Source organism: Aquarana catesbeiana, linkage group LG01, assembly GCF_042186555.1.
Source record: "Aquarana catesbeiana isolate 2022-GZ linkage group LG01, ASM4218655v1, whole genome shotgun sequence".
NCBI lineage: Eukaryota > Metazoa > Chordata > Amphibia > Anura > Ranidae > Aquarana > Aquarana catesbeiana.
In genome coordinates, this window is record NC_133324.1 from 103,407,392 (window position 1) to 103,479,480 (window position 72,089).

Below are 72,089 nucleotides of genomic sequence, written 5' to 3' on the forward strand. Positions count from 1 at the left end.
TGCACACAAATTTCCCAATGTCAACATGTGCTATCTGCCATCACGGGGGATGAAGGGACGTGTTTTTGGGGAGAAAGCCCTTCCTCACCGTTACTTTATTATTGAGGAAGGGGTTGCACCCCCAAAACGCGTCCATTGATCTCCCGTGATGGCAGATAGCACATGTTGGCACACTGTGTGCATCCTCCAAATTTGGCTTTGGGAAAAATCACAAAAACATTTCGCACATTGTAGCAGACAAAAGAAGAAAGTGATTTTGAGGGGCTTTAAACTCGCCCCAAAACATCAATGATGTTTTTATATTTTGGAATAACATCATTGATGTTTTGCTTGATGTTTTCCAATTGTAAATTACACCCCATGATCTCCCCGATCAGGATCTGGGCACTTTCGGATGTGAAAGGATCTTCATCCACAACCTCACGATCACCTAAAAAGAAAGGAAACCCAAAATAAATTAGGTCTAAAAAAAATGCCGCCATCCATCTCTTATCTGAGCCTGTGGTCGCAGACACTCACCTGTTGTGGTGACTAGTTCCACCACGTCTTCATCCTCCTGCTCATCTTGTGTTGGGGGGATTTCCCCTTCTTCCAGAGGGGGGGGGGCTCTGGTCTCCTCGGATGAGGGGTGTCCTCCGAGTCTTTTCTCCCCTATGTAAAACAAAAATGGTATAATTAGCACACAGATATTTGATGGCAGAACTCTAAAGATGAAACATTGCTTGGAAGTGGGGTACAATTGTCTATTTTAGCCGAGTTCCAAGATGTAGCTTTTTTAGTGTCCTTTGTCAAGCTGCAATACTTTACCTGTTTTGTACAAGCTTCACAGATGGAGACCCCCCTATAGTATACACTGGAGCACCTGTGTGGCCTCCTAATAAAAATGGTGTTCTTGTGTCCCACACTAGTGCTCCAGTGTCCAGATGTGAAAACAGCTGCTCAGTGTCCTCTCCTTACACAGAATCTAATTTGCATTTCATTCTAGTAACAAAGCCATCTACACAACCCAATTCTTTGAAGACAAGTATAGGGCCTCAAAATGGTGGCCAAATGCATATGGGCTAAACAATGGTATTTTATAGTCCGAAAAAAAAATGTGTGATCCGAACGAATAATGTGCCCATGAACATGAAAGTTGCCATTTTAAACTGTACAACAGTTCCTAAAAGCACATGGAGCAGCACGAACGTAATAAACACAAGAACAATAGGAACACAGCACAACTACTTACTTTTTTGCAGCACTCTCCGGATCTTTCTGTACTGCTCATGTTCTCGTAATTTCAGGTCCGACCACCGCTTCCTGAGCTGATCTTTCGATCGTCGTACCCTGAATTTCCGGTGCAGACTCCTGACCACTTTCGCCATGATCTTGGCCTTTCGGACATTGTGGTTGGGGTAAGGCCCATACTTTCCATCATAGTCGGCCTTCTTCAGGATGTCCACCATCTCCAACATCTCCCCAAAGGACATATTTGAGTCCTTTAATCTCCTTCTGGATCGGGACGTTTCAGGCTCCGGCCTTTCCTCCTCCTCCTCCTCCTCGTTGCTGTAATTAGCACGATCCTGCTGTCTATCCACCATGTGCTCTTCCTCCACTGCGCCGAACAAAAAGGGGCGGGGAATAGAATAGAAAGAACGTCAGGGGCGGGCGGAGTTATACGCATGCGCAGTGTGTATAAATCGTAACGCGCGCGTCTTACGTACGATCTGTGAGCGGAGGAAGGAGCATCGGAGACGCCGATCGTGCTAACGAAGGTAGGATCTAAACTTGGGCCTATACTGCTTCGAAATTGAAGCCTATATTGTAACAAGATTAGGGGAGTTTGGCCTGACATTAGGGTTTGTCTTGTGTTGTGTCTTGCAGAGAAAATGGATGGGTTCAACGACCACAATGTCCTGCCCCTGTTTATTGACAAGTACAGAGAGCTGCCCTGTCTGTGGCAGGTCAGACACCCCCACTATAACCACAAACAGAAGAGGCAGGCAGCGCTGGAGAAACTGCTGGAGTTGGTGAAGCCGGTGGTCCCCACAGCAACCATCCCTTATTTAAAAGCTAAAACTGGTGGTCTGAGGAGCACTTATCTTAGGGAGCGCAAGAAGGTCACAGATTCCCAGAGGTCCGGAGCTGCAGCAGATGACGTTTATGTCCCCAGGCTGTGGTACTATGAGAGACTGCGATTTCTGTCAGACCACACTGAAGTCAGGGAATCCCTCTCTACTCTTCCTTCCACGCTTCCTTCCACCCCAGCTGAGGCTTCCGATGTCCAACCTGGGCCTTCCAGCCAGGAAGAAGTGGAGGAGCCAGGCTGGAGTCAGGTATAGCATTCTTCTACAGATTTCTGGGCAATAAATAAATGATGTTTACTAGATGTTATTATTGATCACTAATTGCTGCTTGAAAGTGTTTTACATATCAATACACAGTAGTGGGCACCCAAAATTGGGACAAGAATGCAAAATGCTGGGCTCAGAAGGATATTCTGTTATATTTGTTAACATTGAATTTGCAGCAGTCAGGAGGTGAAAATTGTGTGTGATTGATGAAAACAATACTAAAACTATGTCCCTTTTTCATACACAGGAAGACCTCAGCCAGGAGGAGGCTGTGGAATGTGGCAGTCAGGAGGAGGCGGGGATTAGTGGCAGCCAGGAGGAGGCGGGGCTAAGTGTCAGCCAAGAGAAGCCAGGGACAAGTCGCAGCCTGACTGAGTCTCAGGTCCCTCCCCTCCGCCTGCCATATAAAAGGGCCAGGAAGGCCACTCCCAGTCCTGTGCAGGATTCAGCGTACAGGCTGATCCAGGAGGCTTCGGCGTCCCTCAGAGCCTTCCCCAGTCCTGAAGAGGCCTTTGCCTGCATGGCTGCCACCAAATTGCAGGGCATGCAGGAGGGCCAACGCAAGATTTCTGAGGACCTGATTTATAAAGTCCTTCGTAAGGGGGAGAGTGGGGAACTGACACCCAAGACGGATGTCATTGAGATGGACCATCCTCCTCCTCCTCCTCCTCCTCCTCCTGCTGCCACAACTCCACCACCACAGCCAAAGGCTGGAAGGAAGCGTGGAAGGAAGACCAAAGAGTGATTGCCCTGGGTTCAGTCTGGTCTGACAAAAGCTGCAGTCTCTCGTATGACCACAGCCTGGGGACACAGATGTCATCTGCTGCTTTCCGGATCTCTGGGACTTCTGGACCAGACTGCCCTCCCTTAGATATGGACTCCTCAGGCCACCAATTTTGCTTTTAAATAATTGATGTCTGCCCTGGGAGTCCAAGGCTTCGCCCACTTCTGCAGTTTCTCCAGCGTTGCCTCCCTCTTTGTTTATAGTTGTGACCCCTTAATAAAATATTTTTAGGTAAATTCTACTCTCCTGTGTGTGTTTTCATCCAAAAAGGACAGTTTGTTGGTGAGTATTCAGGTACATTTCTAAAGTACAATGTGAAATTAACAAGGGACAACAACACCAAACAATCTCCTCCTACAGATTAAATAGAACAACATATCAATGGTGTTGTGGGAACTTGTCACAAAAAACACACAAACATTTTCGGGAGTACAAATCAAAATTACCAAAAAAAAATAAAATAAAAAGAGAAACACAAAAAAAGATTCTACATTAAAGTAAAAAAAAAAAAAAAAATATGTTGTCAGATGTGAGAAATCAAAACATATTGAGGGAATCCCGATAAATAGTAACGAAAAAAGTTTGTGAGAAGTGTGTGTGAATATGAGCATCAAAACGACTTAATTCTTGTCACATTATAAAGAAGAAGAGAGTGCGCTGTATTAAACCATTTTGAACATTGCAGCGTGACGAAAGTGCTTTATCCATTACGAACGCTAAGTTTACCAGAACGAGCTGTCCCGTGTCGGAATTTCTTCTGAGCATGCGTGGCACTTTGTGCGTCGGAACAGGCCACACACAGTCGGAATTGACGCGATCGGATTTTGTTGTCGGAAAATTTTATCTCCTGCTGTCCAACTTTGTGTGTCGGAAAATCCGATGGAAAATGTCCGATGGCGCCCACACACGGTCGGAATTTCCGACAACACGCTCCGATCGGACATTGTCCATCGGAAAATCCGACCGTGTGTACGGGGCATTAGACTGGGATGCAATTAAAGTTCATGTGTGTGTAAAGGCAGGTGTCCAAATACTTTTGGAAATATAGTGTACTCTGGGGCCCCTGCAAAGTATTGGAAATGTCAATAATAACAATATTTCAAAAAAACATTTTTTTTAAACATTATATACACCTTCTGGTATTAAAACTCAGATAGTCTGTGAAAATCCAGACAGGACAGTATAACCATACAGGTCATGGTGAGAAGGGACTAAGGGAATCAAAAAGCCCTCCAACTGATAATGTGTGTAGCACAGTAAAGCCTTTGAAAAACAGATGTATTCACATCTCTTACATATCCTAAAAATAAGGGGATTATTCCACAATTAAGAAAAGTGGTCAGAGCCAAGAGCCATGTAAATCGTTCTTTTATGCCCTATGAGCCAGATGGATATCCAGGACCACTGATGCATAGTGCAAATATAGCCTGACATTATGGAACCATTTATTCCAAACAGCATACAGTTTGTTTTTAGGCTTTTGGCCATCATCAGTGCTATCTAATAAAATAATTCCCAATACAGAGTCCTTGATAAAACCCAAACATAAACACAATTAAAATGGAACCCAAATACTTACAAATGAGTTCCAGGGAAAAGTCTCCTAGTATACGTGACAGCAGTTCCGTGATTACAGATACTCCAAAAAGTAATAATTACCAAAGCAAGTTACCAAATCCATCAGGATAAATATATATTGGTCTATGACCCTTGTGAAATATCTTCAGCAAATATAGGCAGTTCATAAAGTGATTATAGAGCAAAATCCAAACACTACACACTAGAAAGATGGTGCATTTGTAAGTTATTATCTATAAAAATTATGTTTTTTATTTTTTATCCCTTAACCAATTCAGCCCCGGAAGATTTGGCTGCTCAATGACCAGGCCATTTTTTGCAATACGGCACTGCGTTGATTTAACTGACAATTGCGCGGTCGTGCACTAGTTATAGTGTCTACAAACTAGGGGATAGATTTATGGCATTTTCATTATTATTATTTTTTTTTACTAGTAATGGTGGCGATCTGCAATTTTTATTGGGACTGCGATATTGTGGCAGACCAATTGGACACTTTTGACACATTTTTGGGACCATTGATAATTATACAGCGATCAGTGCTATAAAAATGCAATGCTTACTGTATAAATGTCACTGGTAGGGAAGGGGTTAACACTAGGGGGCGATCAAGGGATTAACTGTGTTCCCTAGGTGAGTTCTAACTGTAGGGGGAATGGGACTGTCTAGGAGGAGAGAAAGATCGGTGTTCATACTTAGTATGAATACATGATCTGTCTCTACTCCCCTGAAAGAACCGCACACAGATCCCGCTTCTCACTCTGTCATGAGCGATTGTAGGTGCCTGGCGGTCATCGCGCCTGCCGGGCACTCGCATCGGCTCCGGGCACATGCTGCGGGCGCGCACCTGCCCCTAGTGGCCAAAAGGCGAAGCGATGCAAGGTAACCTCGTTTCGCCCAGCCTTGCCATTCTGCTGCAGTAAAACTGCGGCAGCTGGTCGGCAAGCAGTTAATGCAGGGGTCTCCAAACCAATTTACCACCCTCCAGACTTTAGGGAAGCTGGACTGCGCCCAGTGGGAGTAAACAATGGCCGATCTTTGGTATTAGGGGGAACAATAGTTGATGTCAGTGGGCGGAATAGTGCCCCATTTATGTTGTCAGTGGAAGGAATTATGCCCCATCGTTGGTCTCAGTGGAAGAAACAGTGCTCCATTGTTGGTGTCAGTGGAAGGAATTATGCCCCATCGTTGGTCTCAGTGGAAGGAACAATGCCCTATTGTTGGTGTCAGTGGCAGGAATAATTCCTCAAGGGCCGGATAAAGGAAAGCAAAGGACCGCAGTTGGGAGACCACTGCCTTAAGGGCTTTTTTACATGCGTAACAGCTCTTGCTTTCCCCTTTAACCCCGTAAATGCCACACCGCTGTGCTGCAATTGCATGAATTGCATGCTATTTCGCCCGGTTCCAGTACAGCCCCACAGACTTGTTGCATCGGTCATGTTAGACGGCAGTAACGTCCACTGAATGCTACATGCTGTTTAACATTTGTCTGAGCCATAAAGCACAGTACCTTGGCCGTGGCATATGTACAGCCCTGAAGGGATGCGTGCCCTCATTCAGGTGGGTGGTTGGTTTTACTGGCCCTTATGCCGCGTACACACGATCGGAAATGCCGCCAGCAAAACTCCGATGAGAGCTTTTTGACAGAAAATGCGACCGTGTGTATGCTCCATCAGTCTTTTGCTGGTGGAATTCCAGCTAGCAAAAGATTGAGAGCATGTTCTCTATTTTTCGGTCGGGAAAAGTTCCTATCCGAAAATGCGTTCGTCTGTATGCAATTCGGACGCACAAAAAATCACGCATGCTCGGAAACAATTTGACGCATGCTCGGAAGCATTGAACTTCATTTTCTCGGCTCGTCGTAGTGTTGTAGTGTTGTACGTCACCACGTTATTGACGGTCGAAAGTTCAGAGAACTTTTGTGTGACCGTGTGTATGCAAGGCAAGCTTGAGCGGAATTCCGTCGGAAAAACCATCCAAGTTTTTTCTGATGGAAATTTCGATCGTGTGTACATAAGTCACATGTGAATGAACACTATGAAACCCCCCACCCCCACTAGAAATTGTTGACCTACCTGGAGCATCCTGTCGTTTTGTGTGTACTTTTGGCAAGGCATAAAAACTTGAACAATCAGGTACTGCACTTAAAAAAATGTCTGCATTTCATTAGAAATGAAGCCTTCCTTTTGTAGGTCAATGATAGAAAAAAATGCTTTTTTTTAAAAAAAATAAGATCATTCAACAGTTAGAGATCCTTTCATGCAAATTAGTACTGGAAAGTAATGCCCTGTACACATGGTCGGACATTGATCAGACATTCCGACAACAAAATCCATGGATTTTTTACGACGGATGTTGGCTCAAACTTGTCTTGCATACACACGGTCAAAATCTGATCGTTATGAACGCGGTGACGTAAAACACGTACGTCGGGACTATAGACGGGGCCTACACACGGTCGGAATTTCCGACAACAAGGTCCTATCACACATTTTCCATCTGTGTACAGAGCATAAATGTTTACACATTTTTTCATATTGATCTTTGTGCATTATCACTACATTGCCTCGCTAATCTGGGGGTTTAAAAAACTAATCTTTTCACCCTCTGACAGATAGCGGGGTCTCCTCCTCATGCTTGGGGCTTTGCATATTCCAATTTTGAAACAGTAAGATGATCAATTTCTTCCACTACTTCTTGAACAAAGAGAAAAATATTGGGGTTACAGGTCAAAAAGGGAAATTAGGTTGACCTATTCTTTAGCTTAGGTGCCTGAATCATACATCCTATCTGTTACCATCTGGACACATGAGGCTCGATTCACAAAGCTAAAACACCAGGATAAGCATACCTTAAAAAAGTGATAGTTTGAGGCCCAGTTCATACTGTTGCAACATGTACTCCAACTTTGAGAGCACACGTCGCATGACAAGTCGCCCCCTATTAAGTGCAATGGAACCGTTCTAATAGGAGCGTCTTGCTACGACTTAGAAAAAGGTTCCTGCACTACTACAGCACAGCTTGCATTGACTTCTGTTAAATGACGGCTACAGCGTGGTAGGCTTATTCTGGGAGGGCGTACAATAATGTCCTCTCAGAATTGCGCTGGAGAGCGCACCTGGGAATGTCCATGACCGTCGGGTCCTCTGGACCCGGCGCGTCACGGATCGGGGTAAAGAGCCAATGATAGCGGCCCTTTACGATGTGAGCACTCCGTCCAAACCAGCACATGTCTGGTTAAGCTCTCTACTCTCCTCACACGCTATACACACCGATGCAGCAGCACTTTCCTGTGCCTCATCCATGCCTTATCTGTGCCCATACGTGCCTCATTCATGCCTCATCTGTGCCCCATTCATGCCCATATGTGCCCCATCCATGCCCATATGTGCCTCATTCAAGCCCATATGTGCCTCATCAGTGCCCCATTCATGCCTATATGTGCCTTATTTATGCCTCAATTATCTGTGCCCCATTCATGCCCATGTGTGCCTCATCTGTGCCTCATTCATTCCCATCCATGCCTCATCCATGCCTCATCCATGCCACATCAAAACCTCATCCGTGTTCATCCGTGCCACATCAGTGCCACATCAGTGCCACATCAGTGCTCATCCATGCCTCATCCATGCCACATCCATGCCTCATCCATGCTCATCCATGCCACAACAGTGCTCATCCATGCCACATTAGTGCCACTTCAGTGCTTATCAGTGCCCTACAGTGTCTTACAAAAGTTTAATAGGTAGTCAGGAAATTTGATTTGTAATTTTATGTCCCTAGTGCACCTGACGGTGCCCCCTGAATGTTGGGCCTCTGTATGTGGCCAGGCTGTATAAAAGTCTCACACATGTGGTATCGCCATATTCAGGAGGAGTAGCAGAATGTATTTTGGGGTGTAATTTTTGCTATGTGCATGCTATGTGTTAGAAATATCTTATAAATGGAAAACTTTGTGTAAAATAAAATGCGTTTTAATTTTCTTTCAACATTTTTCAAAAACTCGTGGGAAAAAATGACATATTCAAAAGACTCATAATGCATCATAGAATATACGTTGGGGTGTTTGCTTTCCAAAATGGGGTCATTTTGTGGGAGTTTCCATTGTCCTGGTGCTTCAGGGCCTTCAAAAGTGTGATAGGTCATCAGGAAATTATATGTGTAATTTATGCTCCTATAACGCCTGGAGGTGCTCCTTGCACGTTGGTCCTCTGTATGTGGCCAGGCTGTGTAAAAGTCTCACACATGTGGTATCGCCATACTCAGGACGAGTTGCTGAATGTGTTTTGGTGTGTAGTTGCAAGTATGCATATGCTGTGTGTGAGAAATAACGTGTTAATATGACAATTTTGTAAAAAAAAAACTTAATTTTGCAAAGAATTGTGGGAAAAATTACAACTTCAAAAAACTCACCATGCCTCTTACTAAATACCTTGGAATGTCTACTTTCCCAAAAAAATTCATTTGTGGGGTATTTGTACTTTCCAGGCTTGTTAGTGTCTCAAGAAATGAGACCATCAGAAAATCAGGTGATCAATTTTCAGTGTTTACCACCAGAGCTTGTAGACTCTATATCTTTCCAAAAAACAAATAATATATACTTTAGTTTGGTTATTTTTACCAAAGATATGTAGCAGTATAACTTTTGACCAGAATTTATAAAGAAAAATGAATAATTTGCTAAATTTTATAACCGAAACAAAGAAAAATTCATTTTTTTACCAAATTTCAGGCTTTTTTCATGTATAGCTCAAAAAAGAAAAAAAAGCAGTGGTGATTAAATACCACCAAAAGAAAGCTCTATTTGTGTGAAAAAAATTGTCAAAAATTTCATATGAGTACAGTGTTGCATGACTGAGTAATTGTCATTCAAAACGTGAGAGTGCTGAAAGCTGAAAATTGGCCTAGTTAGGAAGGGGGTATAAGTGCCCCAGTGGGTAAGTGGTTAAAGAAGTCATATGCAAGTCGTGCCGAAGTCGTTCTAGGATGTCGTTTTCAAAGTCGTACGAAAGTCATGCAAATCTTTTAATTTTATGTCTGTTTATGTTTATGTTGCCTGAAAAAAATTAAAGTGATTGTAAACGATCACCTTTTAAAACAGTCCATTCAGTTTAAAATAGAAATGAAAGGCAAAACATTTTTATAGATACATAAACAAAATTATAAATATCTTTCTTCCCTTTTTTATACGTGATCACATTCCCTCTGTTCTCAGCTGCATGGGGGAGGAGAAGCAGCAGTACACTGAGCTTCCCAGTGAATGACTGTGCCGCAGGGCCATGTCGGGACAAGTCTGATCATTGGAGGACAGCGGGCTGAGTTCCCAGCATAGCTAGGGAACTGACCACGGTGTGCTCTTCTGCTAAGTTATTAGGAAAACTGAGGGACTGGCAGGAGCACCAGGGATTTCACATAAAGGAAGCAATATGAAGAGAACAGGATACTTTCTCATACAAGTACATGGTACAGCACATATCAGGAATATGAAGTGTTGGGTTAACAAATGCTTTAAAGAGTTGTAAGGGCAGAAGGTTTTTTATCTTAATGCATACTATGCATTAAGATAAAAAACCTTCTCTGTGGAGCAGCCTTCCCAGCACCCCCTAATTACTTACCTGAGCCCCTTCTCTCTCCAGCGATGTCCACGAGTGTCTTAGCCATCCGTTACGCTCCTCCTGATTGGCTGAGACACAGCAGCGGCGCCATTGGCTCCCATAGCTATCAATCAAAGTCAGTTAGCCAATCAGGGGTTAGAGGGTCCTGGGGTGAAGCTCCGTTTCCGAATGGACACACGGAGCTGTGACTCAGCTCAGGTGCCCCCACAGCAAGCAGCTTGCTGTGGGGGCACTCAACAGGAGGGAGGGGCCAGGATCACAGAAGAGGAACCCGAGAAGAGGAGGAACTGGGCTGCTCTGTAAAAACCGACTACACAGAGCAGGTAAGTATGACATGTTTGTTATTTAAAAAACAAAACGAGACTTTACAATCACTTTAATTAGAGCTATGTCACACAAAACAATTGTTTTCTATGTGTCCCATTCACACTGCAGAGCAGCCTCGAACAACCCCACTTTCACACTGATGCTCTTAATAATGCAAAATTGCATTTTTCATGCATTTTCGATGTTTTTTTTTATGTGTTTCCATTCTATTTTGTATGGAAGGTGCGTTTTTGGTGTACTTGTTACACAGCACTCAAAGAATTCTGCACACAGGACTTTTTATTATGCACACACAGTGCACAGATAGGAATAGATACATAAGATTTAAAGGGAATTCATTTTTTATGCACTTTTGTCACGCTGAACGTTTTAGCACAGCAAAAGTGCATCAATATGACATGGCCTTAACTGCAAATACGTTTTGAATATATTTGAAAGCCTTTTAACAAGGATTTCCAGTAATCACAAGGGCTTAATATGGGTACACAGGTAGATAACCCAAAGCTCAAAGCAGCTTCAATGCAAACAGTATTCAATTATGCTCCATCGTCAACTGTTCCTGATTTCCAGGGCAAATCCTGTGTTGGAAAATGACCCCATTAAACCTCTGCACTTGAAAATGTGACTTGCTTGATCATTCCCAAATATAATATTTTTGGAATGATGGATATAATTTTATTTAAATTCATATGGTCTTATATGTTGTGCAACTAAAACCTCTGTTTTAATGCAATTTGTTATACAGTGTATTTTGTTTGTCTATTTATTTGTTTTTTGTCTGTTTGTTTGTTTGCTGGTTGGCTGGTGAATGTGATGGAGAGTACCATTTGTTTTGTTTGCTGTGTGAAAAGCCCTTCCATGTGCACCTTGCTCTAATAGCTAGTTATAAATTGGGGTTATTGCCATTTTATTGAGGCTGGGTTCACACCAACGCCGCATGCGGCTCCCAGAACCCACCATTTCAGGTCAGATTTAAGCCCAAATTTTTGTCTGAATTTGGACCTGAAACGGACCAAAAGACGCACAGGACTCCTGTGCAAATTCGCACTGGAGCCGCAGTGGAGATATGTGAACCGGCTCCATAGAGAGCCGGTCAAAGTCTCCTGGTATTGCGAATTGGATGAGGTTTCGCAATGGTGTGAACCCAGCCTTAATGTGATGAATACGGTGCAGGGAAACATCAAATACCTTCAACTGCCATTATGCCCTGTTGGGCTTCTGGTGTGTCCCTGTACTAACACCCTTGGTTCACACTTATGCGTTTTTTAGTGTGTTTTGTAGAAATACACTACAGTCTATTTAACATGGTTTCTTATGGATCAAGTTCACATCTGTGCGTTTTGAGACACAGAATTTTTTGGAAAGGGTCAGGGACTTTTTTTCCAGCAGCAGATTGTGTTTTGAGTGCAATATTCTTCAATAGTCCCGCACCAAAAACGAAAATGTTGTGCTTTTGATGCATTTTGCATTTTATTTTTTAGTATGACAGTTCTGTTCATGGAGTGTGACTTTGATGCAATTTTACACTATCTAGTACCCAAGTAGCATCAAAGTCAAGAGGCCCCTGAGCATGCACATTTGTTGGGAAACACGTAGGGCGGGGCTATCTACTTGACATCACGCCGCCACGCCGATCTCCGAGATTTACATACGTTCTAGTCCCTGAGCAAGGGGCTTGTTCGATTTCTACATTTATTGTGGATGGTTCGCTTTTTATCTCACAATGGGGATCATTTGTAATATTGTTATTTGGAATGGGATTCCATATGCCCTAAGAGACTCCTGGGATGCTTAAAGGCCCTGGCTGGGTTTAGAGCCACAAGTGACACTGACCTTCCATGATAGGAGGTCTGTGCAATCTGGTAAGCGACCATTTTGCCTGTGGTGGAAGGGATTACCACTGGATGGGGAGGGGATTAAGCCTGCAGCTACATGATGTCATAATGGAGGAATAGAAGAGGACTCCAGTGGCAACCTGTAAAGCTCTGGTGAACTCCATGCCCAAGAGGGTTAAGGCACTGCTGGAAAATAATGGTGGCCACACAAAATATTGACACTTTGGGCCCAATTTGGACATTTTCACTTAAGGTATGCTCACTTTTGTTTCCATCGGTTTAGACATTATTGGGTGTGTGTGGAGTTAGGGACATCAAATTTACACTGTAAGCTGTACACTCACTACTTTACATTGTAGCAAAGTGTAATTTCTTCAATGTTGTCACATGAAAAGATATAATAAAATATTTACAAAAATGTGAGGGGTGTACTCACTTTTGTGAGAAACTGTATGTATACTGTATCTCACAAAAATGAGCACACCCCTCACATTTTTGTAAATATTTTATTATATCTTTTCATGTGACAACACTGAAGAAATGGCACTTTGATACAATGTAAAGTAGTAAGTGTACAGCTTGTATAACAGTGTAAATTTGCTGTCCCCTCAAAATAACTCAACACATAGCCATTAATGTCTAAACCGCAGGCAACAAAAGTAAGTACACCCCTAAGTGAAAATGTCCAAATTGGGCCCAAAGTGTCAATAATTTGTGTGGCCACCATTATTTTCCAGCACTGCCTTTATCCTCTTGGGCATGGAGTTCACCAGAGCTTCACAGGTTGCCACTGGTGTCCTCTTCCACTCCTCCATGATGACATCACGGAGCTGGTGGATGTTAGAGACCTTGCGCTCCTCCACCTTCTGTTTGAGGATGCCCCACAAATGCTCAATAGGGTTTAGGTCTGGAGACATGCTTGGCCAGTCCATCACCTTTACCTTCAGCTTCTTTAGCAAGGCAGTAGTCGTCTTGAAGGTGTGTTTGGGGTCGTTTATCATACTGTCCTGCGGCCCAGTCTCCGAAGAAAAGGGGATCATGCTCTAGTTCAGTAAGTCACAGTAAATGTTAGCATTCGTGGATCCCTTAATAAATTGTAGCTCCCCAGTGCCGGGAGCACTCATGCAGCCCCAGACCATGACACTCCCACCACCATGCTTGACTGTAGGCAAGACACACTTGTCTTTGTACTCCTCACCTGGTTGCTGCCACACAAGCTTGACACCATCTGAACCAAATAAGTTTATCATGGTCTCATCAGACCACAGGACATGATTCCAGTAATCCATGTCCTTAGTCTGCTTGTCTTCAGCAAACTGTTTGTGGGCTTTCTTGTGCATCATCTTTAGAAGAGGTTTCCTACTGGGATGACAGCCATGCAGACCAATTTGATGCAGTGTGCGGCGTATGGTCTGAGCACTGATAGGCTGAGCCCCCACCCCTTCAATCTCTGCAGCAATGCTGGCAGCACTCATATGTTTATTTCCCAAAGACAACCTCTGGATATGATGCTGAGCACGTGCACTCAACTTCTTTGGTCGACCATGGTGAAGCCTGTTCTGAGTAGAACCTATCCTGTTAAATCGCTGTATGGTCTTGGCCACCGTGTGGCAGCTCAGTTTCAGGGTCTTGGCAATCTTCTTATAGCCTAGGCCATCTTTATGTAGAGCAACTATTCTTTTTTTCAGATCCTCAGAGAGTTCTTTGCCATGAGGTGCCATGTTGAACTTCCAGTGACCAGTATGAGAGAGTGGGAGCGATAACTACAAATTTAACACACCTGCTCCCCATTCACACCTGAGACCTTGTAACCCTAACGGGTCACATGACACCAGGGAGGGAAAATGTCTAATTGGGCCCAATTTGCACATTTTCACTTAGGGGTGTACTCACTTTTGTTGCCAGCGGTTTAGACATTAATGGCTGTGTGTTGAGTTATTTTGAGGGGACAGCAAATTTACACTGTTATACAAGCTGTACACTCACTACTTTACATTGTAGCAAAGTGTCATTTCTTCAGTGTTTCCACATGAAAAGATATAATAAAATATTTACAAAAATGTGAGGGGTGTACTCACTTTTGTGAGATACTATACATATATATATATATATATATATATATATATATACAGTATATATGTACAGTAAACTGTAAAATTTTACATTAGCGTTAAGGGTTAGGGATATATATATAAAAAAAAAGTGAGTACACCCCTCTCATTTTTGTAAATATTTTATTATATTTCTTCGTGTGACAACAATGAAGAAATGAAAGCTTGTAAAACATTGTAAATATTCTGTCCCCTCAAAATAACTCAACACACAGCCATGTCTAAAACCGCTGGCAACAAAAGTGAGTGTAAATTGGGCCCAATTAGACATTTTCCCTCCCCGGTGTCATGTGACTTGTTAGTGTTACAAGGTCTCAGGTGTGAATGGGGAGCAGGTGTGTTAAATTTGTAGTTATCACTCTCACTCTATCATACTGGTCACTGGAAGTTCAACATAGCACCTCATGGCAAGGAACTCTCTGAGGATCTGAAAAAAAGAATATTTGCTCTACATAAAGATGGCCTAGGCTATAAGAAGATTGCCAAAACTCTGAAACTGAGCTGCAGCACGGTGGCCAAGACCATACAACGGTTTAATAGGACAGGTTCCACTCAGAACTCAGAACAGGCCTCGCCATGGTCGACCAAAGAAGTTGAGTGCACGTGCTCAGCGTCATAGCCACAGGTTGTCTTTGGGAAATAGACGTATGAGTACTGCCAGCATTGCTGCAGAGGTTAAAGGGGTGGGGGGTCAGCCTGTCAGTGCTCAGACCATATGCCGCACACTGCATCAAATTGGTCTGCATGGCTGTTGTCCCAGAAGGAAGCCTCTTTTAAAGATGATGCAAACAGTTTGCTGAAGACAAGCAGACTAGGGACATGGATTACTGGAACCATGTCCTGTGGTCTAATGAGACCAAACTAAACTTATTTGGTTCAGATTATGTCAATGGTGTGTGATGGCAACCAGGTGAGGAGTACAAAGACAAGTGTGTCTTGCCTACAGTCAAGCATGGTGGTGGGAGTGTGATGGTCTGGGGCTGCATGAGTGCTGCCGGCACTGGGGAGCTACAGTTCATCGAGGGAACCATGAATGCCAACATGTACTGTGACATACTGAAGCAGAGCATGATACCCCCCCTTCAGAGACTGGGCTGCAGGGCAGTATTCAAGCATGATAACGACCCCAAACACACCTCCAAGACGACCACTGCCTTGCTAAAGAAGCTGAGGGTAAAGGTGATGGACTGGCCAAGCATGTCTCCAGACCTAAACCCTATTGAACATCTGTGGGGCATCCTCAAACGGAAGGTGGAGGAGCACAAGGTCTCTAACATCCACCAGCCCTGTGATGTCGTCATGGAGGAGTGGAAGAGGACTCCAGTGGCAACCTCTGGTGAAGCTCTGGTGAACTCCATGCCCAAGAGGGTTAAGGCAGTGCTGGAAAATAATGGTGGCCACACAAAATATTGACACTTTGGGCCCAATTTGGACATTTTCACTTAGGGGTGTACTCACTTTTGTTGCCAGTGGTTTAGACATTAATGGCTGTGTGTTGAGTTATTTTGAGGGGACAGCAAATTTACACTGTTATTTACATTGTAACAAAGTGTCATTTCTTCAGTGTTGTCACATGAAAAGATATAATAAAATATTTACAAAAATATGATGGGTGTACTCACTTTTGTGAGATACTGTACATCAAACCAAAAAGAGCGACATCTGAGGCTGCACGAGGGACAGAGGGATTGGGTCTCAAAAGTGGAACATAAGTCCATAGCAATATTCCCATCACACACGTTCCTGAAAATGTCTGAAAAGTGAGTGGGTGCTGCAGCGACCACCGGCTTGAGACCTGAAAGTCAAGAGATACACAGTCTTAGCCCGTAGGGTTGAATATTAAGTTGGTGTCACGTCTACCCCAATGCAGGTGGTCAGACACTATAGCTAGCTACTGTGTGCTTCACCTATAGCAGCCCCCTTTCCCTTAAGGCAAGCAGGCCTACCGGTACTTGGTTGCCCCCAGGACTTATACACAATAATAGTGCCTGGTAACCACGCCAGGGCAGATGCGAACTAAGCAAACAAACAGACTACTTTCAGTTAGCAGACAGATAGCGTGGTTCTATGACAGTCCAGGTAAAAGGCAGGCTGAGTTCAGGGAAAAGTCAGATATCGGATCCAAGTCATACACAGGGAAATCCAAACTAGCAAAACAGGGCAGACCAACGGGGGGCTCGACCAGGAACAATGCAGGTATCACTTTCTCTATCACACGCAAGGGACAGAGCGTTTGGTTTGCTTATAACAGGTGACTGAACATATCAATCACCTTGCAGGTAGACACAGACAGGGAGAATACAATAGCCAAAACCCGGATGCTGGATACTTAAGTGATCCTAACAGTTGGCCCACCCTTTGCAGCTGTAACAGCCTAAACTCTTCTGAGAAGGCTGTCCACAAGGTTTAGGAGTGTATCTTTGAGAATGTTTGACCATATTTTTCAGAAGCGCATTTGTGAGGTCAGGCACTGATGTGGATGAAAAGGCCTGGCTCGCAGTCTCTGCTCTAATTCCTCCCAAAGGTGTTCTACTGGGTTGATGTCAGAACAATTCCTCCACCCCAAACTCGCTCATCTATGTGCTATGTTCAGTCATGTTGGAACAGGAAGGGGCCATCTCCAAACTGTTCCCACAAAGTTGGGAGCATGAAATTGTCCAAAATGTCTTGGTATGCTGATGCCTTAAAGAGTTCCCTTCACTGGAACTAAGGAGCCATGCTTAACCCCTGAACAACAACCCCACACCATAATCCCTTCTCCACCAAATGATTTGGACCAGTGCAAAAAGCAAGGTCCATAAAGCCATGGATGAGCAAGTTTGGGTGGAGGAACTTGACTGGCCTGCACAGAGTCCTGACCTCAACCCGATAGAACATCTTTGGGATGAATTAGAGTGGAGACTGCAAGCCAGGTCTTCTCGCCCAATATCAGTGCCTGACCCCACAAATGTGCTTCTGTAAGAATGGTCAAACATTCCCATGGACACACTCCTAAATCTTGTGCACAGTCTTCCCAGAAGGGTTGAAGCTGTTATAGCTGCAAAGGGAGGGCCAACTCAATATTGAACCCTACGGACTAAGACTGGGATGTCATTAAAGTTCATGTGCATGTAAAGGCAGGTGTCACAATACTTTCGGCAATATAGTGTATGTCACTATGAAATGATCACATCACAGCAGAAGATAGCTGTGTGGCTCTGAAACATTGCGATCTTCTGCTGTGATGTGATCATTTAATAAAACGTTGGGCCCTTTTATGAAGTTCCCTGGTGTGCTGGATATATACTGTATCTCTAGCCTAAGAGAAAACACAGAAAATCAGCTCACAAGCTTTTTTTTTTTTTTGCACTTGTTGAGCAGATATAATGAAAAGCTTTCAGGGTCCATACACATTGGGCTTCAAAAAATACCAGTTACCTTGGCAGAAAAAAACGCTCATATAGTGCATTTCTGTGCATGTGTTTAGGAACCTTTGTGAGCATTTAGCGTTATTTCTCTGCCAGAAAACTCCTCTCAAAAATGCAAACCAGAAGGGTTTTTGTTTTTTTTTGCCTCTAAACGTTGAGTTTAAAATATGCCCGTATTCATCCTAAGGTGTATGGAAACATTGGATAACATTAAGCTGCTTTTACAGGCAAAAATCCTGTAGAAGCAGCTTTTTTAACCACCCTATAGCCCAGGGCAGCAGCTGTGCGCAGGACCGTGATCCTGCACTTCTGCCTGTAGGGGGCGCATGGACGCTTCTGCTGTGATAATTCATAGCAGAAGCCGATGTGTAGGTCCCAGGGACTCGATGTCCTCCGGCACCTGCCGATCATTGGTAAAACACAGAGAACTAAGGAAATGCCTATGTAAATAAGGCTTATCTCAGTTCTGACAGGGGGGATGGAGGATCCTGTGTCTCTGCAAAGCAGGGACTAGAATCGGTCTGTATTAGTGTCACTGGTTCCCGCAAAGTGTCAAAAGTGTCCGATAGTTCGCCGCAATATCGCAGTCCTGTTATAAGTCGCCGATCGCCTCCATTGCTAGTATTAAAAAAATCCATAAATATATCCCATAGTTTGTAGACTCTATAACGTTTGCGTAAACCAATCAATATACGCTTATTGGGATTGTGTTACCAAAATCATGTTGGCCTAAATTAATGAAGAAAATAGATTTTTTTTTTTTTTTTGGTATGTTTAATAGCAGAAAGTAAAAAATATTTTATTTTTTCAAAATTGTTGTTCTTTTTTTGTTTATAGCGCAAAAAATCTAAAAAATCGCTCCGCTGATCCCCGCTGAGCAGGCGGATGACAGGTCGGTGTCCTCTCACTGTGCCGAGTGGAGATGTGCACAATCCTGGGCTCTCCTCTATGGGAAAATCGGGTAAAAACGGACCGCCTGTCTGTTTTCATCTGATCTGCCAGACGAATGTAAAAAATAGGACCACCATCCATCTGGATTTTGCATCTGGATTAGGAGCGGATGTCAGGGGACATCTCACTGCTGATATCGGCCGCTCCATGGGGAGACTGAAGGGTCTGATCAGATCCACCTGAAAAACTGACTGGCAGACCTGATCGGACAGCCGTGTAAAAGGGGTCTTATATTGATAGTGCAACACATTTTTCATTATTAAAGCGGAGTTCCACCAAAAAATGGAACTTCCGCTTTAAGTGCTGGTGGCCCCCTGACATGCCACATTTGGCATGTCATTTTTTTTTTTTTTTGGGGGGGGGGGTGGGTACCCTGTTTTTAGAAGTACCCAGCTCCCACTTCCTCCCATGGAGCCGCGGCGCCAGAAGGAAGATCACCTCTCCCCCCTCCCTCCCTGCAATCTTCTGGGACATGTCACAAGTCCCAGAAGATTGCCCGGCCATTCACAGAGCGGCTCGCTCATGCACAGTGCGCACCCGGCTGGGAAGCCACAGCCGGGCGCCCACAGTTAGAATGCCGGTGCTGCAGAGAGGAGCGAGGCTTTGTGCGCCCGCACTGCTGGACCGTGGGACAGGTGAGTGGTCCTTTTATTAAAAGTCAGCAGCTACGCTTTTTGTAGCTGCTGACTTTAAATTGGGTGGAACTCCACTTTAATAATAATAATGACAATAATAATTAATAATAATAATTTCATCTCCAAATACGGAAAGGTTTCTTCACAGTAAAAGCAGTGAAAATGTGGACTAGACTCCCTCCAGAGGTGGTTCTGGCCAGCTCAGTAGATTGCTTTAAGAAAGGCCTGGATTCTTTCCTAAATGTACATAATATAACTGGGTACTAACATTTATAGGTAAGGTTGATCCAGAGAATATCTGATTGCCTCTCTAGGATCAGGAAGGAATGTTTTCCACTGCTGTAGCAATTAGGATCATGCTTTTCTGTGGTTTTTTTTCGCCTTCCGCTGGTTCAACTGTGGGTATAGAATTGGGTATAAGGGATTGTATGATATTATTTATTTATTTTGGTTGAACTAGATGGACTTTTGTCTTTTTTTCACCTGACTAACTATGTAACTGTAATAATAATAATAATAATAATAATAATAATAATAATAATAAATAAATGTAATAATAATGTAATAATAATAATAATAATAATAATAATAATAATAAATAAATGTAATAATAATGTAATAATAATAATAAGTGCACATTTTTTTCCTTGCAAAATTATGTGCATTTTTTTTTTCAAAGGTGAACCTAGCCTTTAACCTGTTCAGATCGCGCTATAGCTGAATGACGGCTACAGCGTGGATCTGCTTTTTCCGGGAGGCCGTCTATTGGCGTCCTCCCCATTCAAAGTTGGCCATGCCCCCCTGAAGGGGGAGCGCAGCGTGCGCTGTGATGACTTGGGTGATCACAGATCCGAGTAAGGGGGCGACCCCGGTGCCTTACCACGTGATCAGCTGTCAGCCAATGACAGCTGATCACGTGATGTAAACAGAGAACGGGTGATCATTTTTTTTCTTCTCATGCTGTCGGCGTGAGAAGAAAAAAAGCCGTTCACCAGCTTCTGAGGAAGAGGCGAAGCTGCCTCATATGTGCCCACAAGTACCACCTGGAAGTGCCACCTGCCAGTGCCACAAATCAGTGCCCACAGTGCCCCCAATCAGTGCCCACAGTAGTAAGTGCTAGCAGACAGTGCCACCTATCAGTGCCCACAAGTGCCAACTATCAATGCCCACCAGTGGTGCCAATCTGTGCCTCATCAGTGCCACCTAGCAGTGCCAGCTATCAGTGCCACCTATTAGTGCCCTTCAGTGCCACCTATCAATGCCTTTCAGTGCCGCCCATCAGTGCCCACCAATGCCATCTATCAGTGCCCACCAGTGCCACCTCATCAGTCCCCACCAGTGCTGCCTTATCAGTGCCTATCAGTGCAGCCTATCAGTGCCCATCAGTGTAGCCTCATCAGCGTACATCAATGAAGGAGAAAAATTATTAAAGGGGTTGTAAAGGTAAAAGTTTTTTCACCTTAATGCATTCTATGCATTAAAGCGGGGGGTCCACCTATCTATCGTTTTTTTTTTTTTTGAGTTCATTCACAAACTTTTCTTCTCAGCATTACATACTCACATATTGTGTGTAATATGTCCACCTGTGTCAGATTTCGTCGGAAAGAATAACTTATATTATTCACTGCAGGCGGTTTCCATCTTCATTGTGGGCATTTGAAGCCCACAAGCATTTATTTCCTGGATGTGGTGAACGCTGTGCTCCCAGCATTCACCGCTCCTTCCTGCACATGCTCAGTGGCATCCTGGGAAGCCTGAGACTAGCTCCCAGGAGTCTGGGAGAGGCTAGAAACACGCCTACTCCCACGGGAGGAGAACCAGGAAGTGCAAAGAAGAATAGAAAAATAAAAGGTAATTACGGCGATTTAAATTTTTTTAAACGGCATGTCAGCATCTAGGCAAGGAAGAGAATACATACAGATATTGTTCAAAATTTGGGTGGAACTCCGCTTTAAGTTGAAAAAACATCCGACAATACCGCCGCCCCCAGCCCCCCCATTTTACTTAACTGACCTCTCGAAAGTCCCGCGCTCACTCCCGACATCCTCTTCGCCGCTCAGCCTGGCCGTTGATTGGCTAGAGTGGATACATCTCTAACCTAGTCTCAAAATACCAACCTAATCGTTCTCTTCACTCCTCCCAAGACCTCCTGCTCTCAAACTCCCTTGTCACCTCCTCCCATTCTTGCCTTCAGGACTTCTCCAGAGCCTCTTCCATCCTCTGGAATGCTCTACCCCAATCCGTCCGATTTTCTCCTACTTTATCCACTTTCAGACGATCCCTGAAAACTCATCTCTTCAGAGAAGCCTATCTGGCCCCCACCTAACAAATGTACATTTATCCTCTCAATCAGCACATCCCCCACAGTTATTACCTCTTGTTTCTCTTGACCTTCCCTTTTAGATTGTAAGCTCTAAGGAGCAAGGCCCCCTGATTCCTACTGTATTAAAGTGTATTGTATTTGTACTGTCTACCCTCAAGTTGTAAAGCGCTACGTAAACTGTTGGCGCTATATAAATCCTGTATAATAATAATAATAATAATGGATTGAAAGCAGCACAGCCATTGGCTCGCTCTGCTGTCAATTACATCCAATGATGCGGCGCGCCAGGGGGCGGGGCCGAGTGATACAGTAAGCGGCTATGGCCACCGGCTATATCACGGGAGCACGCCCGCAAGCACTCAACACCATGCAAGGGAGCTTGCATGAAGGTGTTGAGTCCTTGCGGGAGGGGGGGGAGCCGAGACAGCCACCGAGGGACTCCAGAAGAGGCTGTTCGGGGCCACTCTGTGCAAAACGAACTGCACAGTGGAAGTAAGTATAACATGTTTGTTATTTAAAAAAAAAAAAAATAGCTTTAGTGATCCTTTAACAAAATATAAAACGGTGTTGTATTTTTTTTTTAATCAATCTTTTTTAATTTTTTTTAACAAAAAAATAAAAAAAAAAACCCAGAGGTGATCAAATACCACCAAAATGTGGGTACTGTATTGTATGACCGCGCAATTGTCGTTCAAAGAGTGACAGCGCTAAAAGCTGAAAATTGGTCTGGGCAGGAGGGGGGTTTAGGTGCCCAGTAAGCAAGTGGTTAACAGACCAAAAGGTAGCAATGTAAGTTTCCATTCACTTCAATCTAGCCCCCTCTCCCCCCACCCCCCACCCTGTGCTGTTTTTGCCCTCCAGAGGGCGCTGTCCCACCTTCTATACAGAGCTATGAGTGGGGAGGAGGAGGAGGAGGAAGAAGAAAAGTGAGAGGGATGCATGCAGCTTTTTGAGAAGTGAGCAAAGTGTCCCAGAAGTATAAGAGGGAGATGAGGAGAGGGGAGAGGGGGGTGTAGAGGAGTGCAGAGGGGTCAGTCATTTACCAGTCTGCTTTCATGTGTGCCTGCAGGTGGTGCCTAATGAGAAGTGGGGGGGGGGGCACCCAAACAACTGTCTTCTAATATTAGCACGCCTGTATCTCCGCCGCTATTGTAACGGGAGCCATTCTGCACAGATTAGTCCTCGTATCTCTGCAGTTGGTGGAAAGAAATCTGTTATCGCAGAGTTATGCCGCACACAGAAGAAGGGACAAGGGGGGAGAGATGTGTAGAGCGACAAATCCCAGTGACCTGCGAATGTGCGGCTAATCTGTCTGCATACTTGACTGTCTGAGCCAGGAGAAGGAGAAGAATAGACATTGTACAGGGGGCAAGCCTTTGACTCCAACAATCCCCATTTTCCGTTAAGTAATCGTCCTGTATAAAAGGAAATGTCGCCTACTCAGTTTCATTGAGGGCTGCCAAAAAATGTTCTCCGCCATCCAGGGAGGGGGGGGAGAATAGCAGGCTTTAATAAAGTGACCCTATAGAAGTTCATTATCTAGGGGGGCAATCTTGGAAAGAGACCGCCTACGTTGTCTAAACTTTTTTTTTTTTTTTCCTCTGAGAAAAGTCCCATAAGGTTGAAGTTGTGCGATGTCCTCCTCTATTATCGCTCCGTGATTTTATTTAGCGGCTCCTCGTCGCTCGCGCTGGGCGCTCCGCTGGGCGCTCCTCCTGGCACTCAGATTGGAAGAACACCTCCCGGCCATTGGTGGAGGGAGCGCGGAAGGTAGACCGTGTCACCTGATTCACTCTGAATTTCTCAGCTGCAAAAAAAAAAAAAAAAAACACACACACACAAAAAAAAAAAAAAAGAAAGAAGAAGAAGAAGGATCTCCACCCCCCAAACACTCACACACACATCGGGAGACCGCCCACCGCAGACAGCTAAGACCCCCTTATAGATTTAAAGAGAGACTGCATAGCCCCGACGTTCATTCAATAGAGCGATCGCCGCAGCAAGCGTGTCTCTTCCACCCGACTTCTCCCAGCAGCAGCAAAAAAAAAAAAAAAAAAAATCCCAGGATGTTAAATCAGAGAATCCGCCCGGGCTTGCTTGTCCTCCTCACCCTCTGCCTCTGTCATTACATGGAAGATCACATCGTGCACGGTAAGATCGGCCGGCAGATTTCGGCTTTTTTAGAATGTGGGGTGGGATGGCAGCCAGAGGAAGGGATTTCACTTGTTACTTCTTTGGAGGAGAAGAAAAAAAAAAACACACAAAACTTGCAGGGACTGAAATCCACTGACAGGACCTCTGTGTGCAACTGGATTGGAAAGTTTTCTTATCGGTCGTCTGGTCTGGGCTTGGGAGATCGCGAAAGTTTCTGTTTATCCCTTGCTACATAGTATGGAAATTGTAGCCAGATTTATCAATGGGGCGATGGAAGTCCTTCCTAGTGATCCTTATCTAACATCAGGATTTATTTTACTGTATCTTCTTCCACCTATATTTCTCCTTTTATACTTTATTTTCTTCTGTTTAGTCTTTTTTTTTACTTTATTTGTTTTTCCATTTTATTTATTTATGTGCTTTATTTAATTATACCTATTGCTACTTTACATTCTTCTGCCTTTTTTTTACTTTATTTTCTACTTTATCCTATTCTACTTTATTTTATTTTAACACATTCTCTTCGACTTACTATTCTACTTTATACCTTTCTACTTTATTCTCCTCTACTTTATACCTCTCTATTTTATTCTCCTCTACTTTATACCTTTCTGCTTTATTCTCCTCTACTTTTATACCTTTTTACTTTATTTCCTTCTACATTATTCTCCTCTACTTTATACCTTTCTACTTTATTACTTTATTTTCTTATTCTTTATTCTCATCTACTCTATACTCTTCAACTTTATTTTCTTATACCTTATTTTCTTATAGCTAATACATGTTACTTTCTTATACTTTATTCTTTTATACTTTATTTTCCTATACTTTATCCTCTTCTGCTTTACTGTCTATTACTTTACGTTCTATTTGATTTTCATTGGGGGGGGGGGGATTTACAGAAAACTGGAGATTACGCTGATTGGTTGCCATGCGCACCACACATTACAATCGGACCGTACTAGCTCTGTAAAATCAACTTTAGTCTCTACGCTTTATTTTCATTTACACTATTCTCTTATACTTTATTTTCCTAGACTGTACCCTCATCTGCTTCACTGTCTATTGCTTTATGTTCTATTTTATTTTCCAAGGGGAGGGGGGATTTACAGAAAACTGGAGTTGCTGTGCATGGCAACCAATCAGCTCCTAGCTTCAGCTGGTTCCGTTACGTGTCGAAAATGAAAGATAGAAGCTGATTGGTTGCCATGTGCACCACACGTTACAATCCAACCATACTAACTCTGTAAAATCAACCTTATTCTCTTACACTTTACTTTCCTATACATTATCCTCCTATGCTTTATTTTCCTATATTTTATCCTTTTCTGCTTTACTGTCTATTACTTTATGCTCTATTCTATTTTCCTAGGGGGGGATTTACAAAAACTGTAGTTGCTGTGTATGGCATCCAATCAGCTCCTAGCTTCAGCTGGTTCCCTTACACTTTGGAAATGAAAGATAGAAGCTGATTGGTTGCCATGCACAGCTGCTCCACATTCTGGTGGATCCAGACCTAGGCTCCATACTAGCTCTGTAAAATCAACTTTATTCTCTTACACTGTACTTTCTTATACATTAATACCTCGGATTGAGAGTAACATGGTTTACGAGCGTTTCGCAATATGAGCTACTTTATTCTCCTACACTTTATTTCCCTATACATTGTCCTCCTATCCTTTTTTTCTTATACTTTATTTTCTTCCCCTTTACTGTCTATTACTTTAACTTCTAGGTTATTTTCCTTGGAGGGGGGTACAAAAACTGGAGCAGCTGTGCATGGCAACCAATCAGCTTCTAGCTTCAGCTAGTCCTGTTACACTTTGAACATGAAAGATAGAAGCTGATTGGTTGCCTTGCGTAGCTGCTGCGCATTCTGGCTGGTCCAGTCCTAGGCTCAGCACACGCTACACTCTAATCATACTCTGTAAAATCAACTTTAGGCTAGGCTCACACCTGTGCGTGTGCTTTTCAGACACATTTGGAATGCGTGCTTTACACGTTTTGAATGCGTTTTCATGCTTCTTGTGTTTTTTGTTTTTTTTGGGGGGGGGGGGGGGTTTGTAGGACACTACACAACATTCTACCAAAAACACATGTACATGTCTTTTTCATGCTTTTCTATTTAGGTCTATGGAGCCAAAAAACGCACCATGCTGCAAGTGATAAAGTCCCTGCACCTATTCCAAAAACACACTGCAGGAAACTATAGATGTAAACAGGACTCATAGGAAATAATGTTCAATGGCTTATCTTGTGTTTCTGCACTTCAGCAAACACACTAAACACACAAAGACGTGAGCCTAGCCCTGGAGCTGCCAAAATTATGTAATAGGAAGACCTACCTAAGCTATCCAATCAAATTCTATACTATCAGGCAGGTCCTTGCACTATATACTTGTTGGTAGATCTAACAGAGATTGTACAATAAGATTGTAACGTGTGTGGTGATCTTTAGTAAGTTCCCCTCTTAGTGTTTCACCCTTTTTTTTTTTTTTTTCTAAGTGATTTCCGTTCCTAAAAGGAAGGCTGCAGAATAGGATGTTTGGAAAGAATGGAAAGACTTTGAAGCCCACTCAGATTGCAACATAGTGACAGTGCTAGAGAGAGTGAGCTGGGGATTGACGCACGGGGGATGCAGAGGAATGTAAGAGGTTAGGTGCCGGTGGGCACAAGGGGTTAATCCCGGCTAGTGTTACTGCTGAGGGTTAGGAAACATTACAGATCAGAGTAAACAGAGTAGTGGAGGGGAAGATCACATGTGTTGGGTCTACTGCTGCTGCTCATTGACGCTATGGCCCGCTCTGTGTGTCTTCCAGCTGGGAACTGCTGGCTTCAGCAATCCAAGAACGGCCGCTGCCAGGTCCTCTACAGGACGGATCTGACCAAGGATGAGTGCTGCAAGACTGGGAGGCTGGGCACCTCGTGGACGGAGGAAGATGTACCCAACAGTACCCTCTTCAAATGGATGATCTTCAATGGAGGGGCGCCACATTGCATCCCCTGCAAAGGTAGAACCCCCACCTCATCCTCATCACTCACTGAATTTATTGTTAGTCTTATTATTTGCATATTATTATCAATATTGTATATTTTTGTTGTTTTTTTTTTTTTAATGGCTATCATTTTTATTATTACTATAATTATTATATATTGTTGGTATTATTTTTTGCATAATATTTTTTAAATTATTATTAGTATTATTGTATATTTTTATAATTTTTTTATATTATTAGTATTATTAACATCATTGTATATTTTTATTATTATACAGGATTTATATAGCACCAACAGTTTACATAGCGCTTACAATACTTATTTTATATCTTATTATTATGACTAGCATTATTGTATATTTTATTTTTATTTTTTTTTTTGTATATTAATGTATTATTATTAGCAGTATTGTATTTATTTTTTAAAAATGTTTTGCAAAAAATAATGTTTATCATTATTAGCTTTATTTTGTATTATTTTGGTATATCTTTTTAATTATTATTATCATTATGGTAATTTTTTATTATTCTTTTTGCTTATTATTCTTTTATCATAGCATAGTATCGTAGTATTTTATAATATTAGGATTTGGAAATGGAAAAGTTCATGACCTTGTGAATAATTTAAAAGTCACATTTGTGCACATGGATGTATGTCTTCGTGTAGCATCCCATAATGGGTTAAAAAAAGGTATTGTCTATGTAAAATATTGAGTTGGGGTGGGGGAAGGATATGGTTCCCACAGATCTAACCACAGTCATTATTGCACAGGGCATATATATATATATATATATATATATATATATATATATATATAAATACCTGAGAAGCTGTGGTCTGGGGTTGCACTGCACGGTGGAGTATGTGGCCACCTAGAGTTTTCACAGGGGGATTTGGAGGGGACATCTGCACTCAGTTGTGATTTGGCTTTCTGGAGGAACTTGTGCTACCTCTTTTGAAAATCGTGTGTTATGCTTTGTTAGTGGGGAAACTACTATTATACTTATATGAATTTATTTTCATAAATATATGCATTTTTTTTATATTTGTGTGCATATATATATATATATTGCATGGGGTTTCCAGTACATATCTTATAGGTGTTAACACATGGTATAGAGTTGGTGGTTATTACACCTATGTGCCCCTCACCTTTCCGTTGGATAGATAATAATTAGATAGATAATAGATAGATTTTATATCAAGCACACAGGTACAATAAACTCTTAGGTATTTGTGGAGTTTGGTAGGAGTTGTATGTTGTGCCTTTAGAGAGTAGAGAAAGCCCAGCCGAACTCTTGGCTAACATTGTGCGTCCATTCCCAGAGACGTGCGAGAATGTCGACTGTGGTCCCGGAAAGAAGTGTAAGATGAACAAGAAGAACAAGCCACGCTGTGTGTGCGCCCCAGACTGCTCCAACATCACCTGGAAGGGCCCCGTCTGTGGCCTGGATGGAAAGACCTACAAGGACGAATGTGCCCTGCTCAAGGCCAAATGTAAAGGAGTGCCCGAACTGGATGTGCAATACCAAGGCAAATGTAAAAGTACGTGCAAGTCCCAGATCTACCATACCATCGTAGTTTGCCATGTGGGCATCCAGAAGCATGTCTAGGGGAATGTATATGTATATTAATATAAAAACCCTGCAATTAATTATAAGACCCCTCTGATCAGTAATTCTGTGAATTTTGTGGTGTTAGCAGTGATGCCTTGCAGTGGAGCTCTCACTGATTACTGTCTCCCTTGTGTTTGTTTCAGAGACCTGCAGAGACGTGTTATGTCCCGGGACGTCCACCTGTGTGGTGGATCAGACCAATAATGCATATTGTGTGACTTGCCACCTCAACTGTCCAGAACCCACATCGTCTGACCAGTACCTGTGTGGCAATGATGGCATCACCTATGCCAGTGCATGTCACTTGAGGAAGGCCACCTGCCTGCTAGGCAGATCTATTGGACTGGCGTATGAGGGAAAATGCATCAGTGAGTATTGGACCCGTGTTGCCTGCAACTCATCTTGAATTACACTTGTGCTAAATCCCAGCTTGAGGCAAAGACACAAGATCCTACAGATCATCCCGAAATATCTTCCTACATAGGACATGTTCTTTAAGTATGCAAGTACTGCAGCTTCAAGGCTGATAGATTGATATATATGGGCTTATGGATCAGAACAAAGGACAGATTGCCAGTCCAAGCTTCTATCTGACTAATTGCTCTGATTGCTATGGGTTCCTGGGATGGGTTTTTTTTCCCCTGGTTAATAATACATGCCAAGAGTTTGTTTATTCAACAAATTCTACATTTTCAAAGGGTCATTTCACAAGTATTATTTCATTTATAGGTTGGCTGAGTCACCCACTTCCAATATTGACTATAATTCCAGACTTGGTTCTGCACACCCTGAAGTTCTCAATATACCCATCCACTCTGTTGTGCTCTCTATTAAAAAATATACTGGGAATCCAATGGGAAAAGCAGTTTAGACCCGGAAATTCAATGCAAAGATTCCAGCTCCAGAATCCCTGAGGGATAGTAGACCAGCCTTTTTCAACCTTTTCAACAAGGATGAACCCTTGAAGTAACTTCTCGGTATAAGGGAACCCCCTGCTAAAAATTACTATATCTACAACTCATTAAACGTTAATGTGATGGTCAGAGGGAACAATGCTCCTTACACTTGTGGTCATTGAGAAGAATTATCCCCTTACAGATAGCTAAAAAGATCTGTCGTGCCAGTGGGAACTTATATGAGTGGCAGAAACTGCTCATTGCTCAAGGAACCCATAGCAACCTCTGGAGGAACCCTAGGGTCCCATGGAACCATGGTTGAGAAACCCTGTAGTAGAGGCTGTAGAAGGTGGCTTATGCTGACGAAATCCACCAAACTCTCAAATATAATTTTCGGCTGGACTGACCATTAGGATTTTGAAATGATACTAGTGACAAAGTTTATTTCAGCCAGTGTATTACTCAAGAAGATAATGACAGTCAAAATCAATATATTACTCAAGAAGATAATGACAGTCAAAATCAATAACTCATAATAATATACAGTTAAACGGTCATATTTAGCAAGGGTTTTTTTTATATAAAGAAATTGATATAAAAATTTGTACAGGTTGGCCAAGTTGAGATCAAATTGAGAAACAACATTTATATTTCCAACAAATAATTGTTTTTCAAATTAAAAATATGTTAGATAGATGGTGGGATATTTACTAAACAACATTTATATTGCCGACATATGATTGTTTGCAAATTAAAAATATGTTAGATAGTTGGTGGGAGATTTACTAAACAAAATTTATATTTCCAACAAATATTTGCTTTGCAAATTAAAATTATGTTAGCTAGATGAGAGATTTGCTAAACAATATTTATATTTCCAACAAATAATTGTTTTTTAAATTAAAAATATGTTAGAAAGATGGTGGGAGATTTACTAAAACTGGCGCACACAGAATCTGGTGCAGCTGGGCAAAGAAACCATTCAGCTTCTAGGTTCTATTGTCAAAGCTTAATTGAACGAGCTGAAGTTAGAAGCTGATTGGTTATCACTTGCTGACATATGGGGGTTTTCATATCTGCATAAAAAAGGCAAAACATTTAGAAAAATGCATATAAGGCCCAAGTAGGAGCTGAACTCAAGAGTGCAGCTCTGCAAAGGGCACTAGTGCAGCCATGCAGCAGTTCATTTGGGTCTGACTGATGAATCTGATGAATTGCCTTCACCCTGGTAGATTATTCTAACATCTGCTTCATTACTCTTTCCAGAGGCCAAGTCATGTGAAGACATCCAGTGCAGCATGAGCAAGAAATGTCTATGGGACAGTAGAGTGGGCAGGGGACGATGCGCCGCGTGTGACGATACCTGTCCAAACAGCAAGTCTGATGAAGCGGTTTGTGCCAGTGATAACACCACCTACCCAAGCGAGTGTGCCATGAAACAGGCAGCCTGCTCCTTGGGGATACTTTTGGAAGTCAAACACAGCGGATCTTGCAACTGTAAGTGACTTAGCTGCAAACAAAAAAAGTAAGATTTCTAAAGGCAACCCCTCCCTAATGAGAACTAGACAGAATTGGACACCAGCACCAATGCTAGCTATTTATCCTGCTGCATTTCTATCAGTGAAGGGGCTGTGCCAGACTATGATTGCCTCTTATGCAGGAAAACAAAAAAAACTGCAAAAACAAAATGTAATTATTTATAAGGGGGTTGCCTGAGAATATCTTTCCTTCTATTCTTCTAATTTTGCTTCTATGTGCTTCGCTGATTTGCTTCATTAACGCTTTTGAGTGACCTAACTCCAAACTTCGGTAGAAAAAGTCGCTCCATGCGTCACTTTACGCAGTGGGCACCCTTACTACTAACTCTTTGAAGACACAAGCAGTACACCTAGAACACCAGAGCGCTTTTTGTCTGATTTACAGGAACCTGCAATAAAAGCCCGATCCATTGAGGTCCTTCAGAACTTGCTGCAGTTAAGTCTTCATAGATTAATTTAAAAAAAAAAAAAAAAAAAAAAAAAAAAACACAAACAGAAAGGAACAAGTATTATTTTATAGAGATGCCGTGAGGCTTATCACTACAAGTCACATACAATGCAACGCTGTATTCTGGCTGTTCAGAACAAAAACAAAAAACAAACAAAAATCATGCACTGAGCTTCTGCGCTGTTGTTGTCCTTATTTAAACAACAGCTCCCCTATATTCCCCTATATAGCCATTAATGAAGAACCGGAGGAAGAGGATGAAGAAGAGGATCCAGACTACAACAGCGTCTCTCTATCTTCCGTCCACTGGTAAAACTGTTGGAACAGCCTTTCCAGGCAAGGATTAAAGGGGCTGTCTGCCCAAAACTGATATTTCAGTTATGGGTGGTTTCTGGTGGGCTGGATTGCCTAATGTCTTTTTATATCTCTTTGGGGCTCCAGTGGGGAGATTCTTTAGTATTTATAGAGTCTTCCTGAAGTACAGGGGGAGTCTTCATCATGGCCAAAAAGGGCATTTATGGTAATGAGTGCAGGGATCTCAACAATGGAGTCCAAGAAAGGTACAAGAAGCTGGAAGGGTGATTTAGCCCCCTGGCTTCTACACAAAATTGAAATATCAGTTTTGGGTGGACTGACCCTTTAATGTCCATACTGTACATAGGTGTATGCTTATTTATTTTGAAGAAGAAAAAAGTATACATATAGTTGAGTCGGGTAGACATTTATTTATACAGTGTCATGTTTTATAATTTATACATAAAATGTCTGTTTGACTGTACACCTTGTTTTGAAGAAAATATATTCGTCAAAGGGAGAGCAGTGTTATTTATTGTGAGATGCCTTTTGCTTGTAAAGTTCAGCTTATTATTTTTCTCTCTTGTAATTCCATTCCTTACAACTGACCATAGCTGTCTGCTCTATAAACTGAAGTTACATAGCAAGACTTGGCAAAGCTCTGCAGGACAGAGGCCACTGCACTGCCTTGCCCATCATCATGCCCCTGGCTCAGGGAATGAGAGGACAGTGCAGTTCATTGCTCCCTGTCTTCAAGAACTGTGCCGATTCCTGTTTTCTCAGTTTTCTTTTTTTGATCACATTTGCATGTCAGTCCTGCTATGTTTTATTTATTGGGTTTTTATCTTTGACTCTTGTACATACATTCTTTGGGTTTAGTTTACAAGGACCTTGATTGACCAAAAGAGGCTGCAATAAATATATATTAGTAGTGGTTAAAAGGGGAAGGTTGTCTTTTAAAGGGTTAGTCCACACAAAACTAGGGTTTCTGTTATTAGCAGATACTTGTGCGATGAATCACCCATTGACTTTTATATTTTCTTGGAGACTCCAAGGATGAGATGTCTCTGCAGATGTTCCTGACTTTTAAGCTCCCATTGCAGCAGTAGGAGTCCGTCTTCATCTGGATAATCCTGCATAAAGTCAAATAATAGTATACTCCAAAAGGAAGAGTAAGACTCCTGTGTAATGAGAGTCAACTGCATAGGGGTCGATTCAGCCAATCAGTATTTACCCAAAACAGAATCCTCTAATTTTATTGGACTGACCTACCTGTGGTCTAGACCAGAAATTCTCGTTTATTAAAATATACACCCATTAATCTATGGTGAAAGGCATTTGTTTTTAAAAACGTGCTCATGATAATAATTTTTTATAATGTATTACATGCTAAATCTCTAAACGGTTTTGGTGAATTTACTCTAGGAAACAGAAGTATCCTCTAAACCCATTGGAAGTACTCCATGTTAAAAGTACTGCTGTTTGAGAATAAGTGGTCTAGACCGATGGACCTTATTTGTTGGCTTGTCCAATATTCAACCTATCTATTCCCTAGGTCAAGGGTCTCCAAACTTTCTAAACAAATGGCCAGTGTATTGTGCTTCAGATTTCAGGGGGGCAGACTGTGGCCAGTGGGAGTAGAAAATGTCCTGGCATCAGAGGGAGTAGAAAATGTCCTGGCATTAGTGCCCTATCGTTGGTGTCAGTGGTAGGAATAGTGCCCCATTATTGGTATCAGTGGGAGGGTTAGTGCCCCAGCATTGGTATCAGTGGGAGGAATAGTCCGGTATCATTGGTGCAGTGAAAGGAATAGTGCTCCATCATTGGTATCAGTGGGAGGAATAGTCCGGTATCATTGGTGCAGTGAAAGGAATAGTGCTCCATCATTGGTATCAGTGAAAGGAATAGTGCTGCATCGTTGGTGTCAGTGAGAGGAATAGTGCCCCGTTCTTGGTATCAGTGGGAGGAATAGTGCCCCATCATTAGTATCAAAGGGAGTAATAGTGCCCCAAGGGCCAGATAAAGGTATGGAATGGGCCACATTCGGCCCCCAGGCCACAGTTTGGAAACCACTGCCCTAGGTCTTTTGATGTTAGTGTCATCCATTATTTTAGTTAATCAATGGATACATACTCAAATGTTGGATAAGCTGACGAAATAGCTCCTGATAATTGAGACAGGTGCCCTTTAATATCCATGTTTTGTAGCTCTGTATTGATACCTGCATCTGTGTATTCAGTAAATTACACCAACAAGGATTTTGTGACTGCTAATGGAAAGGCGAACTATCCCCTTTACCCATATTTTTCTCATTCTTTCACAAACCAGTACAAAAGTACCACTTTTCTTTCTTTTATTTTGCTTTTAACCATATCAGAGCTTTATCGGTCCAAGTTTCTTGCTATTCTTCCTAGTACACCTTTTTGTTTCTGATTCAATTTTATATTTGCAGAAAAGAACATGGCAAGTTAAATATAAATTCATTTAAATATATAGTTTTGTACTTTTTTACCATGTAAATGTGCAATGTATATAAAAGTTATAAAGTGTATTTGTAAATAAATTATGGTTGGAAAATAAAAAACTTGGAATTTTCCTATGTAGCTATGTGTGTATTTTGGTGATGAGCTCATAAGGAGCAAAACTAAAGGTAGCCATACGCAGGTGGAATTTATTTAATTCAGCCTGTGCTTGCTTAGAAAAATCACCATTCTCCCAGTCTAGTCTATGTTGTTAATATGTTAACAAGATGGCTTCAGCCCTACACCACTCCACAAGTCTTGCCCTCTGACATGTTTTGCCCCACCCACCGGGGCTTAGTCATAGACCTCTATGACTAAGCCCTGGTGGGTGGGGCGAAACATGTCAGAGGGCATGGCTTGTGGAGTGGTGTAAAGCTGAGGCTATCTTACACATGTTAACAACATAGACTAGACTGGGGATGCGGCGATTTTTCTAAGCATACTACACTACTGGATGGTGATATTTCATGCTGGCAGCCCATTCCTGAGCACCCACGGGACAATATATATCTTTGTTTTTTGTCTAGCGACAAGTACATGCAGGTCACAGTGGGGTAATGTGCTAACTTTAGATGAGCAAGCTGGAAAATCTCCGTGACCAATAAAAAGCTTTGAAGGACTGAGAGACCTCCGCACATCGATGTTATCACTATAGGCTAAGTTTATTCCATAAAACAACCACAATCCATACAATAGCAGCCCTCAGCCTAGAACTGCCTCCTTTAATGTGATTCATGAAATAAGACTTAATCATAGAGATCTCTACAATTAAGCTCCAATTGGGTGAAACGGGTTAGAGGGGGCAATCCTAGGGTGGGGACTGCCATTGTGTAGATTGTGTTTGCTCTATGGAATTAACTTGGACTATAGCAACAACATCAGTATGTGGAGGTCTCTCATTCCTGCAGTGTGTTAGGAGCCTGGATGGCTCCAGTAGTTCCCCTGCACCCAGCGTTCAAGGGGCAGCAGGAAGGCTTGGTTTTGGAGTGTCAAAAAGCTCTCTTGACAGTTGCATGCATGCATTATCACTCCCCGAGATGGCCCTAAATGGGCACAATGGCCCACAAACCAGTGGCAGAACTGGGCTGTTTGTAGCTACCCATAAGGCCACGACTACACTGGTGAATTAAGTCCTCTTTGCTACTGAGAGATCAAACTACTCGTTGACAGTCATCATGTTAGCAGCACATTAATTTTAGAGAGATGCATATGAGGCGACTGCCAACAAGTGGTTAAATCTCAATAGCAAAGAGATTTAAACGCCAGTGAAGTCCTATTCTAAAGCTAGCTATGCATGGATCAAAATTTGGCTGTTTCAGCAGGGACAGGCCAAATTTTGATCCAGGTATGGGCAGGCTGATTGTACCCAAATCGATCCATTTATCGACTTGTGTAAAACCAGCCTGTCTGACTTTTCTACATATGATTGCTGCCAGCGGCTATAGCCACTAGCAGTAACCATTGTATTCTGCCAGCAGGCAAGGCTCTCTGCACTCTCAGCCAGAATACAATAGTGCTGTAGGAGGCCATTACCCATCAACATTGAATGTGTTGATGGGGGAATCAAGCTATTTTCTTTCCTTCTCCTTGTGGTGAAAGGAAGAAAAATCAAGTAATCTATGGCTTGCCTAAGCTACACAGGCAATTTATACTAGCTGAACCGTGCTGATTGTTCACTAATGGAACAAATGATGCCCTATTGTGTAAGCTATACAATAGCATGTAGTAAGATTTAAAGTCACACAGTTGAAGCACTGTGTGATAATGTGGGATTAAAAGCTACAACATGCTATTTCTATGTAGTTTACAAAATACAGAGCCATTTCCTCCACCAGTGAGTGAATGATAATTCCCATTACCAATTGACGCTAGGCAATTTTAGTAGTACAACTGAACTGCTAAATGTCAACCATGTGCTGTAGCTTAAGCTTAAGCCTGGAAAAGTGCAGCTCCTGGGGTGGAAAGAAGACTTTCTGTCCTACACTGTATTTTAGGTTTAATGCATAAACTCTAACGAGCAGGGCCCTCTGATCCCTCCTGTATTGAATTGTATTGTAACTGTACTGCTTGCCCCCATGTTGTAAAGTGCTACGCAAACTGTTGGCGCTATATAAACCCTGTATAATAATAATAATGCAGTATGGGTATGGGATATTGGCTCTAACTCTGAGGAGGTTTGGGAGAAGATTCTTCAGTCCCTTCCTCTCGCCTCTCTCTCTGTCTCCATTACAAAGATTGGCCCAGATTTTTATCCTACACAGGGTATATAGAACCCTGGAATTTTTGTACACTACAGGCCTAAGATCTGTGCCAGATGTGGCAATTAAGGTACTCTTATACATCTACTGTGGCGGTGCCTCAAACTCCAGCGATACTGGGAAGGAGGTGATTGGCACACTTAATGGGCTTTTTGATTTAAACATTCCAGTTCAACCACTGATATGCCTATTGGGCTATCTTGATCCTACTTTCTATATTCCTCCTATTTCTAACACTATTTTGTTTGCTCTTGTTGTGGCCCGCAGACAAATTGCCCTTAAGTAGTCCCACTCTGTCTGATTGGATTTTTGATCTTAACAGGATTATTTCTTTTGATAAACATATATATTTTTTAAGAAACTCAATGAGCAAGTTTGATGTCATCTGGGCACAATGGATAGAGTCTATGTCCCCGTTAGTGCAGTAGCTATATCCGAACTACAAATTTTAAATATTTCATTTGGTATAAGTTCTATAGGTGGGTGTTTTTTTTTTTTTTTTTTTTATAGGTTTATGTGATGTGTTTACTATGCTATGTTTGTATTTTTTGTTTTGAGAAAAAAAAGGAGAAAAAAGTTAATTAAATAAAACCTGATTAAAAAAAAAAAAGTGTAATGAATATAAGGTTCAAATTTTGTTAAGCTACCATAATTCCCTGTACAGCACTATTCAAACTGGGAGAGGGAGGGGCAGCACTGGCAGCCAATTAGACACTGCATCAGTGCATATGTGATAAAAGCAGGAAAAAGCAGACGAATGACCCAATCAGTGTGCTGCAGATCCTTTAATGTCTAATCAGCAAGCTGTGGACGTGTTTTAAGAGTTCTTGACCATGCTGTGCTGCTGTGGCTACTGCTACTGCTGCTGCAGTGGTGGTTAAGGATCTGGTTGCCTGTGTTGTTTGGCAAGGGTGCCTGGATCAGAAGAATCACTACACAGAATTGTAAATCCTTTGGAAGGTAAAGCTGGAGCTGCAAATATGTGTTTGCTACATAGTCATGTTTGCTAGCCTTTAATATGAGTATGTACAGTATTGCCCCGTACACACAAGCGGAATTTGTTGTCGGAAATTCCGACCGTGTGTGGGCTCCATCGAACATTTTCCATCGGATTTTCCGACACACAAAGTTGGAGAGCAGGAGATAAAATTTTCCGACAACAAAATCCGTTGTCGGAAATTCCTATCGTGTGTACACAAATCCGACGGACAAAGTGCCACGCATGCTCAGAATAAATAAAGAGATGAAAGCTATTGGCCACTGCCCCGTTTATAGTCCCAACGTACGTGTTTTACGTCACCGCGTATAGAACGATCGGATTTTCCGACAACTTTGTGTGACCGTGTGTATGCAAGACAAGTTTGAGCCAACATCCGTCGGAAAAAATCCTAGGATTTTGTTGTCGGAATGTCCGAACAAAGTCCGACCGTGTGTACGGGGCATTAATCTATGCACAGATCAGAAAAATATAAGGCCCTATGCTGACGGGCTTTAGTTCTTGACAGATGTGTTTTACATTACATATAACCTGCTTGAAGCGGGTCAGAAGGAGGCTAACTACAGGTCAAATACAACTGTCAATGGATTGTGGATGGTCTCTGAAGCATCTTAAACTGATTCCTTAACCCAGGCCTAAAGCTCATTGACACAGGCCCTAAAATAGTTTTTAGCAGATGGATCCCATCTATGTGTCTACTTACAACTTCAGTGCTTTCAAAACCTTTTTAATTTTCAAGTAGAATGGAGTTCCCCTTTGAAAGTTAAAGCTTTCTATAGAGACTAGATGACCATCATGCCCATGGCCACCATAATACAGCAGGTACAGCTTACATCCATTCTGCACTCGTATACCACAGATGAACCTAAAATGAATATATGGGTGCTGCAACAAGAAAAAGTGGGATTTATTTACTAAAACTGGAGAGTGCAAAATCTGATGCAATTCTGCATAGAAACCAATCAGCTTTTAGGTTTTATTGCCAAAGCTTAATTGAACAAGGTGAAGTTAGAAGCTGATTTGCTACCATGCACATCTGCACCAGATTCTGAGTGCACCAGTTTTTGTGAATCTACCCCAGTGACACCATTACTCCAGTCCAAGGAACCTATGAAGCTGCCAGCACACTGAATTATAATTGTACCTTTGAAGATCTAATAGAAAAAAGAGCAGGAGCTGCAACGTTTACTGCTCAGCTTATAATCAGTAGCAGACCCCCTGCCCTCTTGATGTAGAGAAACAACCAGCTGATTGCAAGCCGTGCTCCACATGATGAACATTTCTCAATAACATCGAACTGTCTCTGATAGACCCAAGTGAGCGCCTGATCTGGTCTCAGAATTTTTTGACTTGTAGCCCTCTAAACATCAATTACTGCCATCTGGCCTGGAAGATGGCACAAGTGATACACTTGCCTCCACATTTTGTCTGCTGCTGGCTCTGCTCAAAAAGCCCCGTCTCTGCCAGCCATCTACCAGCATGATGCCTGATCCTACTGCAATTAAAAGAGAACACAAAAGGTGGGTACATTTATGAATCTACACAAAGGCTATATAATGGGTACTGATGGCAGGGAAGGAGATCTGTAGGAAAATATTTATGCTGGGAACTGCAAAAATTGGTTGGTGGGGCGCCCTTTGGTCTTTTTGCTTTAGGTGCTATTAGATGTAGTCCTGACACTGCTAACTAGATTCTGATTTTATTATGTATATGCATTTTACCATCATATGTGGCAGGATTCTCACATTTGTGGGCCTCATACCTAAGAGAGTTGTTTGAACATCAGACAGCAATGTTATGCATGTGTTTGGTCCAAGATGCTGCGCCTCTATTGTTCTCATCCTCTAAACCTGTGCCAATCTTGTCCTATCCACTCCCTGCTACTCCACTCTCTATTCAGGTAAACTTGGCAGAACTGAGACAACTTTTTTAGAGGCTCTTAAGTAGTACTCTTCTTCAGCCTGTGCCCCTAGGACCGTCAGGTCATGCTTTCCACGTCTAACCAACCTCTAAAGTCTATGGGCACCGTAAGACAATATGTCTCCACTGATTAGAAGTAAACAAGACACCCTTCTGCATTTAATCAGTACAGGGGGTCCCCGGGTTACAAACAAGTTAGGGACTGTAGGTTTGTTCTTAAGTTGAATCTGTTTGTAAGTCGGAACAGGTACATTTTTTAAGTGTAGCTCCAGCCAAAAAAACTATTTTTAAGCTTTTTGGATAGCATAGGGAAGGGTTAACACCCCTGTAACATTTGTTTTGCTGTGTGTGCCCCTGTTCAGAAGATTTCACCTCCCTTTCTGTCCCAATGACAATTGGATTTTGAAAATTTTGAGTTGTTGTGGAAACAAGGATTGGTGATAAAGCATCAGTGGAGGTACCTTTTCCCCATAATAGCTCTTACAGGAGAGAATTTCCCTTCCTAGGGGTAGATTTGCTCTTACTTCCTGTTGTCTCCCTCCGTTTGTAAGTAGGAGTCGTTTGTAAGTCAGATGTTTGTAACTAGGGGACCCCCTGTATAACATGGAAAATCAGTGTTACATCGAAACTGTCAGTTATTTGCTCATCTTGAAAGTCTACAGATCAGTTCCGTTTGTTTTCAAGTGTCTATCTAGAATGTCATCCCTCCCTCCCGTCTCTGGGACTATGCTTTGTCTGGCACTCTGCTGTCCCCAATCTTATCAAGTGATCTCAGCCTCCTCAGCTTCACAAGTGAGAAATACAAACAGCTAGACGTTCCTAATTACCCATCCAAAATTAAAAGCAAAACCCAATTAAGGCTTGAGCAAGGACAGAACAAGCTGCAAATAGAGAAGCCAGAGAAACACTTTTGTTATTTGAAGAAAGCGCAACTTAAAAATAGGCCTGATCACTTCACTGTACATTTTAAACAGTGTCTTTTTAAAAGCGCGTGTAGACAATATGTAGGTTACATTGGTACACTGTGAAATGCAAAAGAGGTCAGTCTCCTAAAATACAGCCATTGGATGGCAAAGACAGGCATTAGTTGTTTCATCCTGGGGCCCTTCAACCTTCAGCTCCAAAACACGAGTAATGGCGCGTACACACTAGCAGTTTTGCCGTCTAAATAAACTCTGAAGGCTTCTCCGACGGAATTCCAACGGAATTCCGCTCAAGCTGTCTTGCATACACACGGTCACACCAAAGTCCGACCCTCAAGAACGTGGTGACGTACAACACATATGACGGGACTACAAAAAGAAAGAGCAATAGCCAGTGCGCCATCCTTTGGGCTCCTTCTGCTAATCTCATCGGAACAGCATACAGACGAGCGGTTTTTCCGATAGTAATTAGTTCCGTCGGAAAAATATAGAATATGTTCTCTATCTAAATCTGTCTGAATTTTAGACGGAAAAAGACCGATGGGGAATACACACGGCCGAAACATATGATGAAAAGCTCCCATCTGACTTTTTCTGATGGAAATTCCGCTTGTGTGTACGCGGCATAGGATTTGTCATCTAGATAATATACTGCTGATTTGTAATAGAATAAGCGATTATACTATATAAACCTAAACCAGTACCTTTAGTATTTATCTTTATAGAAATAGCTCAGCAGTTTTGCCCCACTTATCTTTTTGTTAAAAATAATAAACCATCTCCATTTTTATTCAGACTTGTAGCAAAGGTTTAGTTTCTTACAATTCACTCGTTGTAAGATTGCAAGCAATACAATTGGACAATTTGGACAACTGTGTGGGAACAGTTTGGGGATGGCCCCTTCCTGTTCCAACACGACTGCACACCAGTGCACAAAGCGAGGTCCATAAAGACATGTATGAGCGAATCTGAGGTGGAAGAACTTGACTGGCCTGCACAGAGTCCTGACCTCAACCCGATAGAACACCTTTGGGATGAATTAAATGCGCTTCTGGAAGAATCGTCAAACATTCCCATAGACACACTCCTAAACCTTGTGGACAGCCTTTCCAGAAGAGTTGAAGCTGTTATAGCTGCAAAGGGTGGGCCAACTCAATATTGAACCCTACGGACTAAGACTGGGATGCCATTAAAGTTTATGTGCGTGTAAAGGCAGGCGTCCTAATACTTTTGGTAATATAGTGTATCAAAGGGACTAATGTGTTTCTAAATGTATTATTTTTAAATGTACCTATTACAGGTATTTATATAGCGCTGACAATTTAAGAAGTGCTTTACATACTATACATTCCCATTAGTCCCTTCCCTCAAGGAGCTCACAGTCTAAAGTCACAATCTAAAGTCCTATACTATACATACACACATGTATTGGGCCAGTTTGGAAAGGAGCCAATTAACTTACCAGCATGTCTTTAGAGTGTGGGAGGAAACTGGAGTACCCAGAGGATATCTATGCAAGCACAGGGAGAACTTTCAAACTCTGGTTCACTTCATGGGACTAATATACCCAGAGGTAACATTGCTAAATAAAAAAAATTGTTCTGATTTAGACAACCAATGCATTGCATTGGGATAGGCATGAAAAGTGAGGGTAGAGCGAAGCACTACGACTAATTTCCATGCTTAACACCAAGCATCAGCATATAGAGAACCATAGCTCCCAACTGTCCCTGATTTGGAGCAATGTCCCTCTGTCCCTCATTCCCCCTCATTTGTCCCTCATTTTGGTCTGATCTACAGTATATAGTTGTATATAAAATTCACTTTTCATCTATCAAAAAGTGTTTCCCAGTGATAAACCTTTTATCTGATTTCTAAATTGCTGCATTTGTAAATTCCAAAAGCCAATATAAAGGAATATTAGTGGTAAAAAAAAAAAAAAAAAAAAAGCATTTGTGGGTTTAACAAATCTTGTTTTTTGTACAATTCTCCTTTAAGGGGGCGTGGCAAGGGGTGTGTCCTATGCCTGCATACTTTTGCTGATAGGTGTCCCTCATTCCCATCTCAAAAAGCTGGGAGGTATGAGAGAACTTCAGCATAGTCTGCTTCCTAATACAGCGAAAGTGAGCCAGATGACTAAAGGATAACAAGATAAAAAGCTTAAGATTAGCCAAGTTTCACCCACCAGTTTCTAGCAAGTTACTTTCGCCTTGCTTGCTGTTTTTTTATACATGATCAATTTAATCACAATTCCCACAAGTGTGTAACGTATCCTCCAGTGAAATCTGCCCCCTCCTCTTTTTACACCTTCTACAACAATTCATTTGTTAAGCCATTAGCTTCTGCCTTTGCAACATTGTCAACTGCTTCTGTGGTGTTTGCCTACTCGAGTTGTGTCAAGCAATCATCATAAAACTCACTTCCAATTGCCTTTTGTATTTGCTAGTGGAATGGGGTGTAAAACACATCTCATTTTCGTAATGGGGTTGTTTGCACTCAATTACTCTTCATTATCATCTGTAAAAAATGCCCATTGTCTCTTGCAGCTCAGTTAACAAACACATCACTTTACTGAAAAGCAGCTGGGAGCACTATGGGAACACAGAGGTTACTGACACTTCAGTAAAAATAAGTATTAAACAATAAAAACACACAATATAAATGGTAGGCTGCGTTTTGTATTCCTAGCAGCATCACACAAACATACTTGTCCGCTCAGACACCATTCAGACTGCAAAACTACTACTATTTTTAGCCAATGGCAGGATTGCTGAATGGGTTTTCAATCTCAAGTAAGCCATTAGGAATTTCTAAGGAAAGCTAAAGACACAGATCTACTGTGATTGTTCACTGACAGGTCATTCAAATAATATTTCGTCTAGCCGCCTTTGCCACAACCATATACAATAGGCAATATCTGCAGTTGGCTTTCGCGTCTATAGATATGTGATGGTCACAGATATGTATTGTCTGGTTTTCACTCAAAACTAAATAATGTTTCCATGGAACCCTCGGGAAACCTCTTGAGGTTACTAAGGTCTCGTACACACGGTCTGATTGTTGGACGACCGAGCGTCTGATTTTTGTCAAAAGCACATGTGCAGGATTTTGTCTAGTATACTAACTATCCGCAAATTGTCGTTTGACAAACACGAACGTAGTGACGTACTATGAGAGTATAAAGAGGAAGTTCATTTCTCAAAGGCCACCCTTTGGGCCCCTTATGCTAATTTAGTGTTAGTAGAAGTTAGTAGAATTTTGGTGAGTGTTGATTCGCGATTTTCAGATCATACAAAACAAATGCCTTTTACAATATGTTTGGCATAACTCCATCAGTATCACCAGCAAAGCAGCTTCATTATTATCCCATTAAAGAAGATGAGAATGTGCGCTGCATTTCGACATTTCATCAGCTGCCGCGTCACGAATGTTAATTCTAGATTACGAACGGTAGTTTACAAGACCGAACTTTTCCGGCTCGTTTCTTGATTCCGATCATGCGTGCTAGTGCTTTCGACTTTTGTGTGACAATTTCTGTACTGACCATCCGAAAATCAGATGTTGAGTTCAAATCCGAAAATAATGTTATAGCCTGCACATCCAGATTGTGTCTGACGAAAAAGTCAAATTGGCTATCGAAAGCACCGTACTAACGATCCGAAAATCCACAGACAACTCCAAAAGAATAATTTCACCATAAGCAGACTAATTTGTTGCCACCATCCCATACAATAATATGTGAGAAAGGGTCCCCCAAGGAGGATTGGGATTTTAAGGGCAACTGAGTAATGGTACAAAACCGTACATGGTACAAAAGTATTGATTTATAACAAATTGTATTTTTTAAATATTATAAAAAGCCAATATCTGCATAGAAATTGCGATTTGACTATTTAAGAACAACTTCAGAATGTACAACAAATACAAATAAGTATTGTCTCCTAGATGGAAATTACAACTGACGCGTTTCAGGAACTTGTTCTTTCCTCAGGGGCGGTTCCTTGTGGAAGACAATGTATATCTATAATAAAACATAAATCAACTCTGAGAATCATATAGACAGAATGCTGTCTAAAAACTTATTTGTATTTGTTGTACATTCTGATGTTGTTCTTAAATAGTCAAATCACAATTTCTATGCAGATATTGGCTTTTTATAATATTTAATAAATTACAATTAATTATAAACCAATACTTGGTTTTGTACCATTACTCAGTTGCCCTTAAAATCCCAATCCTCCTTGGGGGGCCCTTTCTCAGGAAAATCCACAGACAGCTCGTCTTACGACTTTTTCCTTCTAATTTTCGTACCGTGTGTATGGGGCCTTAGGGTTCATTGAACATGGAGATGATTGATCTCCCATATACAGCCGTTGCCAAGCTTTGAGAATGACACAAATATACATTTTTACAAAGTCTGCTGCTTCAGTGTTTTTAGATCTTTTTGTCAGATGTTACTATGGTATTCTGAAGTAAAATTACAAGCATTCCATAAGTGTCAAAGGCTTTTAGTGACAATGACATTAGGTTTATGCAAAGAGTCAATATTTGCAGTGCTGACCCTTCTTTTTCAAGACCTCTTCAATTCACCCTGGCATGCTGTCAATCAATTTCTGGGCCACATCCTTCTTGCATAATCAATGCTTGGAGTTTGTCAGAATTTGTTAATGTTTATTTTTTGTTCACCCGCCTCTTGAGGATTGATCACAAGTTCTCAATGGGATTAAATTCTCGGAAGTTTCCTGGCCATGCATCCAAAATGTTGATGTTTTGTACCCCAAGGCACTTAGTTATCACTTTTTCCATTATGGCAAGGTGCTCCATTATGCTGGAAAGGCATTGTTCGTCACCAAACTGTTCTTGGATGGTTGGGAAAAGTTGCTCTTGGAGGATGTTTTTGTACAATTCTTTATTTATGGCTGTGTTCTTAGGCAAAAATGTGAGTGAGCCCACTCCCTTGGCTGAGAAGCAACCCCACACATGAATGATCTCAGGAGGCTTTACCGTTGGCATGACATAGGACTGATGGTAACTATTGTTGGGTATTTGGGAAACTACTCCACATTAATGTTGTTTCATTTTTTTGTGTGTTTTAACATACTATTTAAAGATCAATAAAGCTTGTTAGATATTTTCAATGATATACCATGGTGGATTCTCCTTATTGCTTTCTTGGCATATCTCTTTATCCCAACCCTCTTTCCTACATCCACTGATGGTAACGCTCACCTTTTCTTCTCGGGGCAAGGTTTTTTCTGCCCTTCTTGACACCAGGCCATCCGCCAAAAATATTCACCTCACTGTGCGTGCAGATGTACTCACACCTGCCTGCTGCCATTCCTGAACAAGCTCTGCACTGGTGGAGACCCGATGCCGCAGCAGAGACAGTCCTGGCACATGCTGGATTTTCTTGGGCACCCTGAAGCTTTCTTCACAAATGCAGTGGCAATGTTTTTTATGGGATCAAGTTCATTTTCATGGCAAAAAGAGTCTTTGAAATTAATTGTAATTCATCTGGTCACTGTTCATAACATTCTGGAGTATATGCAAATTGGCATCATAAAAAAACTGAGCCAGCAGACTTTGTGAAAATTAATATTTGTGTCATTCTCAAAAGTTTTGGCCACGGATCTATACTGACCACCAATGCAAAGGGGCAATATTCCACTAATCACAAAATCAGGGGTCCCTTCTATGTTGACATGTACGATAGATAGATAGATAGATAGATAGATAGATAGATAGATAGATAGATAGATAGATAGATAGATAGATAGATAGATATACCATATCTACAGTGCCTTGAAAAATTATTCAAACCCCTTGAAATTTTCTGCATTTTGTCATGTTACAACCAGAAACATAAATGTATTTTTTTGGGAAATGTTGTGATAGATCAACACAAAGTGTCACATATATTTTATTTTTGCAAACAAGAATGGGCAAAAATTTCACTCTCTAGCCACTTGCCGACCACCTAACGTACATATACTGCGGCAGGTCAGCTCTATTGCGCCAAATCACGTACCTGTATGTCATTTCATGCAAAAGCCACTAGGGGGTGCACATGCACCGCCAGAAGCATGATCGCGCTGATTGAATGGAGGGGGAGCCAATCAGCAGGTCCGGTGGACCCGATGTCCGCCGGCCACCCGTGATCATTCCCGAGAGAGGCAGAACGGCAGTCTGCCTATGTAAACAAGGCCGATCGCCATTCTAACAAGGGAGAAGATAGAGATCTTGTGTTCCTGCTAAGCAGGAACACGGATCTTTGACTTTCCCAGGTCAGAGCAACCCACACACAGTTAGCAAGCATCCCCTAGGGACACATTTAACCCTTTGTTCGCCCCTGATGATAACCCCTTCCCTGCCAGTGTCATTAGTACAGTAACAGTGCATATTTTTAGCATTGATCACTGTAATAATGTCACTGGTTCCCAAAAAAGTGTCAAAAGTGTCAGTTAGGTGTCCTATTTGTCCGTCGCAATGTCGCAGTCCCGCTAAAAATCGCTGACTGCCGCCACTACTAGTAAAAAAAAAAAAATTATAAAAATGCCTTAAAATATCCCATAGTTTGTAGACACGATAACTTTTGCGCAAACCCATCAATATATGCCTATTGGGATTTTTTTTTACTAAAAATATGTAGCAGAATACATATTGGCCTAACGTGATTAAGAAATTAATTTTTTTTTTTTAATTATTGGATGTGTTTTAAAGCAGCAAGTAAGAAATAATGTTTTTTTTTTTTTTTTCAAAATTGTCACTCTTTTTTCGTTTATAGCACAAAAAAAAAATACACAGAGGTGATCAAATACCACCAAAAGAAAGCTCTATTTGTGTGGAAAAAAGGACATCAATTTTATTTTGGGTACAGTGGTGCATGACTGCGCAATTGTCAGTTAAAGTAATGCAATGCCATATTGCAAAAAATGACCTGGTCATTAAGGGGGTAAAACCTTCCGGGGCTGAAGTGGCTGAAGTGGCTAGCTGTGCAAAACTGGTATCATATCCAAAAAGACTTGCAGCTGTAATTACAGTGAAAGGTGGTTCTACAAAGTATTGACTCAGGGGGGCTGAATACAAATGCACGCCACACTTTTCACATATTTATTTGTGAACATTTTGAAAACTTCTTATCATTTTCCTTCCACTTCACAATTATGTGCCACTTTGTGTTGGTCTATCAAAAAAATCCCAATAAAATATATTTAAATTTTTGGTTGTAACATGACAAAATGTGGAAAAGTTCAAGGGGTATGAATACTTTTTCAAGGCACTGTATATATTATTTCACTACATCAACATCATTATCAAATAAAATTTTGTTGTATAAAGTATATAAAGTAGGGGGTGTTAAAAATAATTTGCACTCAAGCTAGGTATGCCACATTATTTAATCCTTTTATTTAAACCTTGCTACAACATTTTGATTATATGCTATTGTAACATGAGCTATAGGAACTATCATTTTTAATGGGGGTTGCCTGAGGCCTGAAGACCTGAAAATTATTTCTGTTTCAATATCTTCATTACACTTCCCACAAGAATACAACAACCACAGCATAATCACAATACTACAGATTGTAAGATCATTAAAAAACCTAACTCCACCTTTTATACCATTTTACACCCTTATTTAGGGGATCCCTCCAGGCCTCCACCCTCAAAGCATCAACCCCCCATGACAGTGTGCAGGGGTACTTCTCCACCGCAGCTACTGTCACTTTTCAAATTTGCGCTGATGTGTGGGGCTCTGCCCGCACGGATCAGTGAATAAATTAACTACAAAACCCATCTGCCACCATAGTAATTACCACACTTGTAGTTCATTGACACTTAGTCCAGCTCTCCAGCATAAAGTTCCTACCTCGTATGGACAGGGAGCTGGAGAAAGAGTCTGCAGGAGCCTGGTATTCCACCCGTGATCCACTGATCAAGATTGCAATGCTTTGCAGGCCGATTTGTAAAACAAATAATACATTTACATTTTTCCTTGCAAAATATACACTATAGTGTCAAAAGTATTGGGCCGCCTGCCTTTACACACACAACTTTAGTCTAAGGCGGCTACATGGTCGAAGATCGAACGAACTTTCTTTGAAACTCAGATTTGAGCGTTTTGTGATCCGATGGTGCCACCATTGATTTCGAAATTCGGCCAACCAAGCCTTCAATTTCATCTCCTGTTGCTACAGAAAAGAAATTTCGTGGCTGGGAATCTTCTTTTCTTTCTGGGAATTTTCTTTTCTTGCACATGCACATTTCTTTTTTGATTACATTTCTCGCACGATTCTCCCATCATTGATTAGAAAATCGTTCGTTTTTCAAAAAATTCCCAACATGTCCGATTACTCAAATTTGATTGTCGCATGAAAATCGGCTGTTACTCCAGCCCACTAATGGTGTGAAATACGAATGAAAATTCTTAGATAAGATTTTCAAAAGAAAATTCTTTCGAAATTTGACCCATGTATGGCCTGCCTTAGTCCGTAGGGTTCAATATTGAGTTGGCCCACCCTTTGCAGCTATAACAGCTTCAACTCTTCTGGGAAGGCTGTCCACAAGGTTTAGGAGTGTGTCTATGGGAATGTTTGACCATTCTTCCAGAAGCACATTTGTGAGGTCAGGCATTGATCTTGGAAGGCCTGGCTCGCAGTCTCCGCTCTAATTCATCTCAAAGGTGTTCTATCAGGTTGAGGTCAGGACAGTCAAGTTCCTCCACCCCAAACTCGCTTATCCATGTTTTTATGGACCTTGCTTTGTGCATTGGTCTAAATCAGTGCCTGACCTCACAAATGTTCTTCTGGAAGAATGGTCAAACATTCCCATGGACACACTCCTAAACCTTGTGGACAGCCTTCCCAGAAGAGTTGAAGCTGTTATAGCTGTAATGGGTGGGCCAACTCAATATTGAACCCTACGGACTAAGACTGGGATGTCATTAAAGTTTATGTGTGTGTTAAGGCAGGCGTCCCAATACTTTTGTCAATATAGTGTATGTGCATTTCCATTTTTTTTTCTAAAAGTTGGACTTTAAAGATCGAACACTAGTGTACAGTGAAGAATTTGTAAGAGAACTACAATCAGTGGAAGTCAACCAGCAAAAAAAAAAGTGCAGTCAATTAGAACAGTTTTGAAATAAGACTTGAAAACTATTTCAAGGGTTCCCCTGCCTTAAAAAGGTTGAGAAAGGCTGCTCAAAACTAGGGATGAGCTTCGTGTTCGAGTCGAACCCATGTTCGACTCGAACATCGGCTGTTCGATCGTTCGCCGAATTGCGAACGTTATGGGCCGTTCGCGCTAAATTCGTGTGGCGCGTCACGGCCCATAATTCACTGCGGCATCGCAGTGCATTGCTGGCTGATGATTGGCCAAGCATGCACTATGACCCGCATGCTTGGCCAATCACAGCGCTGTCAGTAGAGAGAGCTGTAATTGGCCAAAGCCAGGGTGGCTTTGGCCAATTATGGCTCAGGGGATTTAGTACACACCCCACACTATATAAGGCCGCCTGCACGGCGGCCCTGTGTAGTGTGTGTTCCGGTGTGCTGAGAGATAGAGAGAGAGAGAGACAGTGTCATTTGATTTGAGTTAGATAGATTAGGCAGAACAGTCAGTCAGTTAGCTGCACTTACAGTGTATTGTGTATATATATGCATCCCAGGTGTTGCATATATATATATACACTGTATTCAGTTTAGCTAGATCCGTTCCTGTTATCTTCTATCTAGACTATTTACATTTAATGCAGTGCGTCCTGCTCACAGTGTTCAGCTAGATCCGTTCCTGCTATTTACATTTAGTGCAGTGCGTCCTGCTCACAGTGTTCAGCTAGATCCGTTCCTGTTATCTTCTAGACTATTTACATTTAGTGCAGTGCGTCCTGCTCACAGTGTTCAGCTAGATCCGTTCCTGCAATTTACATTTAGTGCAGTGCGTCCTGCTCACAGTGTTCAGCTAGATCCGTTCCTGCTATTTACATTTAGTGCAGTGCGTCCTGCTCACAGTGTTCAGCTAGATCCGTTCCTGCTATTTACATTTAGTGCAGTGCGTCCTGCTCACAGTGTTCAGCTAGATCCGTTCCTGCTATTTACATTTAGTGCAGTGCGTCCTGCTCACAGTGTTCAGCTAGATCCGTTCCTGTTATCTTCTAGACTATTTACATTTAGTGCAGTGCGTCCTGCTCACAGTGTTCAGCTAGATCCGTTCCTGCAATTTACATTTAGTGCAGTGCGTCCTGCTCACAGTGTTCAGCTAGATCCGTTCCTGCTATTTACATTTAGTGCAGTGCGTCCTGCTCACAGTGTTCAGCTAGATCCGTTCCTGCTATTTACATTTAGTGCAGTGCGTCCTGCTCACAGTGTTCAGCTAGATCCGTTCCTGCTATTTACATTTAGTGCAGTGCGTCCTGCTCACAGTGTTCAGCTAGATCCGTTCCTGCTATTTACATTTAGTGCAGTGCGTCCTGCGCACAGTGTTCAGCTAGAGCCGTTCCTGCTATTTACATTTAGTGCAGTGCGTCCTGCTCACAGTGTTCAGCTAGATCCGTTCCTGTTATCTTCTAGACTATTTACATTTAGTGCAGTGCGTCCTGCTCACAGTGTTCAGCTAGATCCGTTCCTGCAATTTACATTTAGTGCAGTGCGTCCTGCTCACAGTGTTCAGCTAGATCCGTTCCTGCTATTTACATTTAGTGCAGTGCGTCCTGCTCACAGTGTTCAGCTAGATCCGTTCCTGCTATTTACATTTAGTGCAGTGCGTCCTGCTCACAGTGTTCAGCTAGATCCGTTCCTGCTATTTACATTTAGTGCAGTGCGTCCTGCTCACAGTGTTCAGCTAGATCCGTTCCTGTTATCTTCTAGACTATTTACATTTAGTGCAGTGCGTCCTGCTCACAGTGTTCAGCTAGATCCGTTCCTGCAATTTACATTTAGTGCAGTGCGTCCTGCTCACAGTGTTCAGCTAGATCCGTTCCTGCTATTTACATTTAGTGCAGTGCGTCCTGCTCACAGTGTTCAGCTAGATCCGTTCCTGCTATTTACATTTAGTGCAGTGCGTCCTGCTCACAGTGTTCAGCTAGATCCGTTCCTGCTATTTACATTTAGTGCAGTGCGTCCTGCTCACAGTGTTCAGCTAGATCCGTTCCTGCTATTTACATTTAGTGCAGTGCGTCCTGCGCACAGTGTTCAGCTAGAGCCGTTCCTGCTATTTACATTTAGTGCAGTGCGTCCTGCTCACAGTGTTCAGCTAGATCCGTTCCTGTTATCTTCTAGACTATTTACATTTAGTGCAGTGCGTCCTGCTCACAGTGTTCAGCTAGATCCGTTCCTGTTATCTTCTAGACTATTTACATTTAGTGCAGTGCGTCCTGCTCACAGTGTTCAGCTAGATCCGTTCCTGCTATTTACATTTAGTGCAGTGCGTCCTGCTCACAGTGTTCAGCTAGATCCGTTCCTGTTAAATTCCTACTGACCGGCAGGCTTGTCTGGTTACAGTATATAAAGCTACCTGAAGAAAATTACAGGTGTTCTATTTGATCCTATTAGTACCACGGTCAGGCAGCTAGACTATTTACATTTAGTACAGTGCGTCCTGCTCACAGTGTTCAGCTAGATCCGTTCCTGTTATCTTCCTACTGACAGGCAGGCTTGTCTGGTTACAGTATATAAAGTTACCTGAAGAAAATTACAGGTGTTCTATTTGATCCTATTAGTACCACGGTCAGGCAGCTAGACTATTTACATTTAGTACAGTGCGTCCTGCTCACAGTGTACAGCTAGATCCGTTCCTGTTATCTTCCTACTGACAGGCAGGCTTGTCTGGTTACAGTATATAAAGCTACCTGAAGAAAATTACAGGTGTTCTATTTGATCCTATTAGTACCACGGTCAGGCAGCTAGACTATTTACATTTAGTACAGTGCGTCCTGCTCACAGTGTACAGCTAGATCCGTTCCTGTTATCTTCCTACTGACAGGCAGGCTTGTCTGGTTACAGTATATAAAGCTACCTGAAGAAAATTACAGGTGTTCTATTTGATCCTATTAGTACCACGGTCAGGCAGCTAGACTATTTACATTTAGTACAGTGCGTCCTGCTCACAGTGTTCAGCTAGATCCGTTCCTGTTATCTTCCTACTGACAGGCAGGCTTGTCTGGTTACAGTATATAAAGCTACTTGAAGAAAATTACAGGTGTTCTATCCCAGCTTAGTGCAGCTACAGGCCATTAGTATGTCTGGAAGGCCAAGAAGGAGAGGCAGACAGTCACAAGCCAATAAGAGAGGGCAAGCAGGCTCTGTGTCTAGTGCTGGTCGTGGAGACGGTGCATCCTCATCAGCACGTGGCCATGGGACACGCTTGGCCTTTTTTTCGGCAGCTGGCCATGTTGAGCCGCAACATGCGGAAGACTTGGTCGAGTGGATGACCAAGCCGTCCTCATCCTCCTCATCCTCTCTCACCCATGCCCAGGGTGCTTTGTCTGGCAAAGCAGCGGCCTCTTCCCTCAGCTCAATGTCATCAGTGACTCCTTCCCTAGCTCCACCATGTCCTCATGAGGATTCCCTCGAACTGTTTGACCACAGTGTTGGGTACATGCTCCAGGAGGATGCCCAGCGTTTGGAAGGCTCTGATGACGATACTGAGCTCGATGAAGGCAGTAACATGAGCGCGGACAGAGGGGGTGCCCAAGAAGGACAGCAATCTGGCAGTCATGCTCCCCCTGCTGCAGCATACTGCCAGGTTTGCTCCAGTGATGAGGAGGGAGGGGATGATGAGGTCACTGACTCAACGTGGGTGCCTGATAGGAGAGAGGAGGAGGAGGAGGAGGAGGAGGCGGCGGCACATCACCAACGAGGCAGGATGCCCTCCAGGGGCCAGCCTAAGGGCAGCACATTGACTGCATCACACCCCAAAGCTCCACATGTGCAGGGCGCTGCAGTCTCTGCGCGTTATTCAAAAAGTTCTTTGGTGTGGGCCTTTTTTGAGACGAGTGCATCAGATCGCACCGCTGCTATTTGCAACATATGTCTCAAGCGTATCTCGCGTGGCCAAAATATCTCCCGCTTGGGTACCACATGCTTGACCAGACATATGTTGACCTGCCATGCAGTTCGTTGGCAAGCGTATCTAAAAGACCCACACCAAAGAACAAAGAGGATCTCTCCTTGCTCCTCATCAGCTGAGATTTCCAACCCCACTAGACCTTCAGTCCTCTCTGAGACCTGCAGTGAGAGGAATGAAGGTGTAGAATTAGGTGTGTCACAGCCAAGTACTTGTGGGCAATCTGCTTTTGGTACACCGACGTCAGATTGTACCAGGCAAATTTCCCTGCCCCAGCTGCTGCACCGCCGAAAGAAGTTTGCTCCCAGCCATCCACATGCCCAGCGGTTGAATGCTAGCTTGGCAAAATTGCTAGCACTTCAACTGCTGCCTTTTCAGTTGGTAGACTCTGCCCCCTTCCGTGAGTTTGTGGAATGTGCGGTTCCTCAGTGGCAGGTACCCAAACGCCACTTTTTCTCACGGAAGGCGATTCCGGCTCTCTACCGGCATGTGGAAGGCAATGTCCATGCCTCGCTGGACAGGGCGGTCAGCGGTAAGGTGCATATTACCGCTGACTCATGGTCCAGCAGGCATGGACAGGGACGTTACCTAAGTTTCACGGCGCATTGGGTGACTCTGCTGGCAGCTGGGAAGGATGCAGGACAAGGTGCAGTAGTGTTGGAGGTTGTTCCGCCACCACGCCTCCAAAATGCTGATTGTGACACACCTCTCTCCTCCACCCCCTCCTCTTCTTCTTCCTCCATGGCCTCTTCCTCGGAACCAGCGGTGCTCCGTAGGCGTTCAAGGGGCTACGCAAGTACGCAGGCCAAAAGATGCCATGCGGTGCTTGAGCTGGTGTGCTTGGGGGACAGGAGCCACACTGGGGCAGAGGTTCTGTCAGCTCTGCAGGGGCAGGTTCAGAGGTGGTTGACGCCACGCCAACTTAAGGCAGGAATGGTGGTTTGCGACAATGGCACCAACCTCCTCTCTGCCCTCCGACAGGGACAAATGACCCATGTGCCCTGTTTGGCTCACGTCCTTAACTTGGTGGTGCAGCGGTTCTTGGGCAGGTACCCGGGCTTACAGGATGTCCTGAGGCAGGCCAGGAAAGTCTGTGTGCATTTCCGCCGGTCATATAATGCCAGTGCTCGGCTGACGGACCTCCAAAAGGAGTTTAACCTGCCCAAGAACCGCCTAATCTGTGACATGCCCACCAGGTGGAACTCAACGTTGGCCATGCTGCAGCGGCTGCACACGCAGCAGAGGGCCATCAATGAGTACCTGTGCGACTATGGCACCAGGACAGGGTCAGGGGAGCTTGGTTTTTTTTCCCCACGCCAGTGGGCCATGATCAGGGATGCATGCACTGTCCTGTCACCATTCGAGGAGGCCACGAGGATGGTGAGCAGTGACAGTGCATGCATCAGTGACACTGTCCCCCTTGTCCACCTGTTGGAGCACACGCTGCGTGGAATAATGGACAGGGCACTTGAGGCAGAGCAGAGGCAGGAAGAGGAGGACTTCCTTAGCTCTCAAGGCCCCCTTTATCCAGACAGTGTTCCTGCGTGCCCGCCGATCACACAGGAAGAGGACGAGGAGGAAGAGGAGGAGGAGGAAGATTGTGTCAGTATGGAGGTGGAGCCTGGCACTCAGCATCAGCAGCAGTCTTTAAGGGATCAGTCCCAAGAAACACATGGACTTGTACGTGGCTGGGAGGAGGTGGCTGCGGACCATGTCGTTCTTAGTGACCCAGAGGACTCCGGACCGAATGCCTCAGCAAACCTACGCTGCATGGCCTCCCTGATCCTGCAAAGCCTGCGTAAGGATCCTCGTATTCGTGATATCAAGGAGAAGGACCAATACTGGCTGGCAACCCTCCTTGATCCACGTTACAAGGGTAAGGTTGCGGACCTTATCTTGCCATCGCAGAGGGAGCAGAGGATGAAACATCTTCGGGAGGCCTTGCAGAAAGGTCTGTGCAACGCGTTCCCAGAGACTGGGAGGTTACAAACTCCTGTTTCTGGACAACGTGTTGCTGAGGCTTCGGTCAGTCAAAGAAGGAGCGGTGGAGAAGGTGGCCGTCTGACCGATGCGTTCAGACAATTTTTTGGTCCGCAGCCCCAAGGTATGATCGGTTCCAGCAACCATCGCCAGCGTCTGTTTTACATGGTGCAGGAATACCTAGGGGCAAGATCAGACTTGGACACCTTTCCCACCGAAAATCCTCTGGGTTACTGGGTCTTGAGGATGGATCACTGGCCAGAGCTTGCACAGTATGCAATTGAGCTACTGGCCTGTCCTGCATCCAGCGTTCTTTCGGAACGCACATTCAGTGCTGCTGGAGGCGTGGTAACCGATCACAGGGTGCGTCTGTCCACCGACTCGGTCGATCGGCTGACCTTCATAAAAATGAATGAGTCTTGGATCACCACCAGCTACCAAGCACCTGATGCTGATGTAACCGAATAATTTTTTTTGAAATCTCAGATCCCTTCAAAGACTGCCTATGCTGATGCTGAGTGACTATCCCTGAGTAATTATCCTCTTCCTCCTCAATCATCACGCTGATAGCTTGTAAGAACATTTTTGGTTCTGGGCGCCACCACCAGTGCCTAAGGCACAATTTTTCAGCCCCTGTTTAACAGGGGCGTGTAATTACAATTTTTGATGTAATACTTTGCAGCAGGGCTCGTTCCTGCATTCCAACTAGAGTGTCTGTGAGGGGTTGCAGTGTTGTGGCACCAGCACCAGTGCCTAGGGCCCAATTTTTCTGCCCCTGTCTAACAGGGGCGTGTAATTACAATTTTTGATGCAATACTTTGCAGCAGGGCTCGTTCCTGCGTTCCAACTAGAGTGTCTGTGAGGGGTTGCAGTGTTGTGGCACCAGCACCAGTGCCTAAGGCCCAATTTTTCTGCCCCTGTCTAACAGGGGCGTGTAATTACAATTTTTGATGCAATACTTTGCAGCAGGGCTCGTTCCTGCGTTCCAACTAGAGTGTCTGTGAGGGGTTGCAGTGTTGTGGCACCAGCACCAGTGCCTAAGGCCCAATTTTTCTGCCCCTGTCTAACAGGGGCGTGTAATTACAATTTTTGAAGCAATAATTTGCAGCAGGGCTCGTTCCTGCGTTCCAACTAGAGTGTCTGTGAGGGGTTGCAGTGTTGTGGCACCAGCACCAGTGCCTAAGGCCTAATTTTTCAGCTCCTGTTCAACAGGGGCATGTAATTACAATTCTTGATCTAATATTTCACAGCAGGGCCCTGTAAGGGCTTACAGTGTTGTGGCCACAGCAACACCTAAGGCCCAAATTTCTGCTGAGTATATAGGGCAGGACCCTACTTTCAAACATCTAACTTACAAACGAGTCCTACTTGCAAACGGAAGGAGACAACAGGAAGTGAGATGAAATCTACCCCTAGGAAGGGAAATTCTCTCCTGTAAGAGTTAATATGGGAAAACAAGTTCTCCTTTCCACTGATGCTTTCCAATCCTTGTTCCACAAAAAAACCCAAATTTTCAAAAAACATTTTTCATTGGGACAAAAAAGTGAGGTGAAATCTTCTGAAGAGGAGGAAAGACAGCAAAACAAATGTCACAGGGGTGATAACCCTTCCCTATGTTTTCCAAAAAGCTTAGAAAAGATTTTTTGGCTGGAGCTAAACACGTTAAAAATGTTCAAAATTACAAACAGATTCTACTTAACAACAAACCTACAGTCCCTGTCTTGTTTGCACCGCCTGTATACTGCTGTTCAGAGTATATAGGGCCTGGTGGCCCCACACCTTTCCTTATTTTAATTTGGGTGCGGGGTTCCCCTTAATATCCATACAAGACCCAAAGGGACTGGTAATGGACTGGGGGGTACCCATGCCGTTTGTCTCACTGATTTTCATCCATATTGCCATGACCCGACATGACATTAAACCCGCAAGCAGTTTTAAATGAGATTTTTTCCTTTAAAAATGACATTTGGTGCAGGGACTGTTCTAAACATGGGAAACACGCGTCACTTTACAGGCATACTATAGACACCCCCCAGGTACGATATTTAAAGGAATATTTCACTTTTTTTTTTTTACTTTAAGCATCATTAAAATCACTGCTCCCGAAAAAACGGACGTTTTTAAAAGTTTTTTTTGCATTGATACATGTCCCCTGGGGTAGGACCCGGGTCCCCAAACCCTTTTTAGGACAATACCATGCAAATTAGCCTTTAAAATGAGCACTTTTGATTTCGAACGTTCGAGTCCCATAGACGTCAATGGGGTTCTAACGTTCGTGCGAACTTTCGGTCCGTTCGCGGGTTCTGGTGCGAACCGAACCGGGGGGTGTTCGGCTCATCCCTACTCAAAACCCTCATACAAGTGCACATTGCTGTGTAGCAGGGATAGTTATCCTTGCAGGTATCTCATCACAAGAAGTAAGTTTTCATTTTAAATTAATCATGTGCTTCTACTAATACAATGGCTATATTTATAATAAATGTTTGTGCATTCCTTCATGTTCTTCAATACCTAATATATTATTGTGGTCATATGTATCTAAATGCTGCTGTTGTCTTACTTAAAGTGACATTAACCCGTTGGCACCAGCGGGTGGGCCTTGGCGCCGAGCGGCCACATATCTGTGTGAATTGGTGTAAATACAGCTGATACTGGTGGCTAACAGAAAGCTCCTGATTGCTACTTGCCATCAGAAGCTTTCTGATCATGTGACTGCCATGACAGCCAATTACGATGCTTACATGGTTATAAACCCCTGCCACGCCTCCTGGCGTCCTAAACCCCTTAAAGGGACGGGAGGCGCTGGCTCCAAGGGGTTAAAGGTTTGTTTGTTATTTAAAAACAAAAAACAAACATGTTATACTCACCTGCTTTGTGCAATGGTTTTGCACAAAGCGGCCCTGATCCTCCTCTTCACAAGTCCCCTGCTGACGCTCCTGGCCCCTGCCCTCCTGCCTAGTGCCTTCATAGCAAGCAGCTTGCTATAGGGGGACCCTAGCAGGCTTGTTCCCGAGCCACTGCTCTGTGTGTTCATTCACACAAGGAGCGTGGCTCGGCCCCATCCCCATTCTCTCCTTATTGGCCCACTGGCTGTGATTGACAGTAGCGGGAGCTGCTGTCTCAGCCAATGAGGAGGTAGAGACTTGGGAGAGCCGAGGCTCACGTGCACATCACTGGATTGAGATGGGGCTCAGGTATTAGGAGGGCTGAGAGCGCTGCTGCACACAGAAGGTTTTTTACCTTCATGCATAAAATGAAAAAACCTTGAGCCTTTACAACCACTTTAACCTCCCTGGCAGTTTTCCCGAGAGTGGCTTGGGGTTAAATTTCAGTACCATTAGCGGTAACCCCGAGCCACACTCAGGATTGCATTGCAGGATCCTGGTGCGGTATACTTACCTTGTCCCCGGGATCCTGCGATGTCCCCCCGTTGTGTCTGTGGGCTCTGTCCTCTGCCCAATGCCTCTGTGTGCCGTGCTCCGTTCCCTGCGAGCGTTGCGACGCATGGGGGCACAGCCCGGAGGCAAATTCACAAAGTACAAAATTCATAACACATACAGTACACTGTAATCTTATAGATTACATTACTGTATGAAATAATTTCACATCCCTTTTGTCCCCAGTGCTTTGTCCAATGCCCTGCATGCAGTTTTATATGATATATACTGTTCTTTCTGCCTGGAAACTTGAGATTGTCCACAGCAACCAAAAAGTGTCCCTTCAAAAGTGGTTTTAGACCAGCTAGAAAACAGCGATAATAAATTAGAACACTTGCAGAATTGAGCGATAGTGAATTGTGGGGGAAATTTATTTTATTATTATTATATTATTATTTTTTATAATTATTTATATTTTTTTATTATATTATAATTTATGATTTCGTGTTTCAAACTTTATCATACCCGGGATATCTACTAGACTCTTGTTTGGACATATTTAAGTGTGTTATTACTAAGAATTACAGGCCTACAATATAAAATGACAAATTTCTATGCAAAACAATGTACCGATACGAGTCGCAAAAATCTGACATAATCATACCACCAGGGAGGTTAAAATGTGTCTAATGCTAAAGTGCATCTAAACTGGTAAAGAGTTAGAATCCCAGTTTTTAATTGCTGTTTGTGTCTCTGCCGCCAAAAATTTGCCACCTCTATTTGTCCAAGCAACCATTGACACAGAGACTGAAAGTGATTGAACATTCAAAATCTTGAGTTGTCACCAGAACAGCAATAGAGAGGACATTTTCCAATGGAACCTCTTGTGGCAATGTCTAAGAAGGGATATCTTTCACTTTAGAAAAATGTCCTCTCACTTTCTGTTGTTTCTACAGTTTGATGAATAGAGTCAATCTACTTGACTGGCCTGCACAAAGTCCTGACCTCAACCTGATAAAACGCCTTTGGGATGAAGAGACTGCGAGTCAGGCCTTCTTGCCCACATCAATGTCTGACCTCACAAATGCACTTCTGGAAGAATGGTCAAACATTCCCATAGACACACTCCTAAACCTCGTGGACAGCCTTCCCAGAAGAGTTGAAGCTGTTATGGCTGCAAAGGGTGGGCCAACTCAATATTGAACCCTACGGACTAAGACTGGGATGCCATTAAAGCTCATGTGTGTGTAAAGGCAGGTATCCTGATACTTTTGGTAATATAGTGTATATCGATATAAATCTAAATTAACCACTTGCCAACCAGCCGCTGTCATTATACTGTGGCAAGGTGGTTTGTTCCCGCAAATCGTCGTAGCTGTACGTCAAGTCGGGAACTCGCTTTTGTGAGCACGCGTGCGCTCCCATTGGTCAGCAGGGGAGCCATTTAGCAGTCGTTCCCCGCAGTGACAGAACAGGGATCTACCTGTGTAAACAAGGCAGATCTCCTTTCTGACAGGGGAGATCACACAGATCCTGTCTTTCTGCTAAGACTGTGTGACTGGGGAAAAACGCAGATCCTGTGTGTTTCCCTAGTCTCACAGTCCCCCATACAGTTAGAAAACACAAACGGGGAACACATTTATATAAGTGAGTGGTGCTGCGCTGATCCTTAATATGAAAACAAATGAGATATGAATAATAAATAAATGCGTGTAACGCAAATAAAGTGGAAATCCGTGAAAGAAAAATGATATGTATATGACACCAAATTAAAAATCTAAATGTTCAAATTCTTAGATAACTGGTGAAAAATTACATGAGTAAATTTTAAATAAAATATTCACTTGAATCACCTAAAGTAAAATATACATGATTTAAAATGCATTAACGTGATGGTGGGGCTACCTAGACACCAATAACTAACATTAGGTTAAACATAAATAAAGTGCATAGTGAGTGTAAACAACGTGCATCTGCAGTTAGACCAGCAAAGTGTACGGTGCAAGCAAAAAAGTGCAATGTGCAACCATAAGACTGGAGGAGTAATAAGTTACTCTTTTTCATATAGTGCATACTATGCAAAACAACATCAAAGATAAATAATTTGCTGGAATCTCAAAGAGTGAAAAATGACAAAAGGAAAAAAACATGCAGAAAATTCATAAAAAAGTCCTTTTGAAAATTGTGACAGCAACGTCCTAGCATGCACATGTTGCAATTAAAGTCCCGAGAGACAGGCTGCATACACGAACAGAGGCATACGAGCTCGCCGCTCGTCGGATTGATACCGCTGTTTTTTAAATTATTATGTGAGTACTTATAACTTTTTAATAAAGAGATTTACCATTTACCAAATGGGATTACACTATTGGCTTTCTTTCTGCCGATTACCCCCTATATACACCCCCCCCCCCCCCCGTACCATACCTGAGGGAGTCCCATCCTAGGATCCAGGACAGTGAGGGACGTGTTGGAGTCTATAGGCGGATGTCCTAACAGCTTTCCTGATATATGCTTTTGCCCTATTACCTTGAGGTAAGGGGCCATTACCTATCTGAGTGGTTTTGCACACGAAGAAAATACCTGATGTGGTTCACTTTAGCATTTTAATTGCAACGTGTGCATGCTAGGACGTTGCTGTCACAATTTTCAAAAGGACTTTTTTATGAATTTTCTGTATGTTTTTTCCTTTTGTCATTTTTCACTCTTTGAGATTCCAGCAAATTATTTATCTTTGATGTCGTTTTGCATAGTATGCACTATATGAAAAAGAGTAACTTATTACTCCTCCAGTCTTATGGTTGCACATTGCACTTTTTTGCTTGCACCGTACACTTTGCTGGTCTAACTGCAGATGCACGTTGTTTACACTCACTATGCACTTTATTTATGTTTAACCTAATGTTAGTTATTGGTGTCTAGGTAGCCCCACCATCACGTTAATGCATTTTAAATCATGTATATTTTACTTTAGGTGATTCAAGTGAATATTTTATTTAAAATTTACTCATGTAATTTTTCACCAGTTATCTAAGAATTTGAACATTTAGATTTTTTATTTGGTGTCATATACATATCATTTTTCTTTCACGGATTTCCACTTTATTTGCGTTACACGCATTTATTTATTATTCATATCTCATTTTTTTTCGTATTAAGGATCAGCGCAGCACCACTCACTTATATAAATCTATTTAAAAGGTCAGGTGTTTACCTTATCGGTGCATGCGGCTTTTCCACTTCTAGCCGCTTCCATAATTGATAGCGCGGGAATAACTCCCCTATTTACTGGGGAACACATTTAACCCTTTGATCGCCCCTGATGTTAACCCCTTCCCTGACAGTGTCATTAGTACAATAACAGTGCATATTTTTAGCACTGATCACTGTAATAATGTCACTGGTTCCCACAAAAGTGTCAAAAATGTCAGTTAGGTGTCCGATCTGTCCGCTGGAATGTCGCAGATCGCTGACATTACTAGTAAAAAAGAAATAATAAAAATGGCATAAATCTATCCCCTATTTTGTAGACACAATAACTTTTTGCACAAACCAATCAATATACACTTATTGCTGTTTTTTTTACCAAGAATATGTAGCAGAATACATATCGGCCTAAACTGATAAACTGATGAATAAATTAGGGTTTCTTTACATTTTTTTGGAAACGTTTTATAGCAGAAAGTAAAACTTTTTTTTTTTTTAATTGTCGCTTTAAATAAAAAACGCAGAGGTGATCAAATACCACCAAAAGAAAGCTCTATTTGTGGGATAAAAAGGACATCAGTTTTGTTTGGGTACAGCGTTGCACGACCGCGCAATTGTCAGTTAAAGCGACGCAGTGCCGTATCGCAAAAAATGGCCTGGTTAGGAAGGGGGTAAATCCTCCCGGGGCTGAAGTGGTTACCGTACAAACAAAATTCACTTTGCCAGCCTGTCTTATGAATGGCACAGGAAAAGGGAAATTTGTACATTTTGAGCTATAAAATATGGATTGTAGCAGGTTCCTGAATTTAGTTTACTGTGCAAATTCTCCCATCTATAAACTAAGCCCACACACCCACTCTGCTATATATGTTACAGATGTTAGCCTAATACAATTCACAGATGTGTTTTTCCCCATGTCAGCTGGTACACTGAGCACAATACAATGGGTTTTAATGAAAGCACTTGCATGTGGTCTGAATGTTTATCAAAAACAGTGAGAGAAAAAATAATCATTGCATATACCCCAGCCATGTATATATAAGACAATACACATGCACGTATGTGTGTGTTCCAGATTAAACTTAAGGCAAACTGTGATGCAATTTAAAAAATGATTCTGTCCTCACAGAAAAATGGGATAGTGTTTAAAACTTGGAAATCACTATGTATAACCAATTAACAACCTAAAGAAAATAGAGGAACCATATTGTATCATGGGAGCTAATCTTTTCCTCTGGTTCAGTTTTGCTCAGGTATACCATGCAGCTCAAGAGTTGTGGCTACACAAAAGTTATTTTAAATCTAATATATCAGCTGTTATGCCCCGTACACACAGTCGGACATTGATCGGACATTCCGACAACAAAATCCTAGGATTTTTTCAGACGGATGTTGGCTCAAACTTGTCTTGCATACACACGGTCACACAAAGTTGTCTGAAAATTTGATCATTCTGAACGCGGTGATGTAAAACACGTACGTCGGGACTATAAACGGGGCAGTAGCCAATAGCTTTCATCTCTTTATTGATTCTGAGCATGCGTGGCACTTTGTGCGTCAGATTTGTGTACACACGATCGGAAATTCCGACAACGGATTTTGTTGTCGGAAAATTTTATAGCCTACTCTCAAACTTTGTGTGTTGGAAAATCCGATGGAAAATGTGTGATGGAGCCCACACACTGTCGGAATTTCCGACAACAAGGTCCTATCACACATTTTCTGTCCGAAAATGCGACTGTGTGTACAGGGCATTAGAGGCATAGGGACTCCATAATCCATACGGGACTATTGTACTAAAATCAAGGTAAAGGCTGCCAGTGGGAGTGATCAGTGTTCTTTCTTCCCTGCTGGTGTCCATATAGTTAAAGAATATTTTCTGGTATGGTTGAGGAACTAACAAATAAAAAAAAAACAAAAAAAAACAGATCATTTTGCATAATTGTCAGCTCAAATTTCTTCAAAAGCCGCGTACACACGGGCGGACTTTTCGACCAGACTTGTCCGACAGACTTTCCAGCGGATTTTCGACGGACTTTTGACGGACTTACGACTGACTTTTTAACGAACGGACTTGCCTACACACGATCACACCAAAGTCCGATGGATTCGTACGTGATGACGTACACCGGACTAAAATAAGGAAGTTGATAGCCAGTAGCCAATAGCTGCCCTAGCGTCGGTTTTTGTCCGTCGGACTAGCATACAGACAAGCGGATTTCTGGGTCCGGTGCAGTTATGACGTAAAGATTTGAAGCATGTTCCAAATCTAAAGTCCGTCAGATTTGCGACTGGAAAAGTCCGCTGAAGGTCCGGTGAAGCCCACACACGATCGGATTGTCAGCCGGATTTGGTCCGTCGGCGTCCATCAGACAAGTCTGGTCGAAAAGTCCGACTGTGTGTATGCTGCATAAGAAATTGTTAAAACAGGAATATGTTGAAATCATTTTTAAAAAAAAGTATATAAAATTGTATAAATTACATTTTTTAAAGTTTAAAAAGAACCTTCCGTTTGCTATATTTCCAATAAATATCATGCAGTTGATTTACTAAAACCGGAGATTACAAAATCTGGTGCATCTGTGCATGGTAGAAACCAGCTTCTAAATTCAGCTTGTTCAATTAATCGCTTGCCGATGGCTGCACGCCGATATACGTCGGCACAATGTCAGCGCTGGGCAAATGGACCTTCCTGTACGTCCCCTTTAATTGGTGGGGCTAGCAGGAGCGCTCGCGCCGCCCGTAGGCGCCTGCCGCATACAGCATGACCGTGCCCGCGGGACTTCCGGCTAAGAAAAAAAGAGATTCCCCTTCATTGGGACTTATAAGGCAACATACACTTGGATAATGAAAAAAGTCAAATTTATTGAATATACATAAAAATATTCGATCATAGAAATGAAATATCCCACACACAGTAATACTCTCTGGTATAAAGTGACCCCCGCTACCGGAGAGTATTACTGTGTTGTCATACTGTTCATGTAAATTATTGGTTTTAGCCGTTTTTTTCCTTTTTTGTATGTAATTTTTTGTACAAATTTTGATGGTTTTTATTATCGATCATTTCTATGATCAATATTTTTATGTATATTCAAAAAATTTGACTTTTTTCATTATCCAAGTGTATGTTGTCTTAAAAGTCCCAATGAAGGGGGATATCTTTTTTTCTTAACCATATATTAGGGATGTGGCAACTACACTGTTTGAATCTGACATGGTGAAACCCTCTCTTTTGTGATACTCCCGGCGTGTCACAGAGCCGCAGAACGGGGAAGTGCCTATGTAAACAAGGCATTTCCCCGTTCTGGCTTGTGTCATGACAGAGATCACTGCTCCCTGTCATCGGGAGCAGTGATCGCTGTCATGTGAGTTGAAGCCCACCCCCCCACAGTTAGAATCACTCCCTAGGACACACTTAACCCCTTGATCGCCCCCTAGTGTTTAACCCCTTCCTTGCCAGTGTCATTTACACAGTAATCTGTGCATTTTTATAGCACTGATCGCTGTATAAATGACAATGGTCCCAAAACAGTGTCAAAAGTGTTCGATGTGTCCGCCATAATGTTGCAGTCATGATAAAAATCGTAGATCGCCGCCATTACTAATAAAAAAAAAAATTTAAAAAATGCCATAAAACTATCCCCTATTTTGTAGATGCTATAACTTTTGCGCAAACCAATCAATATACACCTATTGTGATTTTTTTTTACCAAAAATATGTAGAAGAATACATATCAGCCTAAACTGAGGAAAAAAATTGGGTTTTTTTATATAGTTTTGGGGGGATATTTTATATAGCAAAAAGTAAAAAATATTGTTTTTTTTTTTCAAAATTGTTGCTCTTTTTTTGTTTATAGCGCAAAAAATAAAAACAGCAGAGGCGATCAAATACCATGGAAATAAAGCTCTATTTGTGGGTAAAAAAAGGACGTCAATTTTGTTTGGGTGCAACGTCGCATGGCAGCGCAGTTGTCAGTTAAAGCGACGCAGTGCCGAATCGCAAAAAGTGCTCTGGTCAGAAAGGGGGTAAATTCTTCTGGGGCTGAAGCGGTTAATCATTAACAATGAATCCTGGAAGCTGATTGGTTTCTATGCAGATCTGTACCAGATTTTGTTCTCTCCAGTTTTAGTAAAGCAAACCTAATGTTCAAAGCCTAACTTCAGCCAAAACATTTTTTTCTTTCTTTTTTGGATAGCATGAAAAAGAATTTTAATTTCTGTTAAGGTTTTCATTTGACTGTGACCTATTGGGAGATCTTTCCCCATCATCTGTCCCTGTAACACTTGTAAAAGTAATGGGGAATCTCATCTGCACTAGGACAGGATGGTACAAATAGCAAAAAAAATGTTGCAGCGAAGAAGGCACCCTATTTCAAATATTCTGGACATGCCCAGGGATCCAACTTTTATGGTCCTGAGTTTGAACCCTGGTAAACGACCTCACGGATCGGAATTTGATTGACGACCCAGCAGCCTGCCTTCTGCCTTCCTCAAAGTGGAATTGCAAAAAAATCTTTAATTATCCACCTCTTAAATGCTGCAAAGTCTTGTATCTCCTCCTTCTGGAACTCTCCCTTGACCCCATCCATTAATCAATGGATAAATGCTGTAAATGCAATCCAGAGTATGGAAGACCTCACCTTGTTGTTGCACCACCAGGAAGAGTGCTTTCAGAAGACGTAGTTTTATTGGTACCAATTTCAATTTTCCACGTCCTAAGGACCTCTTAATGGAGGACCCCTACAGGCAGTGAGATAGGAGCCCCCCTTTCCCATCTGCCCCCCTTTTTTCTTTTCCCCCTCTTTTTCTATTATACTTTCTTTTGTTGTTCTCACAATACTAAAAAATCACTTTTTAGCAGGGATTTTTGCTTGTTCACCCCGCAGGCGACATAGAATACTGCATCACCTTCTAGAGCCATCCTCCTTGACATATTTCGTACTTTGGCTTTAGTGCTGACTACTAGTCTCAAATCTTTTATGTCTGCTATGCCTTGTAGCTGTGTATGTTTAATGTAGTGCTCTGTATAGTGTAAATGGTCTTTGATTGTTCTGTTGCCTACCAAAAATAAAAAGAATTTAAAAAAAAATGTTGTCTCAAGTTTTAACCCTTCATCGCTCTAATAAAAATGCATTTTATTTCTGGCCCTGTTGGAGAGATTTTTATCACTTACTGTTCAGATAAGAAGTAAGGGGAAATCTCCCATATAGGAATAGAGACAGCAATACAAATGTGGCAGGGGGTTCAACCATTCTCTGCTCTAACCAAAATGAAATAAAATAATTTATTTGAACTTAAACTAAGCAAAGAGAATTAAAATATATAGTTCCAAGAATACATTGTATTACCTTATCATTTATTGTGTAACCAGTTACTACACCATTACATTATCTTTACGTAAGATTACTTTGTTTTTACAATAACATTACATTATCTTATCTTCTTGTCCATACCATAGAACATTTTTATTTTATGTTATTGCTCGTATATTTGTTTATATATTCCTGTTATTAGTTTAAGTGCTTTTTGTGTGTTTTCCTTGCATTGTAATTTTTCATAATTCTTAAAATAAAAGAATGCAAAAAATATATAGATAGTTCCAAATGCTACAGTACTGTTAAACATTTTTTAACCTGATTGATATGAATTGCTCCACCCCTCCCCATGTTTTTCAAAATGTTTAAATTGATGTTGTGCATTAGCTTTTTGCATCCCTTCACCAGCCTTTACTTATCACAACTGAAAGCTTTCCTGCAAACTAATAAGAAATACCTGGCAGTGACAGGCAAAGGCATCAGTTGCGTTGTGAGATTCCTTTTGTGCCTATATGTGCCCATAATCGCAGCCTCACCGTTCTCATAATGCAGTCTCACCGTGCCCATAATCGCAGCCTCACCATGCCTATAATCGCAGCCTCACCGTGGCCATAATGCTGTCTCACCGTGCCCATAATGATGTCTCACTGTGCCCTTAATGCGGTCTCACTGTGCCCTTAATGCAGTCTCACTGTGCCCTTAATGCAGTCTCACCGTGCCCTTAATGCAGTCTCACCGTGCTCTTAATGCAGTCTCACCGTGCCCATAATCGCAGCCTCACTGTAGTCAGTGCCCAGGGGCGTTGCTTGGTGGCAAAAAGACCAGGGGCTTCAGCCCGAAGTCAGAGCCCGGCACCGGGGGGGGATGATGGGGTGGCGGGCGGTGGGGTTGTATGGAGGGGGGGTGTTACCTACCTGACACGCACTGACCTACCTGACCCACACTGACCTACCTGGCTGACATACACTGACCTACCTGACACGCACTGACTGCTGATCTAATGGGTCACCAGCAGTCAGCACCCCCTCTACATTAGCTCAGAGTCCCCTTACATCAGCACCCCCCTTAGAGATCTCTATTAGATCAGTGACCCCTCCCCCCATCAGTGTCCCCTGCCCCTTAAGACCCCCATTAGACTGCTTTACCGAGAGCCATTTAGAGTCAGGAAGTGTGGAAGCCGGAGTTTGGGGGTGGAGCGAAGCTGCTCTTCTGTAGTGCCATTTTCCTTCCATTGTCGGCAAGACACATTTGAACTGGTATACTCACTCACAGGGCCGCTGTTGGTAATCATGGGGCACCCACCCCCTGAGGGGGGGAAAGAGGTGGGGGAAGGGAGGTGAGAAAGGGGAGGTGAGAGAGGAGGTAAGGGGGGTGAGTGAAAGGGGGGAGGAGGCAGGAGAGAGAGGGGGTGGCTGACACAGAGGCGGGGGGTGCTGACAGAAAGGGGGGTGCTGACAGAGGGGGGTGTTGACAGAGGGGGTGCACTGCTGACAGAGAGGGGGTGCTGACAGAGGGAGGGTGCTGACAGAGAGGGTGTGGGCTGACAGGGGGGATGCTGAGAGAGAGGGGGGACGCTGAGAGAGAGGGGGGACGCTGAGAGAGAGGGTGTGGGCTGACAGAGAGGGGGTGGTGCTGACAGAGAGGGGGTGGTGCTGACAGAGAGGGGGTGGTGCTGACAGAGAGGGGGGGTGCTGACAGAGAGGGGGGGTGCTGACAGGGGGTGTGGGCTGACAGAGAGGGGGTGGTGCTGACAGAGGGAGGGTGGTGCTGACAGAGGGAGGGTGGTGCTGACAGAGGGGGGGTGCTGACAGGGGGGTGGGCTGACAGAGAGGGGGGGTGCTGACAGAGAGGGGGAGTGCTGACAGAGAGGGGGGGGTGTTGACAGAGAGGGGGGGTGTTGACAGAGAGGGGGGGTGTTGACAGAGAGGGGGGTGGTGCTGACAGAGAGGGGGGTGGTGCTGACAGAGGGGGGTGGTGCTGACAGAGAGGGGGGGTGCTGACAGAGAGGGGGGGTGCTGACAGAGAGGGGGGGTGCTGACAGAGAGGGGGGCTGACAGGGGGGGTGGGCTGACAGAGAGGGGGTGGTGCTGACAGAGGGAGGGGGGTGCTGACAGGGGGGGGTGCTGACAGGGGGGTGGGCTGACAGAGAGGGGGGGTGCTGACAGAGAGGGGGAGTGCTGACAGAGAGGGGGGGGGTGTTGACAGAGAGGGGGGGTGTTGACAGAGAGGGGGGTGGTGCTGACAGAGAGGGGGGTGGTGCTGACAGAGGGGGGTGGTGCTGACAGAGAGGGGGTGGTGCTGACAGAGAGGGGGATGCTGACAGAGAGGGGGTGGTGCTGACAGAGAGGGGGTGGTGCTGACAGAGAGGGGGGGGTGCTGACAGAGAGGGGGGGTGCTGACAGAGAGGGGGAGTGCTGACAGAGAGGGGGGGAGTGCTGACAGAGAGGGGGGTGCTGACAGAGAGGGGGGGAGTGCTGACAGAGAGGGGGTGGTGCTGACAGAGAGGGGGAGTGCTGACAGAGAGGGGGGGGTGCTGACAGAGAGGGGGGAGTGCTGACAGAGAGGGGGGGGGAGTGCTGACAGAGAGGGGGGGGAGTGCTGACAGAGAGGGGGGGGAGTGCTGACAGAGAGGGGGGGGGGAGTGCTGACAGAGAGGGGGGGGAGTGCTGACAGAGAGGGGGGTGCTGACAGAGAGGGGGGTGCTGACAGAGAGGGGGGGTGCTGACAGAGAGCAGGGGTGCTGACAGAGAGGGGGGGTGCTGACAGAGAGGGGGGGGTGCTGACAGAGAGGGGGGGTGCTGACAGGGTGTGGGTGGGGGGTGCTGAGAGAGGGGGGTCGCTGATAGAGAGGGTGTGGGCTGACAGAGAGGGGGGTGCACTGCTGACAGAGAGAGGGGGCTGACGGGGGGTGGGCTGACAGAGAGGGGGTGGTGCTGACAGAGGGGGGGTGGTGCTGACAGAGGGGGGTGTGCTGACAGAGGGGGGGTGGTGCTGACAGAGGGGGGGGTGGGCTGACAGTGAGGGGGGTGCTTACAGAGGGGGTGCACTGCTGACAGAGGGGGGTGGGCTGACAGAGGGGGGTGCTGACACAGAGGGAGGGTGCTGACAGAGGAGGGGTGCACTGACAGAGAGGGGGGCAGTGACAGAAAGGGGTGGGCTTACACAAAGGGGCGGGATGACAGAGGGGTGGGTTTACAGAGAGTGGCACGCTGACAGACTAGTGGAAGGGCAGATAACAGAGAGACCTCAGTCAGGTGGAGACACAGCGTGCGCCAGACAGGGAGGCGGGGCTCCGGGCGGCCGCGATCACCCACAGTCCAGCCCCTCCCCGCCTCCGTCAGGAGGAGACACAGCGCGCGCCAGGCAGGGAGGCGGGGCTCCGGGCGGCCGCGATCACCCACAGTCAAGCCCCTACCCGCCTCCACATATGACCAGTCAGCAGCTCCACCGGGCCGATCACAGACCCTTATGTCTTCCTCCTGCACAGCCAATCAGGGAGCGCCCGCTGCCCAGCTAAGCGCTCGTACAGGCTGTATGTAATATAACACTGATGGCGGCACGCACGGGAATCGGAATGCGCCGCTCTAGATCTTGCAGTTGGGGCCACTGCGCTTAGACACTCGGGGCTATTGGCCCCACATTCGGGGCTCAAGCCTCAATAGCCCCCCCTTAAGGACGCCTATGTCAGTGCCTGTGCCTGGATTACACAGTCTGTGAGCATCTCCCGCTGTGTGTCTCGGAGCTGAGTGTGAAAACTTTGGTTGCACTGTGAGAAAAGTCCCGCCCTCCTCCTAGATCAGCTCGTGTGATAGACAGAACACTGCGTCTATCACACGAGCTGATCTAGGAGGTGGGCGGGACTTTTCTCACAGCGCGACCAAAGTTTTCATACTCAGCTCGGAGACACACAGCGGTAGATGCCCGCAGACTGTGTATGACATATAGTGGAGGAGGAGGGAGCGGAGCGCTGCGCTGCAGCCACAGTTTGGCCCAACTCGGCCCTGGGCAGGCAGACTACCGATCAAAAAAATTAACGAATAATCGAGGAATTAATCGTTACTTTCTGCAGCCATAATTATTTTGCATTTGAGGAATTCATATTATGGAAACAACCATGCCCATGCTAATGTGGCATTGACTATTAGGGCATTTGCCTATTGCTGGGGGAAAAAAAACATATATATATATTCTCGTGAAGATGTGAATGCTATTAAAGTCTATGGGACACGAACATGAAAATTCCAAAGTCCTAATTTTAAAGGCTTATATGCAAGATATTGCTATAAAAAGTGTATTGGAACCGGGGTACTGCCCTAGGGGACACCAATCAATGGCAAGCTTTTTTTAAAGGAGCAGTGATTTTAATGATGCTTAAAGTGAAACACTAAAAATGAAATATTCCTTTAAATATCGTGCCTGGGGGGTCCCTTAATCTGCCTGTAAAGTGGCGCATCTGTGCGATGTATTGAGCATGCCATAGCAATAATGACATTTCAAAAGGAAAAAACTGAATTCAAACTTGCTCACGGCTGTAATGTATTGCCAGCTCTTGGCAATATCGATGAAAAAAACAGCGTGGGGTCACCCTCCCCCAATCCATAACAGACCCTTAGGTTCTGGTATGGATTTTAAGGGGAACTCCATGCCAACATTTATTAAAAAATTGGAGTGGGGTCCCCC

At 43.4% G+C, this 72,089-nt stretch overlaps 1 protein-coding gene across 2 annotated transcripts; it reads left to right on the plus strand.

Moving 5' to 3' along the window:
- Positions 1–22,945: 22,945 nt before the first annotated feature.
- FST (follistatin) lies at positions 22,946–34,441 on the plus strand. Of its 2 annotated transcripts, none has more exons than XM_073622355.1 (6): positions 22,946–24,053; positions 26,876–27,067; positions 28,380–28,598; positions 28,813–29,037; positions 30,832–31,062; positions 31,489–34,441. In XM_073622355.1, coding segments are annotated over exons 1-6 (954 nt in total). In that variant the 5' UTR covers positions 22,946–23,968; the 3' UTR covers positions 31,491–34,441. The 2 variants fall into 2 exon arrangements, with proteins under 2 accessions (XP_073478456.1, XP_073478448.1); XM_073622347.1 differs by having other exon boundaries at positions 22,947–24,053; positions 31,782–34,441.
- The last annotated feature ends 37,648 nt before the right edge of the window (positions 34,442–72,089 follow it).

Excerpts from the sequence above, each read along its gene's own strand:
- FST (XM_073622347.1), top strand. The coding sequence starts at position 23,969 with ATGTTAAATCAGAGAATCCGCCCGGGCTTGCTTGTCCTCCTCACCCTC. Across the intron at positions 28,599-28,812 it reads ATACCAAGGCAAATGTAAAA|AGACCTGCAGAGACGTGTTA; the intron begins GTACGTGCAAGT and ends TGTTTGTTTCAG. Across the intron at positions 29,038-30,831 it reads GTATGAGGGAAAATGCATCA|AGGCCAAGTCATGTGAAGAC; the intron begins GTGAGTATTGGA and ends TACTCTTTCCAG.